At 37.4% G+C, this 60,948-nt stretch overlaps 6 protein-coding genes across 6 annotated transcripts; 5 read left to right on the forward strand and 1 right to left on the reverse strand.

Annotated features, from left to right (window-relative positions):
- Positions 1-4,308: 4,308 nt before the first annotated feature.
- LOC119811928 (olfactory receptor 1468-like) lies at positions 4,309-5,247 on the forward strand. Its single transcript, XM_038326135.1, has one exon. It carries the CDS (start codon positions 4,309-4,311, stop codon positions 5,245-5,247), a length of 939 nt encoding a protein of 312 aa, XP_038182063.1.
- A 13,411-nt stretch (positions 5,248-18,658) lies between these two features.
- Positions 18,659-19,597, forward strand: LOC119812067 (olfactory receptor 1496-like). The gene has a single exon (XM_038326413.1). The coding sequence runs from the start codon at positions 18,659-18,661 to the stop codon at positions 19,595-19,597; it is 939 nt and encodes a 312-aa protein (XP_038182341.1).
- Positions 19,598-23,465: 3,868 nt separating this feature from the next.
- Positions 23,466-24,401, forward strand: LOC119812243 (olfactory receptor 1468-like). Its single transcript, XM_038326757.1, has one exon. It carries the CDS (start codon positions 23,466-23,468, stop codon positions 24,399-24,401), a length of 936 nt encoding a protein of 311 aa, XP_038182685.1.
- Positions 24,402-37,907: 13,506 nt separating this feature from the next.
- On the forward strand, positions 37,908-38,852 carry LOC119812561 (olfactory receptor 1496-like). Its single transcript, XM_038327305.1, has one exon. The coding sequence runs from the start codon at positions 37,908-37,910 to the stop codon at positions 38,850-38,852; it is 945 nt and encodes a 314-aa protein (XP_038183233.1).
- Positions 38,853-44,077: 5,225 nt separating this feature from the next.
- LOC119811964 (olfactory receptor 1468-like) lies at positions 44,078-45,025 on the forward strand. Its single transcript, XM_038326226.1, has one exon. It carries the CDS (start codon positions 44,078-44,080, stop codon positions 45,023-45,025), a length of 948 nt encoding a protein of 315 aa, XP_038182154.1.
- A 4,865-nt stretch (positions 45,026-49,890) lies between these two features.
- LOC119812341 (olfactory receptor 1468-like) lies at positions 49,891-50,823 on the reverse strand. Its single transcript, XM_038326938.1, has one exon. The coding sequence runs from the start codon at positions 50,821-50,823 to the stop codon at positions 49,891-49,893; it is 933 nt and encodes a 310-aa protein (XP_038182866.1).
- Between the last annotated feature and the right edge of the window lie 10,125 nt (positions 50,824-60,948).

The raw sequence follows: 60,948 nt of genomic DNA on the forward strand, positions 1-60,948 counted from the left end.
GACTGCAGTAAAGGTTAAACCTATAAGGATCAGGATTCACTAGGGTTAAAATTTTATGTTTCATTTTCACAGATGAAATTTCCAACTGATAACTGTCAGTTCATTCAGAAATTATCATGAAGAAAGGAATTATGAATACCACCTACAGACTCAAGTTCAATAGTTGAACTCATATAATGTGGAATTAGAAAGTAATCTTACATATAAAGAAGAGACAGGGCACTGGTCATAGCAGGTACGATTAAGGTTTTCATAGAGAGGTAAGAAGACAAAATGAGTGAACATGCATAGGAGTGTGAATTGCATTTCTATTGACTTAAGGAATCATTAAACATGCTATCTGCAATATTCCTGAATTTCCACATATTGGTACACATAGAAAGTTGTTTGATAAAGTTTAAAGTTTCCATAAGTTTGTATAACTGTTGGTATGCTGTTCTAGAGAGCCTTCTCATGTGTGTGGTTTTCTACTTTCTCTCTCTGCTTAAAAGCTACTGTTATGTATGTTGGAGAGAAAGCTCGGCCATTAAAGGCTAGGCTTACAACCAACCACATCCATATTAAAAAAAAAATAACTACAGATAGCTTCTTGTGTAAATTTTTTTATGTAATATACTTTAAATCATTATCAACCAGAACAATGCCTGATGATTTGAGGTGGTTTTCACCCTTCTTCTCTGTCCCCACCTTGGAAAGTGAGCTTCAGTCAAGCAAAACCCCTGTACATTGCCTGAACAGGCAAGAAGTTTATATCACTCTAAGCTTTTGGGGCTTTCTTGTTGCTGTTATTTGTTTAGGCAATTTTTTATTGCTGTTCTATAATTTTAACTTCCCCCAAGTGTTGGAATGAGAGATAGATGATAATAATTGGTCCCCCTAGAGATCCCTGGGGTGAATGTCCTAGAAAGGTATTGGGTATTTACTATGTCTTTAATGAGTTATACGGGATCTGGATTCCTATGGGATGCAGGGTCCCTAAGGCCTGGGTTATGGCCACAGAGGAATGAGAGTAGGGATGGAACCGATAGATGAGTGCAGAGGCCAATAGATTTTTTTGCCTGCAAATAAAATAAAGGTGAGCATGATTTTGAACCAGACACTTAACTCAGCCTCAGAAGAGTTGGTTACACTCAAGAAAATAGCTCACATCCTGATGAGAACCCACTTGAAATTCCAGTGTGATGCCGGACAGTATTCCAGGTGTAATATCACTCTTTTCTTCGCTGTCTCCTAAGACTTCGCCACACTGGAAAAGTGTTTGTTTCGTCATCATTAGGTAACTAAGTTCATATGGGTGGGTTCATTACAAACACTCATTAGGTAATTTTCTCTCAGTATCACATCATTTCACATGAGCGCAGTGCTGAGAGATGGAGTTCACTACTGTAGTGCTGAATGGGTCTTTACCATGCTTTCCCCTGTGGGTTCTTAGCAAATTCTGAGCAATGTCCTACCAGAGATGATGATTAATTTCGTCTGTACAAGCTCAGAAATCCGTGTTTTAGTGGTAACATTTGTGACTGCTCCAAAGTACAGTCCCTCAAGGAAGACACTGATATCATGTAGGTGTTCATGTAAAAGTACAAGAGCTACTCCTTTAAACTCACTGCTTCTACAGAATGCAAGATGATACAGGAAGTTGTACCAAATGTGAGAAACATGTCACTTGAGATTTTTATGTGTTGTTTAATTTGAGATTAGTGGGCTGAATATCTAAAAACAGTATAAAGTACATTGGCCCATCAGTGACAACAGTTGATGGTGATTTCTCTAGCTTCTGATCTTTTCATACATGCCTACCTAACTCAAAGATACTGTCCATTTTGAGGAGAAGGAGAAACTGTAAATGGTGGCACAAGCCTATAATGCCAGTGCTTGGGAAGCAGAGGCAGGAGAACTGTATATTTGAGGCCAATCTTAGATACAGTAGGAGAACATATTTTGAAATGGTGCATGATTTCTTTTTCCTATATTGTTGTCCCTCTGTAATGCTAACCTCCAGGCCTACAAACAAAACTCTCAAATGAGCTGCTTTGAACACTTTTAGTCTGAGAAGATACAATCAGTTGGACATCGGTGTACATATTAGGGAAAGTGAGTTAAATCTTTTAGTGCTTTTACTTGTTGTCAGTTTTGAGTCATGTGATAAATTCATTTACCAGTTTTGTACAGAATTTTAAAAATGACATATGTGGCATGGGCATATATGCCTGTGACTTAAGATACAGAGTACCCAGTGTACAAGACTGATAAGGATAACATTTGAAGAACTTTCAGTAATATTGACAAAATGAAGAGTATAGGTTACAAGGTTGTATCTTTGGCAAAATAATGCAAAATTTTTCTTTTGTGAACTGTCCATTTCCTCTAATTCTTTCATGTGACTGCTTGTCATAAAATGTTAGTTATATTACTCAAAGTCTACACATTAAATGACATTTATAGAATATCTGCATAATTACACTGAAGAACCCAGTTTTGAAAAAATAAATAATACCTTCATAGCAAGCAGTATTTGTCCAAAACTGGTATCAGGCTTTAGCTACCTGATACATAAATTAGCCAATACACATAATATAGACATCTGTGGAATAACTCAAGTGAAGATTCCAAACTAAATTGTTGCTTCTTATTTTATATTAGTCATAAAATGTCTCATCCTGTTTTCTGCATCAGTATCAATGGTATTTTGTGGATTAAAGCATATGGTTATGATTTATAGTTATCAGTATTACTGAGGAGTAGTACAAATGACTAACCCTAACACTGAAGAAATGTGATATTAGATCTTTGACACTCACTATGAAATGTAAAAATTGGTCAAGTTTTCCTGTTTAAATGGAGATTTTTCTACAATTGAACCTGAAGAAATTTGCATTAGTTTGAGCAGCAGGTAACCAAACTTCACTGGTCAAATTCATGCATCATGATAGGTACTAGTCCTATTTGGAGATTAAGAATGATTATGAATATTTAAACAGAAAGATGGCATATGATACCTTTCATCCATATAGTTTACAGTTGGTGGTTAACTTCTCTTAAAATATTAATGAAAGTATAAAGTACATGGGACACATATAGGATACTATGGAACATGACTGAAGGTTTTACATATGGAGAGATACAGTAAATTTAGCTATATATGTGATAAGTAATATCCCTTACGTTTGAGTAGGGATGAGGCAGGTGAAAGAGAACCAATGGGGAGAAAGTGATAGGGAAATAGAGGGGAAACTCTGAAATGAGAGAGGTGAAGAGTTTTAACCCCAGCATTGATGGAGAGAGAAAAGCAAGTGCCACCATGATGAGACCTTATGGCTATATACCATTGGCCATTGTGAGATAATTAAACCGCATTTGTGTACCTGATAGGATCTGTGTCGTTATCCTCTCAGAAACAGTGATAATATGAAGAATAAATCAGGCAACAGATGATGGAATTCCTCTGTTAGAATACCACAAAGTAGGTTAAGGGAGAAAAGAAGGGTCAGGAGACATGAGAACATAAAATGAACTGAGTCAGATTTTGTATTCCAGTAAAGATGTAATCCTCATATATAGATATAATCTAATAAGAAAGAACTGATGAAATAGGAGGAGAATAAAGGGGAGACTCTGTATAATGTATGAAAGAAGTTCGAGGTAAGGAAAAAATGAATGTATCAAAATTCATAGAGTTCTGTTTCAAGGCTTAACATCCTTTGCAATTCTATGAGACATTGGGTGATAGGAGATTGAGGAACTCTTTGGGAGACAGCAGAGTGAAGACAAAAATTTCACTTGGGGATTTTGAGCTTCAGATACTTATCATATGTCCAATGAAAGGAAGATGATTAGTGAACCCTGGAGCAGAAATCTATATGTTATAGGGACATGAATGTCTGCATTTGTAATGGTAATCAAAGGTATAGGAGTATGTGCATTTTTCTTAAAATTTATATACTATGATGATAAAATTTATACAAATTATTCACGAACAACAATACACAAAATAATATAGAGCCAATTACTAAGGAACAAACTAGAGTTGAGCAGGTTGCAGAAGAGAGAATCATAAACCTAGTTGGTATCTCAGTAGAAATAGCATCAGTTGTCTCGGAAAGGATGGGAGATAGAAGCCTGTTTATAGAAGTTGAGAAAAATCATTGATGGTTTAATTTCTATAGACATTTGGAGTTTGAGGTTATAGTTACTATGATGACTGTCATAGGCACTGTGGTAGATACATATCCTAAATATATGTTTATTTTTATTTTGAATTTTAAGGGATTCTGATGTTTTTCATTAGGATATCGGGGATGAAGAATTATGATAATGAACAACCAAACTGTCATCTCCCAGTTCTTCCTACAAGGCCTGCTCATCCCCTCAGAATACCAGCACCCATTCTATGTCCTGTTCCTGGCCATGTACCTCACTACTGTCTTAGGAAACCTCATCATCATTATCCTCATTCACCTGGACTCCCATCTGCACACACCAATGTACTTGTTTCTCAGCAACTTGTCCTTCTCTGACCTCTGCTTCTCCTCTGTCACAATGCCCAAATTGCTACAAAACATGCAGAGCCAGGACCCATCCATCCCTTATGCAGGCTGTCTGACACAAATGTACTTTTTAATGGTTTTTGGAGACATGGAGAGCTTCCTTCTTGTGGTCATGGCCTATGACCGCTATGTGGCTATCTGTTACCCGCTTCGGTACACCAGTATAATGAACACCAAGCTCTGTGTAACTCTGGTAGCGCTGTCCTGGGTACTTACTGTGCTGTATTCCATGTTACACACCCTACTCCTTGCTAGATTGTCATTCTGTGAGGACAATGTGATCCCCCAGTTTTTCTGTGACATATCTGCCCTCCTCAAGTTGTCCTGCTCTGACATTTATATTAATGAACTAATGATATTTATCTTGGGAGGGCTCGTTATTGTCATCCCATTCTTATTTATTGTTGTTTCCTATGTTCAGATTGTCTCCTCCATTCTAAAAGTTTCTTCTGCTCATGTTTTCTACAAGGTCTTCTCCACCTGTGGCTCCCACCTGTCTGTGGTCTCACTGTTCTATGGGACAATTATTGGTCTCTACCTATGTCCATCAGCCAATAACTCCAATTTGAAGGAAACTGTCATGGCTATGATGTACACAGTGGTGACTCCCATGCTGAACCCCTTCATCTACAGCCTGAGGAACAGAGATATGAAACAGGCCCTGATAAGAGTCCTTTGCAAGAAGAAAATCTCCTTATAGTGTCAATAGTAGAATTTTTATTTAAATTTATATTGCTAATATGTTTACATTAATATCACAAAATATATCCCTATAATTGGGCCAACATATGAAAACAAACTATGTAATATTTTCATTTACCAGCAGGAATTTTGCAAAGTTGTTCAAGAAGATGACCTTAGTGACTCAGTGATACCATCCTATATCTTTCATGTGTGATCCTAAAAAATCATTAGGTAAAAGCCATTGTATTATCAGGTTTCTTTTCCTTGTATTATTTTTATTGAAAAGAGATTCATCTCTCGTACAATATATCCCGACCACAGTTTCCTCTTGCTCCACCCCTAGCTCTTCCTATATCCCTACTCCCTCAGATCCACTACCCTCGGTTTCTTCTTCAGAAAAGAATGGGCCTCCGGGAGATGATAACCCAAACACCATCAACAAAAGATACAAAAACACAGGTGAAAGTCCTGTATGGAAGCTGGACATGGCAACCAGGAGGAAGAAAGGACTCTCAAAACTAAGCAAAAGAGTCATAAACACACCACATCTGATGTCAGGAATCACACAACAGCAGAAAAATAACAGTCCTAACATATATAGGCAGAGGACATGGTACATACTTATGCATCTCCCATGCTTGCAGTTTCAATCTCCATGAGCCCATATTAGCAATAATTAATTGAAGTGGTGGTCAATGTTCTCTTGGTGTCCTGCATCCCCTCTGACTCATACAGTCTTTCCTGGACCTCCTCCCTTGAGCTCCCTAATCTTGAAGGAGAGGGACCTGATGGAGACTTCCAATTTAGATCCTCTCCCTTTCCTACTGGGTCTCTTCACTTGTTCCTGCTGCTGCTGGAGAAATTCTCTATGATGATGACTGCACAAGGCACCAAACTATAAAAACAGCATAATAGTATTACAGATCATTTCATTGATATTTTGCCAGTTTGGTTTTACCTAAATTCCCAGCCTATCCAATCCCTGGTTACTGGTCATGCAGGGCATAGGCTCACTCTGATAGGTTAGGCCTGAAGTTAAACCAAGCAGGGTTTGACCAGTCTAACAAGTTTTGCACCATCATTGCCCCAGAACTTCTTGCAGGCAAAACAGATTGTAGGTATGGGGTTTGTAGTCTTCAAGTGCTAAAGTTTCATGTGCTAAAGAAACTAGAATGTAGGGGTGGAGCCAGCAAGCCTGCACCAGCTCAACCTCTGTACGTTCAATGCAATTCACAGATGTCTCTGGCAATTGGACCCCTCTTTCATTTTTCAGAAAGCTAACCTCTCTCCTAGCATCAGTCTGGGTTGTTTAGGAATCTCTACAAGATATCCACAATCAACAGATAAAACAAATGTAACCTGGTCCCACCACCAGAAACCTTGCCTGACTACAAAAGATGGCCAGTTCAGACTCCGTGGCATCATTAGTAGAAGTTCTCACCAGGGATATAGATTCCACTGCACTAGGTTTCTACAATGCCCTGGAAATGTCACACAATTCCAGAGTCTTACCCAGAACTCTTCCTTCATCCCCTGCAGGTCATCCTTAACATTCCCAATCCTAAAATCCACCTGAAGAATCTATTCTATTTCCCCTTATCAGGGAAATTCATGCTTCCTCACTATGTCCCTCTTCTTAACATAACCTCTCTGTGTCTGTGTACTGTAGCTTGATTATCATTTACTTAAAAGCTAATATCCACTTAGAAGTGAATACATACCACATTTTTTCTTTCTGTGACTGGAGTACCTCACTCTGAATGACTTTTTCTTGTTACAAAAATTTACATGCAAATTGTATGCCGTTTTTTAAACAGTTGAGCCATACTTCCTTTTGTGTATGTACCTTACTTGAGGTATCCATCCTTCAGTTTAGAGACATCTAGATTGTTTCCAGTTCCTGAGTATTATTAATAAACCACATTAAACATAGTTGAGCATCTGGGTTGTAGTGTTGTGTGCCTTAAAACTCTGCACTTTGGAGGCAGAAGCAGATGAATCTCTGTGAGCCTGGTCTACAGAGCTAGTTCCAGGACAGCTAGGGCTGTTTCACAGAGAAACAATGTCTGAAAACAAAACAAACAAACAAACAAACAAAACACCATAATTTAACAAATGTCCTTGCCGTAGGATGGATATACATCTTTGGATATATGCCTGTGGCTGATATAGTTGAATATTGAATTAGATTGATTCCAAATTTTCCCAATGTTTTACTATTTTATAAAAATTTCAGTGTAAACCGTAGTATAATATTTAAACATGGTTAAATAATATATCACAATCCTAGGCTGATACTCCATAGCATCCAAATAACTTAAATACCAACTTTTTCTAATGTCTCATTATTTTTATACACTAATTTTTACATAAGTTCATCTCTTATGCTTCCTTTTTCTTTTTATTTCTGTGTTGTTTTTTCTGACCTATTCTGAACCTCAACAGATTTTGTCATTTTTTTTTTTGTATAACAGTGTTACTTGTACCATTTTTTCTGGAATTGTTAGCCAGCACACTTTTAAAGTTTTTTGCCCAAAACCATAGAAAAAAGCTAGAGTATAACAAAATTTAGTCTCACACATTCCCTTTTATTTTCTTGTTTAAAATTTGCTTATACAGTTTCTTATGCAGATATTCTATAATACTTGAAACATATTCTGTTCAACTATTTGCATGTCATATGGACTCTTACACACTCCAATGTGCCGTGAACGGGGTCTCTTACAGAGACATGCATGACTGAGTTTGAAATGGTAATCTAGGGCACTAGAGTATGTTTTTTTTCCTGAAACTTATATCAAATTATAATGATAAAGTTTATCAAATTCTTCAATAACTTCAATATACAAAATAGCATATAACCAAAATACAAATGAACAAATAGCAGTTGAGCAGGCAGCAGGAGACAGAAGTATCAATACATTTTGTATCTCAGTAGAAAAAGCATACATCTCTCTAGAAAAGGATGGGAGATAGAAACATGTTAAGAAAAAATTGGAAAAATCAAAGACGATTGCAATGATTTTAGCCAGTTAGATTTTGAGGTTGTAGTTACTATAACGAATATCATATATGATTTTTGTACAAGATATATCCTAGACATATTTTCATTTTTTTTTTAATTTTAAAGGGTCCTAATATTTTCTTATTGGGATACTGCATAATAAGAATGATAATGAAAAACAAAACTGTCGTCTCTGACTTCATCTCCCAGGGCCTACCCATCACCCCAGAGCACCAGCATCTGTTCTACGTCCTGTTCCTGACCAAGTACCTCACCACAGTCCTAGGGAACATCATCACCATCATCCTCATTCTAATTGACTCCCATCTGCACACTCCCATGTACCTGTTTCTCAATAATTTGTCCTTCTCTGACCTCTGGTTTTCCTCTCTCACAAGGCCCAAATTGCTGCAGAAGATTCAGAGTCAGGAACCATCCATCCCCTATACACGTTATTTGACACGAATGTACTTTTTAATAGTTTTTTTTTTTAAATGTGGAGAACTTCCTGCTTGTGGTCATGGCCTAAGACTACTTTACGGACATCTTCCTTTCATTATACCAGCAACATGAGCCTAAAACTCTGTGTGTGTATGGTATCTCTGTCCTGGATATTTAACATGCTTTATTCCATGTGTAAAAAAATGACATTTTGAAGTTTGCGTGTAAATGAATGGAATTAGAAAACATAACCTGAGGAAAGGAACCCAGACCCAAAAATTTGAATATGGTTTGTACTCACTCGTAAGTGGATACTAGCTATAAACAAAGAATATTAAGCCTATAGTTCATGACCGTAGAGAAGCTAAGTAATGAGGTGAACCCCAATAAAAACATATAGATCTACCTGGAAAGTAGAAATAGACATGATCGCTTGACAAAATTGGGAGCATGGAGGTGAGATGGAGAAGGGAGCATGAAAGGGAAAGAGGAATGGAGAAAGAGGGGTGAGGAGAACTTGAGAGAATGGGATAGTAGAGAAGAAAGAAGGACAGAGATTAGAGCAAGAAAAGAAATATTTTGATTGAGAGAGCCATTATAGGGTTAGCAGAAACCTGGCTCCAGAGAAATTCCCAGGAATCCACAAGGATGGCCCCAGCTAAGATTCTAAGCAATAGAGGAGAGAAGGCCCAATCTTGACTTGCCCTGTAATCAGTCTGATGAATATCTTAAATATCAACATAGAACCTTCATCCAGCAATTGATGGAAACAGAGGCAGAGACCTGCATAGGAGCACTGGACTGATCTCCCAAAGTCCTGTTAAAGAGTGAGAGGAATGAGAATATGAGCAAAGTGGTTAAGACCCTGATGGGTTCACCCACTGAAACAGTCTACCTGAGCTTTTGGGAGCTCACCAACTTCAGGTGGATTGTAAAGAAACAAGCATAGGGCCAAACTAGTCCCTCTGAATGGACATGATCTGCTATCCCTAGCCCAGAAACTACTTCCAACTGACCACTTACAAAGGAAAAGTTCATTATTCCAATAGAGTCTCACTGAGTAACAAACCACATTAAGGGCAGGACCCATTCCCATCAGTAGACAGCCAACTCAAACTCAGTGATACTTTATGAAGACTTTTTTGTCTAATAATTCTCTGTTGGTTCGTTTTTACCTTATTTATTTATTCTGGTCATTGACTGGGTGCTTTTATGGGTTTTATGTATGTGTATATGTATGTGATTCTTGTACTTTTTTGTTTTCTCTTATTTTTTAAACTTACTATTTTCTAAATAGATTGAGGAAAAAAGTGTGAAGATTAATGGAGGAGTCTCTTGAAGGAGTTGGAAGGGAAATAATTATCAGTATATATTGTTAAAATTTTTCCATAAGGAGGAAAAACCACCACAACATGGAAATCTAAAGTTTTAGTTGCTTTGCATAGAAATTTTTAAACACAAAATAATTTTGTACACAATAATTTTTATCACAACCCCAGCTTCTCTGGGAAATAAGAAGAATCCTAAGAGAAACATACACGAATCCCCCAGCAAAGGGAAAATAAATATGATCTCTTGAGAAAATTAGGAGCATGGGTAGAGGAGAAGGGAGGGGAGAAGGGAAGGAGTGGCAAGAAGGGGAAGGAAGAGAACATGATAACGGGAATTGTCAAGATGAGGGAAGAACAGAGAGGAAAGAAAGAAAAGAGATAAGTTGATTTGGGGAGCAATTATAGGGCCAGTGTGAAGCCTGGCGCCAGAGAAACTCCCAGGAATCTACAGGATGTTAAGACCCTAAGGAATAGTAGAGAAGGTGCCTGAACTGGTCTTACCCTGTACTCTGATTGATGACTATCTTAATTGTCAGCATAGAACCCTCATCCAGAAACTGATGCAAGCAGATGCAGAGATCCACAGTTAAGCACTGGGCCAAGCTTCAAGAGACTAGTTGAGGAGAGGGAGGAGCAATAATATGAGCAAAAGAGTCAAGATTATTATGGGGATATCCATAGAAACAGCTGAACTGAGCTAGTGGGAGTTCACTGACTCTGGGCTGACAGTGGAGCAACCTGTATAGGACTAAACTAGACCACTGAATATGGGTCTGAATGTGTGGTTGGGGTGGGCTTTGCAGCCACTGGCGGTTGGATCAGGATCTATCCCTAGTGTTTGAACTGCTTTTTTGTTTTTGAGCACATTCTTTTTGGAGGGAAACCTTACTCAGTGTAAATATAGAGGGGAGGGCCTTGGTCCTGCCTCAAAGTGATGTGGCAGACTTTGTTGACTCCCCATGGGAAGCCTTACCCTCTCTGAGGAGTGGATGGGGATGGGTGAGGGAAAGGTGCAGCGAGCAGAAGGAGGGGAAGGAGTGGGACTGGAGTAGGTATGTAGAATGAGAAAAGATTATTTTGAAAAATTAATTTATTAATAAATAATCTGTGTTGGAATTGTGATTGTAATTTAATTGAATATTGAGATCAATGTTTGAAGAGAGGACATCTTAGGAAAAAATTACCTTAAAGTCCTGGAAAATGACATTTCAAAGTATTTCTTAAGCTTTTTATGTCATTAATTTGTATTTTGCAGTATTAAAAATTTAGATGTCACAAAACAGTACTAGATTATGGAACAATGTACACACACTGTTTCTTGCCTGTCACTGCAATGTGACCAGATATTATCATGCCATCATGCTGTGGTGGACCTAAACCATCAAAATATGAGCCAAAATAAACTGTTCCCTTGACAGCTTCATCTATGCATATAGTACATTTTTGAAACCTCCATTCCTTGATTTTTTATGGTTTATTTTTTTATATTTAAAAATTTCCATCTCCTCCCCTTCTCCTCCCCCTTCCCTCCCCTCCCCTCCACCCATATCCCCTTCCCTCCCTCTCCAGGCCAAGGAGCCATTGGGTTCCCTACTCTATGTTAAGACCAAGGTCCTCCCAACTCCCCCCAGGTCCAGGAAGGTGATCAACCAAGCTGAGAAGGCTCCCACAGAACCCGTCCATGCAGAAGAATCAAAGCCCAGCGCCATTGTCCTTGGCTTCTCAGTCAGCCTCCACCGTCGGCCACATTCAGAGAGTCCGGTTTGGTCTCATGTTCCATCAGTCCCATTCCAACTGGAGTTGGTGATCTCCCGTTAGTTCTGTCCCACCGTCTCCATGGGTGAACGCAACCCTCACAGTCCTGACTTTCTTTCTCATGTTCTCCCTCCTTCTGCTCCTTATCAGGACCTTGGGAGCTCAGCCCGGTGCTCCAATGTGGGGCTCAGTCAATTTCTTCATCTATTGCCAGGTGGAGGTTCTATGGTGATATGCAAGAAATTCATCAGTATGGCTATAGGAACTGGCCTTTTCAGGCTCCCTCTCCTCAGCTGCCCAAGGAACTAGCTGGGTGCGTCTCCCTGGAAACCCGGGAACCCCTCTAGAGTCAAGTCTCTTGACAACCCTCAGAAGGCTCCCTTAATTAAGATATATGCTTCCCTGCTCCCATATCCACCCTTCCTATATCCCAAGCATCCCATTCCTCCAAGCTCCCCCCATTCTCCCCTTCACGCTTTTGTCTCCCCATCTTCCCTTGGCCCCGTCTCGCCCCACACTCAAGTTCCCAATTTTTGCCCGGTGATCATGTCTACTTCCAGTATCCAGGAGGATTACTATATGTTTTTCTTTAGGTTCACCTTCTTATTATCTTCTCAAGGATCCCGAATTATAGGCTCGATGTCCTTTAATTATGGCTAGAAACCGATTATGAGTGAGTACATCCCATGTTCATCTTTTTGGGTCTGGGTTACCTCACTCAGAATAGTGTTTTCTATTTCCATCCATTTGCATGCAAAATTCAAGATGTCATTGTTTTTTACTGCTGAGTAGTATTCTAACATGTATATATTCCACAGTTTCTTCATCAATTCTTCCACTGAAGGGCATCTAGGTTGTTTCCAGGATCTGGCTATTACAAATAATGCTGCTATGAACATAGTTGAGCAAATGCTTTTGTAGTATGATTGGGCATCTCTTGGGTAAATTCCTAAGAGTGGAATTACTGGGTCCTGGGGTAGGTTGATTCCAAATTTCCTGAGAAACCGCCACACTGCTTTCCAAAGTGCTTGTACAAGTGTGCATTCCCACCAGCAATGGATAAGTGTACCCCTTACTCCACAACCTCTCCAGCAAAGGCTATCATTGATTCTTAATTAATACTTACCATTACAGTTCCCTCCACTCAACTCTAGTCTGACAGTCTTAAATGGGAAATGCCAGAGATTAACCATTCACAGTTTTAAATGATACTCCACCCCATATAGCATGAAGAAACCTGAGTGCTTTCAGTCTGCATTCAGTAAGAGATCTGAATAATATTCTCTAGCATTTCCACATTCTCTCTGCTGCCCTCTTTGTGAAGTGCTCTTCAACCATCTTGAGAACCAAATCCACTCCTGTGCTATGAAACCACATGCAGAGAGGTTCGGTAAATCTTCAAATGAGGTAGACAGAGAAAGCCAAAGCTATGCCACATTGTCTGTGTCTTTCACCTTACTTCCTGTTACAAGGGCGTTGTAATTGTTCTCATGATCAAAAGTACAAAGGAGTGTTATATGCAATACAGTGAAATATTTTTGACAGAAATATGATTTTTCAAATGGCTTTAGTTATGGTCAATTATTATAATGAACTGCTGTTATTAATTACCATGAGTCCTTATTGAGCCTAATTTGTAAGAGAAACTTTCAATCATTTGTGGAAGAAACCCCACAATGTGGAATTTCAGCACTGCCATTTTTGGGGGGTATTGTCTGTGTCATTGGAACATAAGTCTCCCATGTGAGAGAAAAGCAACATATTTTGACACGTTAATAATGAACTGTTTACTGACTGGGCAATATTTTCATATGGACTTTTAAGCGCATATGCAGTTGTGGTACTAGCTTAGTAGTTCTAGAACCCTTTTGCAGATTGTCTGGAATTCTGCATGAACTATTAAGCTGCCTGTGAATAACTTAATCACACATTCCTAAAACATAGTTTATTTCTTTTTCTTGTTCTTCTTTGCTATATAATAATAAGAGAGTTAATTTTCAAAGACTAAAATATACTTTGGACTTGATTCAAAAAAGACAAATACTGAAATTTTGGGGGGAAAAGAAAACTTAAAAATTAGAGAGAAATTTATGCCACAGAATAAAACATTGAAAAGGAAATAAGTTGTAAGCTTAATTGTATTAGCTAGGAAAAGAAGACTGACCTAAACTCAAAACCATAGAAAAAAAATAACATGCACACAAAAATACACAGATTAGGAATTAGTTGAAATTTAAAATAAGAAACAGAATAAGTCAATAAAGCCAAAAGTTGGTTCTTTAAATACAATAATAAAAAAATCCAATACCCAAGCTAAAAAGTGAAGTGGGGGTAGAAGTCACAAGGCTGAGAAATGAAAGAGGAGGCATAAGAAGATAATTTCGAGTGTAACAAAAGAATGTTGTGAACAACTGCGCTGAAACAAATTGATCATATAGATCACAAATCCAGTTTCTTTAAACACACAGCATTTATAAATTATTCAGTGGTTTGCAAATAGCCCACTCTTAGCCTACTCAAAAATCAAAGACAGATTATACATAAATCCTAACCATTCCATAAACAGGCAAAATATAAGCATTCACCTATATGATTTTTTCTTCACTTCCACCTTCCTCTAAGAATATTCAGCCCACACCTCAGGATACTGAAAGTAATTGTCCTTATGTATGTATGTATGTGTGTATGTATGTATGTATGTATACATATATATATGTATGTATACATACATACATATATATGTATATGTGTGTATGTGTATGTATATATATATATATATATATATATATATATATAGAGAGAGAGAGAGAGAGAGAGAGAGAGAGAGAGAGAGAGAGAGTCCCAAGTAATTACATAGACTCTGGACACCTCTGGGATACAAAGACCCTTTGTCCAGAGATGGCTAGAAGGGGACATGTAAAGAGGAGTTGACTACAAAGTCTGCTCTTTCCTGGCCCTTTAATGAGTAAAGGTGACCAGAGTCTGAAGCACAGACTTGAATACACATTTAATAATCCTAGAAAAAATATCAGGAGGTACCTTATTCTTCCAACCTATGATCTTGCATTTTCAGCTTTATGACAGTATAACTGGCAGTTTTCAGGTATGATAACATTCTTTGCTATTTCCATTTGCTATTTGCAACACTTTACCATAGAGAAATAACTTGTCCCACAGTTTCACTGATGATCATTTTGGTAATGATGGCCTTGATCACAATTACTTAATGTTTTCCATTTCAACCTAATAACCACTCTTTAAGTTAGGGGAAATGTTGGAGTTCTTAAGCCTTCTTTTAGTAAGGTCTTTAGTTTTGTAAAATTAGTAAACTTTTAACAGATCTCCAATCAAAAGAACATGCTCCTTACTTCAACCCATTGACCAGAGTATTGACATCACCTGAGTGTTCATTTATAAAGTTGAATATTAGTTTCAAAAGCAGAATTGTGTTTCTAGAAAATCTCAGATGAGCTGTATGTATATTAACTGCACAATTTTGTCTTTATTGTTCTTTCCTTTGTAAACAAACATGACATTAAATTGTTAAGTTGTTAGTGCAGCTGCACTAATGACCACCATCAGAAGAATGGAGACACCAGCAGCTGGACTCAGTCAGATAGTTCAATGGAAGGTTTTCCCACATTTCCGTGTGCCATTCATTTTCTTCTATTTTTTTTTCAGTTGGAGGTGGAACTCGGGGATTTGAGGATGCTAGAAAACTACACTGTCACTGAGCTAAATGTGCAAGTCGTTCCCCGCATGTCTTTGTGCATCTGCTTGACTTCTCTGCCAGCTTTGATATAGACTGGGGTTTATTAGATAGAGATATCTAGAAGAAAACTGAACAGGACAAGGAATCGTTTTGAAGATACAGTGCACACAATTGGGAATTGATAAGGTGCAGAATGGACTCCCTGGGAACAGTGGAGATACAGTCCCAAATTCAAAACAGTGTGGATACAGTTTCTAAGGAGACCAGTTTTTCTTTTTCTTCTACCAATTTCTCATATGAAGTTACTCAAATTATAAAGGTATTTCTTTTCCTATATCACTATCAGTGGAATATTATAAATTGAAGCATAAGGATTTTTAATCTTAACTGGAGTTACACATAAATCTTATCCATTCCATAAACAGGCTAATAGTAGGTATAAATTGACATTATTGTCTTTTCCAAATTCCCCATAAGTCTATTCAGGATTCATCAGTGGCTATTATCAGCTGAGAAAATTGGTCCTAGAAAAACTGAGAAAATTGGTCCTAAATATATCCTGGACTATTAATGTTATCTCTAATGAGTAATGCAAAAACTGAACTCCTCTGGGATACAGAGTCCCTGGGTCCAGAGATGGCTAGAAGGGTACATATAAGAAGGTGTTGATTACAGAGGATGTTCTTTCCTGTGCTTATAATAAATAAAGGGAACCAAGGACTTCCCATGCTGTCCTCCAACCTATGGAGCTTGCATTTCTAGTTTATCAAAGTATGACTAGCAATTTTCAGGTATGTTAAAATTCTTTGCATTTCCATATTGTGCAATACTTCATCGTACTGTAGAAATACCTTGTTGCTCAGTTACAATGACAATAATTTTGTTGATGCTCAAGTTTAAATTACTCATAGGGCATTTTTTCCATCTCAACCTAATAACTTGGCAGGGTAATGCTGGAGTTGTTAATTATTCTTTTAAAACATCTTTAACTGTGTAACATTAGCAAATATGGAACGGATCTATCAAAAAGAGCTCAGAAATATATAACTTAAAGTAATACCTGTACTTGCTTCTTATCACAACCCATCAGTCAGAGTACTGACATCACCTGAGTATCCATTAATAAAGTTGAATATCAGCTTCAAAACAAGTGTCATTGTTTTCAGAGAATCCCATGTGAGTTGCATGTATACTAACTGCTAGAACCATGTCCATGGGATATTCTACTCCACTAAAGAATTGTGAGTTTAAAAACTGAAGAAGTGAAGTCCATTAGGTCATCTGCAGAAAGCTTCACAGGTGACCTCTGCTTTGCAATCTCTTCATGTAAGTTTCCACAAGACATGGCCCCCACTCATTCACAGAATACAAATAATTCTTTGAAAATGTTACACAATTTCTCCTGTATTCCTCTTTCCTTTGTTACTAAACATAACCTCAGAGTTTTAAACTGTTAGTGCAGCTGCCCTAGTGACCATTAACAGGATAGAAACACGAGCATCTGGACTCAGTCAGATAGTGTCAGGGAAGCATTTCCCACCTCATGTCATTCAATCTCTTCTGTTAATTTCAGTTAGAAGTGGAATTCAGGGACTTGGGCGTGCTAGATAGCTACAGGACAACTGCGCTAAATGCCAAGACCCTGTCCTCACATATCTTTGTGCTTCTCCTTTACTTTTTTTGATAGCATTGATATAGACTAGGGTTCATTCGACAGAGTTAACTAGAAGAAAACATAACAAGACATGGAACTGTTTTAAAGATACAGCGCACACAATTTAAGAATTACTAAATCCAAAAAGTGCAGAATGGACTCTCTGGAAAGAGTGGAGGTACAGTCTCAAATTCAAGGCAGTGTGTATACAGATTCTAAGGAGACCAGTTTTTCTTTTTCTTCTTCCAATTGCTCATATGAATTTAGTCACATTATAAAGGATTAGAGTTACTTTACTTTGATTTAATGCTAATAACTGATCTAAATGTTAATAACAATGTAACCTTTCATAGAAATTTCCAGTATTATAATTTGACCATACTTTCTAGCAGGACCTTAACAGTTACTATAATAATTACTATAAGGTTAGGTATGGATATCTGAAGATGGAATCAAGTGGAGGATAAAAATACCTACTAGTTTATAAAACGTTCATGGTATTTCTTTTTCCGCATCACCATCAGTGGAATCGTATGAGTTGAAGCATAAAGATTTTGAGTTATTAGTATTATTGAAAAGAAAACTGCATTTTTAACCCTTAATACTTTCCATAAATGCACCATTGCATATGTAAAGCTAACCACAAAGTATCAAGTTCTCATTCTAAATGATCAAATTAAATGAGTTTAACATTCTTGGGAGACTGAGAAAAAGAAAATATTTGAGTTTAATATGCATTTCTGCCTTAAATTTGAAAGAGGGCTTTTCTCAGGCTACACCACAGTCAGGAAATCTTCATGGACATTGGGTCATATCCAGGCATAGCTAGCCTTGCTGCAGGATGAGGGCAAGCACAGCCTTTCCTGCATGAAGTGTAGACTATGGCGGCAATAGCTGTGAGCGAGTGATCAGAGTCATTAGTAGTTGTGAGATGAGTACAAGATGCTGATGGAACATGATAGGAGGTTTTATTGTGTATACAGTCATAAGAAAGGTTTAATTCATATTTTGGAAATATAAGTAGAACAACCATGCTGTTGAGGAGATCATGTAATGGGTAAAAAAAAATATTAAATCAGAAATGATGGAGGCACAAACTTCACTTTAAGTACAGTATTGCTGAAAAAATGCAGGCATGACTAAATATATTTGGATGTAGAGATTTTATTTATTTTGATTAGAATAAGATTAATTATTGTAGAGCATGTAATATACCATGGGTGTTACAGAAACATGCCTTTTTTCACTGGGATATACAAATGGATTGGTGAATGTCTGCAGAGTAGAAAGAACAGGGTTAGCATTTCATCATCTACCAAGAAAAACTAAAGAAGTTAAGGAATTAAGGATATTCCATGCCATAGTGAAGCAAAGAATAAAAAAAAATTAAAGAATGTCAAAAATAAAGAAAAAAATCTTCTTCCTAAATTAGAAAAAACAGTGGAATTGATATATGATCTTATATAAGCTTAACTACTGGCAGTTTAAGAAACTGGTAATTTTTTTTCTTAAAGTCATTGAGAGCAGATCATGACTGAAAACAACCACACTGCCATCTCCCATTTCCTCCTCCTGGGCCTCCCGATTCCCCCAGAGCACCAGCATCTGTTCTTTGCCCTGTTCCTGGCCATGTACCTCACTACTGTCCTGGGAAACCTCATCATCATCATCCTCATTCTACTGGACTCCCATCTCCACACACCCATGTACTTGTTTCTCAGCAACTTGTCCTTCTCTGACCTCTGCTTCTCCTCTGTCACAATGCCCAGATTGCTGAAGAACATGCAGAGCCAGGACCCATCCATTCCCTATGCAGATTGTCTGATACAAATGTACTTTTTAATAGTTTTTGGAGATATGGAGAGCTTCCTTCTTGTGGCCATGGCCTATGACCGTTATGTGGCCATCTGCTTCCCTCTTCATTACACCAGCATCATGAGCCCCAAATTCTGTGCTTGTCTATTGCTGCCGCTGTGGATGCTGACAATATTTTTAGCCACGATTCACACCCTGCTTGTGGCTAGATTGTCTTTTTGTGAAAACAGTGTGATTCTCCAGTTTTTCTGTGACCTTTCTGCTTTCCTAAAGCTGGCCTGCTCAAATATTTATGAAAATGAATTGATGATATTTATCAGTAGTGGACTCACTGTTATTATACCATTTTTACTCATTGTGATGTCCTATGCAAGAATTGTATCCTCCATTCTCAAGATGTCTTCTACCCAGGGCATCCACAAGGTCTTTACCACCTGTGGCTCCCACCTGTCTGTGGTCTCACTGTTCTATGGAACAATTATTGGTCTCTACTTGTGTCCATCAGTCAATAACTCTACAGTGAAGGAGACTGTCATGGCCATGATGTACACAGTGGTGACTCCCATGCTAAACCCCTTCATCTACAGCCTGAAGAACAGAGACATAAAGGGGGCCCTAAGAAGAGTTATCTCTAGGAAGAAAATCTCTCTGTAATGACAGCATTTGGCATTTCTACTTAATTTTATGAAATAAATGCAATGATGTTAATATTTTATGTCAGATCTCATCCTTCATCATGGGAACTACATGAAAGTGCATGCTACATAACTGTTTAATACACAAAAGAGAGCCAGGTGGTGGTGTCACATGCCTTTAATCCCAACACTTGGGAGGCAGAGGCAGGTGTATATCTGTGAGTTTTAGGCCAGCCTGGTCTACAAGTACTAGTTTCAGGACAGGCTCCAAAGCTACAGAGAAACCCTGTCTCAAAACAAAAAAAAAAAACTACACAAAAGAGAGGTATTTTACTTGAGTAGTTTGGTTTCTGCTATTTGTTTATTGGTTTTGTTTGTTGTTGTTTAAATTCTGCTTTCCCAAAGTGTAGAAAGGAGTAATTGGTGATGATAATTTGTCTCCACTAGAGATCCTGGATGCAAATTGGTCTTAGAAAGGTCCTGAATTATTAGTATGTTTTTAATGAGCTATACAGGATCTGGACTCCTATGGGATGCAGAGCCCCTATGGCCCAGAGATGGCAGCAGAGGGATGTGACTAGGAATGCTGCAGGTATGTGACGAGGACAGAGGCCATTATTACCTGTGACTGCAAATAAAATAAAGGTGAGCCGTGTGGTGAAGCAGAAACTTTGACTTAGCCTCAGTAGAGCTGCATAACAACAGCAAAATAAGCTGTTGTCTTGTTATCAGTCCATAAGAATTTCCAGTGTGGTGCAGGACAGTTTTTCAGGTATGATAACATTTTTCTTTCTCTGTCTCCCAAGAGAACCACCACATTGTACAAGTATTTGTTTCATGGTCGACACATAACCACCCTTATACTGATGGGCTCATCACTGTTCCTCACTAATTTTCTCTCACTATCACACCATTTCAACACAGGCACAGCGCTGTGATATGGAGTTCACTGCTGTAATGCTGAAGGTTTGCTTACTATACTTTCCCTATCAGGTCTTAGAAAACTCTGAAGAATATCCTTCCCAAGATGGTGATCAATTTTATCTGCACATGTTCACAGATATGTTTTAGTGGTAACATATGAGATTGCTCCTAAGGTCAGTCCATCAAGGATTACTTTATTATCTGGGTGTTCATGTAAAATATACAATGAGAGCTATTCAACAAGAATATGTACTGCTAGAGAATCCTAAATGATATGCTGTGTTCCAAGTATTAGAAACATATCCCTTGGGATTTTTATGTGTTGCTTGATTTGAGAACTGTGGACTTCATATCTAAAATAGATATGAAGTCCATTAGCAATCAGTCATAATAGTTGATGGTGATTTCTCTGTCTTCTGATTTTTGCACACAACCTCAACCAACACAAAGGTACTGTTCATTTACAGGAGGAGAAGCTGTGTATGGTGACACATGCCTATAATGCCATCGCTAGGAAAGCAGATTCAGAAGTGCTGCATGTTTGAGGCTAGTTTTAGTAGATATGGAGAACATCTTTTTAAATGATGCATGGAATTTTTCCTACAAGTTTCCCCCTATGTGATGTTAATTTACAATGTCTAAGTGTTCAAACTCTGAATTCAACTGTATTGAAAAGTGTCAATCTGTGAAGATACAATCAGTTATTCTGTTTAAGTGAAAGTTGATTATATCTCTTGACGCTTCTATTTTGTGAGCTCTGAGACGTGATAGATCATTAGCAAGGGTTGTCAAGTATCACATATTAACACTTGCGTGTGTCTGTGTGTGTGTGTGTGTGTGTGTGTGTGTGTGTGTGTGTGTGCATGTCTAACCATATGATTTAATACACAGGCTGTCTAATGTTAGAGGCTTATAAGGCCAAAATTTGAAGAACTGATTAGAATATTGGAGTCTCTGAGAATAGTGGAAGATACAGACTTGTATCAAAGGCAGAATGTGAATTTTTTTCTACAATGAACTGTCATTTTCTTCTAATTCCTTCTTCTGATTGCATGAAGGTCATCATCTTATAAGGTATCAGTTACTTTACTTAAAATCTATAGATTAAATAACATTTATGGGCTGTCTTTATAGCAACTAATATTTTTCAAAGATTGACGTTGGGCTTAACTTACTTGATGCAGAAAATAACCATCACATACAGTACAGGAATCTGAGGAAAAACTCAAATAAAGATTCCAAACCAATTTTGTGTTTCTTTTATATAGTTCATAAAAATTTTAACATATCTTTTTGTTGTACCAATATCAATAACCTTTTGAAGATTAAAGCATTTAGATATGATTGGGAGTTATCAGTATTACTGAGGTGTGATACAAATGACTAACCCTAATACTGTAGAAATGCAACATTAGATCTCTGACACTTAGAATTTAAAATTTAGAGATAACAGTCAAGTCTTTCACTTTAAATGTGATTTCTCTACCTTTGAAGTTAAAGAAATTTGTGTCAGTTTGAGCACCAGGTGACAAATGTTCACTGCCCAAATTCATGCATCAAGACAGGTACTTGTCATAGTTTGAGATTAGGAATGTAAACAACAAAATGGAATGAAATCATGAATATTTCCTACATATAGTTTACAATTGATGTGAACATAGCATAAAGTAGTCATCAAAGTATTACATGCAGGGGTTATGTATAGCATGCTATGAAACATGGGTCAAGGTCTTATTTAGTATGAGGAGAGAGGGTAACTTTAGCTGTATATATGGTAAGGAATATCCCTTACATATGAATGAGGATGAACCAGATGAAGAGGAAGGAGAGGGAGAGGAAGGAATAGGCATGTAAAAGAGAAACTCTAAAATTGGGAGCTGAAGAGTTTTAACCACAGCATTGATAGAGAAAGAAAGAACTCCAAGTGTAAATTTGAGACCATTTAGGGATATATCTTTGGTACACATGAGATAATGAAACAGGGTTAGTGTGTCTGATAGGAGATTTGTCCTTATCCTCACAGTAGCAGGGGTAATCTGAAGAATAAATCAGGTGAAAGATGTTGGAATGCCTCTCTTAGAATACCACAGTGTAAACGGAGAAGATGGAAGGGGAAGTGAAGCATAAAGAGACATGAGAACATAGACATGAACTGAGTCTGCTTCTGCATTCCAGTTAAGATAAAAGGTGATCCTGATATGTGAACATGATCTCACATAAAAAGATGGATGAAATAGGATGAAAATGAGGGGAAATGGATGAGGGAAGAAAATGTATAATATATGGCAGCAGTTCGAGGTAAGGAAAAATGTATCAAAATTCACAGATTTCTGATGAAAACATGAATTTCTTTCACAATGCTATGGGATATGAGAGAGGTAGGAATATGAGAGATTTGTTGGACGACAACAAAATGAAAATGTAAATTTCACTTGAGGCTTTTGAGCTCCTGATGACTGTCATAGGCACAATGGAATGAAGATGATTAGCTATCAGTGGAGCAGAAATCTGAATGTTAAGAGGCATGCATGCCTGAGTTTGAAATGGTAGCTTAAAGCATTAGAGTATATAAGATTATCTTGGAATTTATGTAAAGTTATGGTGATAAAGCTCACACAAATTCTTCTAGAACATCAATATACAACATAACACAGAGAAGCCCAAAGAAACAACAGATACCCAGGATTTCAGACAGCAGGAGAGAGAAGCATTAATTCATTTCATATTTCAATAGAAATGCATAGAAGTGTCTAAGAAAGGAAAGGAATAGAAACCTGTTAAAGAGAGGTTGATAAAAATTATTACTGCTTGTAATAATTACAGATATTTAGAATTTTAGATTATAACAACTACTACTGTAACAGAGCCATTGTTAGATAATATGTACCCTAGATATATGTTCAATTTTATTTTGAATTTTAAGGGACCCTGATACTTTCTCATTAGGATACTGGAATCGAAAAATGATGAGCAACCAATCTGTCATCTCACAGTTCTTCCTCCTGGGACTGCCCATCCCACCAGAGCACCAGAACCTTTTCTATGTCCTGTTCCTAGCCATGTACCTCACCACTGTCCTGGGGAACCTCATCATCATCATGCTCATTCTACTGGACTCCCATCTCCACACACCCATGTACTTGTTTCTCAGCAACTTGTCCTTCTCTGACCTCTGCTTCTCCTCTGTCACAATGCCCAAATTGCTGCAGAACATGCAGACCCAGGACCTATCCATCACCTATATGGGCTGTCTGACACAAATGTACTTTTTCCTGGTTTTTGGAGACATGGAGAGTTTCCTTCTTGTGCTCATGGCCTATGACCGTTATGTGGCCATCTGCTTCCCTCTTCATTATACCAGCATCATGAACCCCAGACTCTATGTGTTTCTGATGGTGTTCTGCTGGATACTTACAATGATGTATTCCATGTTGCACACCCTACTGCTATCTAGATTGTCATTCTGTGAGGACAATGTGATCTCCCAATTTTTCTGTGACATATCTGCTCTGCTCAAGTTGGCCTGCTCTGACATCTATATTAACGAATTAATAATATTTGTTGTTGGAGGACTTTTTAGTGTCATTCCATTCTTGCTCATCATTGTGTCCTATGTACGAATTGTCTGCTCCATCCTGAGAGTTTCATCTACTCGAGTTATCCACAAGGTCTTCTCCACCTGTGGCTCCCACCTGTCTGTGGTCTCACTATTTTATGGGCCAGCTATTGGTGTCTACTTATGTCCATCAACTAATACCTCCACTGTAAATGAGACAGCCATGGCCATGATGTACACTGTGGTGACTCCCATGCTGAACCCATTCATCTACAGCCTAAGGAACAGAGATATGAAAGAAGCCCTGATAAGAGTCCTTTGCAAGAAGAAAATCTCCTTGTAATGGTAACACTGAGAATTTTACTTAAATTTACCTAGTAAGTATATTGATATTACTATTATAAAATATATCTCTGAAAGGAGACACACATTTACTAACATACTACATAGTATTTCAACTGTAAGTATGAGTTTTTCAAAGTAGTTCAGTTAGGGAATGGAGCTTTCATGACTCAGTGATGACATCATCTGTCTTTCATGTGTGATCCTAGAATCATTAGGTAAGAGCCACTATTTTATTTAATCTCCATTTCATACATTCTTGTTACCCCAATGTTTTCTGACTTTATACAAATTTCTGTGTTGACTACAGTATACTTTTTAAATATGAAAAAATGATACATAATGAAACTATATTGATGCTCAGTAATCTTTTTTTATTTATTTATTCGTCTCTCATACATTACATCCTGACCACAACTTCCCTCCCTGCAGTCATCTAAGCCCCTTCCACATCTCTCCTCTCTCAAAAATCCACTTCTTCATTTCCTTTCAGAGAAGACCAGGCCTCCTGGGAACATGGCATAAAAAGATGCAATAAGACTAGGCACAAACCCTCGTATCAAGGCTGATAGACACAACTCAGTAGGAGAAAAATGATCCCAATCACAGACCAAAAAAAATCTGAAATGTACTACTACCACTGTTATGAATCCCATAAACCCCCCAAGCTAATCAACCAGAGCATGTATGCAGAGTCCCTCAAGCAGACCCATGCCAACTCCATGATTGCTGCTTCGGTCTCTGTGAACCCCTATGAGACCTACTCAGTGGATTTGTCAGCCATGTTTCTCTGATGTCTTCAACCCACTCTCTCCTACAATCCTTTCTCCCCATCATTTGCAGGGTCACCCAAGCTTTACCTAAAGATTGTGTGTGGCTTTCTGCATTGCCCCCATCAGCTGGCAGAGGAAGCTTCTCTGGTGACAATTGAGATAGACAACAGTCTATTAGTATAGCAGACTATAATTCGGAATAATTTCACTGGGGGTAGATCTTGCTTGGCTCTATCCTAGGTCTCTGAGCCATTCAACTTCCATTTCCTAGCCATCCAGGCAGATAATGTTCTCTCTCTATCAGCATAAACCTAAGTTAAACCAGTCTTTGGTTGGCCAATCCCACAAGCTCTAAACCACCATTGTCAGAACATATCTTACAGTCATAAAGCCTGGGTAAAATGCTATGTGGATTGATTGGTGTCCCAATTCAACCACTGGAAACTTGTTGTGGTTCAAGAAGGTAAGTGGCCAATTCAATACTTAAGGATACTCCATTATGTAAATATACCATTTTTTTTACCCATCCTTTGTTTTAGAGATATTTAGGTTGTTTCCAGTTTCTGGCTATTGTGAATAAAGCCACTATAGATATACTTGAGCAAGTATCCTTGTGATGGGATACAATGTCTTTTGAGTATATCTGTAAGAGTGGTATACCTGGGTCTGGAGGTAGATGAAGTCAAAAATTTTATGAAGAACAGCAATATGATGTTCAAAGTGGCTATATAAGTTTGTAAACCCTCCATCAATAGAGGAGTGTTCCTCTTCCTCCAAATCCTAACCAATATGAACTGTTACTTGTGTTAATGATCTTAGCCATCCTGAGATGAATAACATGGAATCTCAAAGTAGTTTAGATTTGAATTTCCTTAGTTGATGAGTGAAGAACAGATGCTTAAAAGAAATCCCACAATAGCTCAGAAATGAGAAATAGATATTTATTTAGGGGTAAACTCACAAATCAGAATTCTCTGCTTGAACAGTGGCCAGAGATTGAATCCAACAATCCAACAATCTGAACGAGCAGCTTGCAAAACAGAGGAAAGGGGCTAACGTAGGTTCTGCATTGGCATATATGGTCTAAGAGGCCAAGCCCCAGTAGGCAAGTAACCACTAGCTGTAAGACTTCCTACAGCACTTCCCCTTTTGTTTAAATAAGAGAGTTCTAAGCCTAATAAAAATTATATACAATAAGAACAAATATACTGAATAATTATCCTATCTTAACTAATTTAATACTTGTAAGATAAATAACTTAGCCAAGTCATGAAAGGAAAGTAACTACAATTATCTAGTCTTTAACCCCATCAAAGATCCGAGAAGGGAAATAATATTACTTGAGTAAGCAGGAAGTGCAATCAAGCAACCTCCAAAATGAGCAACAAATGACAGAGACAACTACCTGGGCAATCACCCAAAGTCTCATTTGCAACGTTGAATCAACCAACTTTGGCTAAGACCTAGAATAACTGACAGACTATTTTCAAAGGCAAGAAATTTTTCAATACCATCTTACCCTGTCTTGGCAAGATTTGACAGTCTGGCTTATTCATTTCTGGATACTATGTATCTTGTCAGTGGTTGAGGTATGGGCATTTCTTTGCCCAATGGCCAGTTTTTGCCAAGAAGAAAACAAGCTCCAAGTGGAGTGTCTTTGGTGCTCAACATTATCTCGGGAATAGATCAGTGCTTTCAGGAGCAATCATGTCTCACTTCAACAGAACCCTAAGTTATTTAAATGCCATTTTCTACAGCACTTTGAAGTGGTTAAAGATTAACTGTCTATGCAGAATATAATCTCTATGTGTCTAAAGAACCTGATTAGTCTAACTATAAGTATGACAAACATAAATAACTATTGATCTATAATCCTTAATACCTATATATAACTTAAAGACAAAGACTTCATATTAGAATATTATATAATAAACAGTTGTGTAACAAATGAGGACAATGACTTCAAATGTAAACAATGTATAAGTACTTTGATCAGAGGTAGAAATGTACAATGCAATATGGTAAATATATATCAATATACAAAAATGTTTTAGGCAGAGGTAGAGCATGCATGCATACAATATTCAATATAATTTAACTTTGTATCAATATACAAGAATCTATACCAATGTAATTGCCTATAAATAATAACTCACAAGGATTATTATTATTAATTATTATTATTATTATCACTATTATTAGTGTGAGTAAGCTCATACCAATCAATTATCCCATCCAATTTCACCCACATTTTTTCAAAGATATCCCTGAGCCTATAAAATTTTCCCTAACCCCCAACCCTAAACCAATTATAATTGACCCCTAAATGATATCCCTAACTCTGAGGACAAACTTTGTTGGGAGAGGGGATGTCATCTTCTAGAATTACTTCCAGCTGTCATGGGGGTGACATTTTTTTCTATGGAATCCTGTGAAAGTAAAATGATGGTTAAATTCCAAGATTAACGTCTGGTATGATTGCAAATAATCTCTGAGTATTTGCTGGAGGTCTGGCCAGAATGTTGTAAAAATGTGCACTATTTCAGCTAACCAAGATGGAACTACCTTTTGCAACTGGTACCCAAACAGGTCTTGTAGTAGCGCTATCAGTATCATGATGTCATATCAACCAGGTGGGGTTGTTGTGGAGCCCCATCTTCTTCCTGGAAACTTCAAAGATTACTGCAGAAAAATTCATTGTTCATTGTGGAATACTTAAGAATTATTTATATAGACATATACAGACATATCTATTCAAAGAAAGGCACGATAAAGACAAAAATAGGTATGAAGAAAAGTAAATCTTTTTCTAAATACTTGTTTCTTTCTATCCCATATCATGGATCCTGACATGAGACAGAAACTCTGGATTTTTTTAACAACATGCTTAGATTTAAAGGACAGAGCCATTGTCCAACTCCAAAACCTGCTCTATATATTCATAAATATAAATATATACATGATGTAGGTGTGTCTTCTATCTATCTGATGATTTCATTGGTTAATTAATAAAGAAACTGCTTAGCCTAATAGGTTAGAACATAGGTGGGTGGAGTAGACAGAACAGAATGCTAGGAAGAGGGAAGTGAGGCAGATGCCTCGGGCAATCGCCATGCCTCTCCTCTCTGAGCCAGTCACCATGAAGCCAGCCACCAGGTCAGACACAATGAAGCTCCAGCCCAAGATGGACGTACACTAGAATCTTCCTGGTAAGGCACCACTTTGTGGTGCTACACAGATTATTAGATATGGGTTAATCAAGATGTGAGTAAGAGGCTGAAACTAATGGGCCAGGCAGTGTTTAAATGAATACAGTTTGTGTGTTGTTATTTCGGGGCTTAAGCTAGCCAGGCGGCTGGGAGCCAGGAGGGACAAAAAGCAGACCTGCCAGCTGCTCCATACTACATATACATATATACATAAATATATAATTTTTAACATTTGTGCTTATAAATCATATTTGATTTTCTTGATGATCTTTATTGGGTATTTATTTTTTTCAACTGTCAGTATTCAAACATCCAGGGTCTCTTGAATTTTTGAAGATGAGTATTTTCCTGCAAAGACAAGAATAGAACCCTGCCCCAACCCTTCTGCTTTCCTTACCACCAGTATGGTTACCACCATTGTGGATGAGCTGTCATTTCTCCCTTTCAAGAGGTTCCTTCTCTTCAAGCCAAATCTTTATTAATTTTGATGGTATCCATAATTTTTCTTCTCCTGTGGAAATAAGAGCAAAACCACTTCCCCAACACAGCATATCTCCTGGCTTCCATTGTGAGGTCAGCACATCTTTGAAGTAAACCAGTTGATTTAATTCAGAAGACTTTTCTGTTATCCAATGTCTTTCTGGTGCTGTTGTTCCTTTCTCATTCGTGTTAAGAAGAGTCAGGGTTAATAAAGCATTATGTAATCTACTTCTGGGGGCATTTTCCACCCCTTTTTCTTTGTTTAACATATCCTATAACTATAAGTTCAATTTTATCTCTCTATAACTGCTTGACCTGTAGGATTGTGTGGTATATCTGTAACATGCTTAATATTATAATAAGCTAAAGAAACATGTATATTATAAAAGTATCTCAACTTTAGAATTTGGGTCTAAAAACATGTTGCTTGGGATAAGAGGTTCTTCTTTTTTCACAGAAGATGAGAACCTGTGGATTGCATCCAGGTGAATATGATTTTATGGACCAAGACCTCCTGGAAGGTCACTGTAAACATCCTAAAAAATTTACTTTGCCCACCTGCTGACTGAGATGAACCTAGCACACAGCACCCCTGAACAGCAGTAAGCTTTCAACACTGTGTTTCCTGCCTGTGGTGGCAATGTAAAAAGGTGCCTGATATTCCTGCTTAAAGGCTTTACTCCCATGGTAGACCTAAAACCTCAAGAAATGAACCAATTAAACTGTTTCCTTGGCAGATTCCTGTATGTTTATAGTGCGTTTTAGGGACTTCCAACCCTGTTTCACTCTTAATAAAGACTTACATCTTCAGCTCCCTGCACTCAGTTACAATCTGAGAGTATTAAATAAAACTGCCAGAGATTGACAGTTCATAGTTTTAAATGATATGCTATTTTGTGTATTGTGATGAAAACTGAGTTCTCTCAGACTCCATCCAACAAGAGATTTGAACACTCACTTCATCTAACATTTCCATAACCTATCTGCTGCCCTCCCTGTAAAGTGCTCTACAGTCATCTTGACAACCAAGTCCACTCCTGTGCTTTGAAGCCTTATACAGGGCATTTCAGATAAATCTTCAAATGAGGCTTAGAGAGCAGCCTATATCCACCTCACATTGCCTGTATCTATCACCTAACTTCTTGTTACATAGGCATTGTAATATATCTTACAATTAAAAGTAGGAAGGTCAGTATATAATAATATATATGCTATACATATAAGTGTGTGTATATGTGTGTATATACATACATGTATGTGTATATATACATATATAAGAGTATTTTTGAGAAAAAATAGAGAGTACTAGATGGCTCTAATTATGATAAAGTATTATTATTATTATAATTTTCATTATTAGTTACTATTAGTCTTTATTGTGCCTAATTTTTAAGTGAAACTTTACCATACACAAATATTTGGGGAAGAAAACCCAACACTATAGAATTTTGGTGCAACCTTTGTTTTCAGCCATCTTCTGAGGCATTGGATTTTATTCTGCTGCAGGAGGGAAAATTGATATATTTTGTAAAGTTAATAACAAACTACTTAGGAATAGTGACTGGGGAATATTTTAATATGTAATTTTATATTTTTATCCTATGATGTTGCTTAGTAGTTGTAGACCCCTTTTCCAAGGTTCTAGAATTATGAATGAACAAACATTTTACCTATGAATAACTTAACCAATTAATCCTCCAATATATAGTTTCATTCTTATGTTTCTTGTTTCTTGAAATGAGTTACATTTTCAAGACTTAAAAAACTTTGAAATTAATACAGAGAAAAATATGAATATCAAAATTGTTGGGAAAACAGCAAGCAGATTGTTGAGAGAAATGTGTGCTATAGTAATCACACATTTGGAAAAGAAAAATTATGTAAAGTTAATTGTGTTAGTAACCTAGAAAAGAAGAATGCCTCAGACTCAAAGGAAGCAGGAAAAAAGACACACACAAACACACAGACAGACACACACAGTAGGACTCAGTTGAACTTGAAAAACAAATATAAAAAGAAGTAAATAAAGCCAAAAGCTGGTCCATTGTGGAATGATAAAAATAAAAAGTCCATTACCAAACTTAAATGAAGAAAAAGACATATGTACTTAAGATGAGAATTGAAGGAGGAGGCATAATATACATGCCAATGAAATTTGGGAGTAACAATTAATTCTGAGAACAACTCCATCTCCACAAATTGATAGTCAAGATCAAAACAGCCAATTTCTTCAAACACAAAGCCTTTACAATTACTTCAGTGATTCCCAATAGCCCATCCTTAGCCTATACAAATGTCTATCTAGAGTTACACATAAATCCTTTCCATTTCATTAACATACAAATGGTAGGTATTAATTGATGTTCTCTTCATTTTCCAACTTCCTCATAAGTATATTTATGATTGATCAGTAGCCATCATCAGCTCCCATCTCAGGAGACTGAGGAAATTGGACCTGGATGGATCCTGGGCAATTACTGTATCTCTAATGAGTTATTCAGGACTGGACTCCACTGGGATGCAGAGCCCCTGGGTTCAGAGATGCCTAGAAGGGACTTGTAAGAAGGTGTTGATTACAGATGTTCTTTCCTGTGCTTATATAAGTAAAGGAAACCAGGGTCTGAAGCAGTGACCTTAATACATCTTCAGTTATCATAGATAAAATGTCAGAAGGTACCCAACTGTCCTCCAACCCATGCATCTTGCATTTCCAGTTTTATCTCAGTATGACTGGCAATTTTCAGGTATGATAAAGTTCTTTGCATTTCCATACTTTGAAATACTTCATCATACTGTAGAAATATCTTGTTCCACAGTTACCTTGATAATATTTTGGTGATGTTCAGTATTATTATAGTTACTTACAGGGCAATTCTTTTTCCATATCAACCTAATATCAGGGTAGGGGAAATGATGGAGTTCTTATGTCCTCATTTGAAACATCTTTAGCTTTGGAACATTAGCAAATATTTAACAGATTTATCAAAAAGAGCTCAGAAGTCAAGTCTATAACTTCAAGTAATACACGTACTTCCTTCTCACCACAACCCGTCAATAAAAGTATTGACATCAGCTAGTGTCCATTTATAAAGTTGAATATCAGGCTCAAAACCAGCATCAGTATTTTCAGAGAATCCAAGAGAGTTGCATGTATGCTAACTGCTAAAAACATTTCCAAGGGAGATTCTCATCTGGTATTCAAGTAAAGACTGTGAGTTCAAAAAATTGAAGAAATGAGGTCCATTAGGTCATCAGCAGCAAACTTTACAAATGACCTCTGCTTTGAAATCTCTTCACATAACCTCCATAAAACATGGATTCTACTCATTCACAGATCATGAATAATTCTGAGAAACTAGGTGCATGATTTCTCCTGTATTGCTCTTCCCTTTTTCACCAAACACAACATCTAAGAGTTAAACTATTAGTGCAGCTCCCCTGGTGACCATTAGCAGGATGGAGACTCCAGCAGCTTGGACTCAGTCCTATGGTATCATGGAAGAAGTTTCCAACTCTCTTGTGTTGTTCATTTTCCTCTGTTATTTTCAGTTAGAGATGGAATTCAGGAACTTTGGCATGCTACAGAGATAAAGTACCACTGAGCTAAATGCTAAGGCCCTGTTCCCATATCTCTGTGTAATTCTCCTCGACTTCTTTGCCAGCTTTGGTATAGACTGGGGTTAATTAGACAGTCATTTAGAAGAAAGCATAACAAGGCAAGAAACTGTTTTAAAGATACAGTGCACACAATTGAGCATTAATAAGTAAAAATGGTGCAAACTGTAGTACCTGGGAAGAATGAAGGTAACAATATCAAATCCGAGGCAGTCGGATGAAGATTCTAACAATACTACACTATTTTTCTGCTTTTTCCAGCAACTGATTGCATGAGGCTCATTACATAATGAAGGGTTAGAGTTACTTTACTATGATTTAATGTTAATTACAATCTGAATGTTAGTAACAGTGTCAAACATTTTCACAGAAATATATAAAGCTATAATTGAACCAAATTGCTATTGGGACATAGGTTAGTTTGTATAATAATTAATTATTAAGTTAGTTAAGGATATCTGAAGATGAACTCAAGAGAAGAATAAAATTAACAGCGACTTTATAAAATGTTCATCATATATATTTTCTACATCACTGTCGTTGAAATCATATGAACTGAGCCATATTTTTAGTCATTAATATTATTGAAATGAGCATTGCATGCTACCTGTCTTAATATTTTTACGAATACACAATTGTATCTGTAAAGCTAATCACAGAGTATCAAATTTTTATGCTAAAATGTTAAGTTTAGTGAGTTTATATTCTGGGGAGATTAAAGAAGAGTAATTGTTTTAATTTAATGCTCATTTCTGCCTTAAGTTTGAAAGAGTCTTTGTCTCAGGGAACACAAAATTCAGAAAATCTTTATGTATACCGAGTCACATTGAGGCAGGACTGGCATTGCTGCAGTATGAGGGTGGGAATGGCCTTTCCTGCATGAAGTTACAGTATAGTAAAAGCAGCTATGAATCAGTAATCAGAGATAACAGTAAATGGGAGATGAGCACAAGATGGAACATAGTAGTAGATCTTACTGTGGTATAGATACAATGAATAGTCAACATAACATAGAAACATACTGGGATAAGCCACACCACATGGAAAGGATGTAATAGGTATTATGAACACCAAATTAGAAATCTTGGAAGCATGAACTTCAATTTGAAATACAGCAATGCTGAAGAGAGAAACGCAGGCACCATGTGAGTGCATAACGAGCTGTAGATGTTGATAGAAGTTAGGTAAGCAAGCATAATTTGTGCACATGATAGGAATTTTGTCTTTAAGAATAAGATGGTCATCTGAGAAAAGAATCAGGAAAGAGAGGGTTGGAATTTTTTAAAGCAGCATGAAAGACAAAGATGCCATGCGACAGAACTCAGGTGGAGAGGTTTTTTATTGTGGGAAAGTGAATGGGAAATGGGGGAGAGAAGAGGGGTGACAGGCCTCTGAGGACAGAAGTGGCAGAAGAGAAGAAAGAGGCAGAGAGACAGGTGGAGAAGCGTGAATACAAAGAAAAAGGAAGAGATGGGAGGTGGGCAGGCCACCTTTTATCAGGGACTATAGGGAATATGCACAGATGGTTCTCTGTGGCTGCAGCTGAGGATTTTTCCTTTCAGAACCTCAAGGGAAGGCCAGTACAGATACATGAGTACTACTAACAGAGAGGACTGTATTTCCAGCTCGGAATGCCAGTGTGGATTAAACATTTTTGAAGAAAATAGTGTGTAAGCATGGGACATGGGTTGTAATTGAATATTAACTTTAATATTTCAGGTAGGAAATGATGAATCCATTTCTAAAAATATGATCGGAGGGTTTTAAATGCCAGGGTAAGAAGAGGATGAAGATGTGAGATTATATGCTATACTAGAGTAGATATCAAGGTAAGAAAAAAGAAAAATGCATTAAAACTAATAAATGGATCTTTAACTAATTTTATTGTAGTATGAAAACATGATATGTGTGAGACTAAAGCTGTTTAGAAAAAGAAGTAATTTTTTTTCCTTGGGATGTATTGAGCCTCAGATGTTGGTGGGGGAAAAACCATATTAGATGATTTGTGAACAATTAAGTAGTGAATCTGTGTTAGAAAGAAAGCAAACACTGATTTTCTTTTTTATTTAATTTTTATTTATTTTTTATTAAAAATTTTCATCTCCCTTCCTCCCACTTTCCTCCTGTCCCCTCCACCCACACCCCCACTCCCTCCCTCTCTAGGCCAAAGAGCAGTCAGGGTTCCCTACACTATGGGAAGTCCAAGGTCCTCCCAAGGCCCCACAGGTTCAGGAAGGTGAGCATCCAAACTGACAAGGTTCCCACAGAGCCCGTCCATGCAGAAGAATCAAAGCCCAGTGCCATTGTCCTTGGCTTCTCAATCAGCCTCCACAGTCAGCCACATTCAAAGAGTCCGGTTTGATCACATGCTCCAACAGTCCCATTCCAACTGGCTTTGGTGAGCTCCCATTAGATCAGTCCCACCATCTCAGTGGATGAACGTACCCCTCACGGTCCTGACTTCCTTGCTCATGTTCTCCCTCCTTCTGCTCCTCATTAGGACCTTGGGAGCTCAGTCCAGTGCTCCAATGTAAGTCTCTGTGTCTATCTCCATCCATCACCAGATGAAGGTTCTATGGTGATATGCAAGATAATCATCAGTGTGGCTATAGGACAAGGCCAGTTCAGGCACCCTTTCCTCTGCTGCCTAAGGAACAAGCTGGGGACATCTTGGACACCTGGGAACCCCTCTAGAGTCAAGTCTCTTGCCAACCCTAAAATGGCTCCTGTAATTAAGATATATACTTCCCTGCTCCCATATCACCCCTCCTCCATCCCAACCATCCCATTCCCTCAAGCTCTCCCTATTTTCTCCCTTGTCTCCCCCCATCTCCCCTTATCCCCACCTCACACCCACCCCCGTGCTCCCAACCCCGGCCTGGCAATTTTGTCAATTTCCAATATCCAGGAAGATAACAATATGTTTTTCTTTGGGATCACCTTCTTATTTAGCTTCTCTATGATCATGAATTATAGGCTCTATGTTCTTTATTTATGGCTAGAATCCACTTATGAGTGAGTACATACCATATTCCTTTTTTGTGTCTGGGTTACCTCACTCAGTAAAGTGTTTTCTATTTCCATCCATTTGCATGCAAAATTCAAGATGTCATTGTTTTTTACCGCTGAGTAGAACTTTAAAGTGTATATGTGCCACACCTTCTTTATCCATTCTTCTATTGAGGGGCACCTAGGTTGTTTCCAGATTCTGGCTATTACAAATAGTGCTGCTATGAACATAGTTGAACAAATGCTTTTGGAGTATGATTGGGCATCTCTTGGGTATATTCCCAAGAGTGGAATTGCTGGATCCTGAGGTAGGTTGACTCCCAGTTTCCTGAGAAATCACCACACTGATTTCCAAAGTGGTTGTACAAGTGTGCATTCCCACCAACAATGGATAAGAGTACCCCTTACTCCACATCCTCTCCAGCACAGGCTATCATTGGTGTTTTTGATTTTAGTCATTCTGACAGGTGTAAGATGGTAGCTTAGAGTTGTTTTGATTTGCATTTCCCTAATCGCTAAGGAGGTTGAGCATGACCTTAAGTGTCTTTTGCCCATTCGAACTTCTGTTGAGAATTCTCTGTTCAGTTCAATGCCCCATTTTTTAAATGGGTTAATTAGCATTTTAAAGTCTAATTTCTTGAGTTCTTTATATATTTTGAAGATCAGACCTTTGTATGATGTGGGGTTCATGAAGATCTTCTCCCAGTCAGTAGGTTGCATTTTTTTCTTAATGACAGTGTCCTTTGCTTTACAGAAGCTGCTCAGTTTCAGGAGGTCCCATTTATTCAAAGTTGCCCTTATTGTCTGTGCTACTGGGGTTATACATAGAAAGTGGTATCCTGTGCCCATGTGTTATAGAGTACTTCCCACTTTCTCTTCTATCAGATTCAGTGTGGTCAGATTAATATTGAGGTCTTTAATCCATTTGGACTTGAGTTTTGTAGGTGGTGATAGAAATGGATCTACTTTCATTCTTCTACAAGTTGACATCCAGTTATGCCAGCACCATTTGTTAAAGATGCTTTCTTTCTTCCATTGTATACTTTTAGCTCCTTTGTCGAAAATCAGGTGTTCATAAGTTTGTGCATTAATATCTGGGTCTTTGATTCGATTCCATTGGTCAACATCCCTGTTTTTGTGCCAATACCAAGCTGTTTTCATTACTGTGGCTCTGTAATAGAGTTTGAAGTCAGGGATAGTAATGCCTCCAGAAGTACCTTTATTGTATAGGATTGTTTTGGCTATCCTGGGGGTTTTTTTTTTTTGTTTTTCCATATAAAGTTGATTATTGTTCTCTCAAGGTCTGTGAAGAATTTTGTTGGGATTTTGATGGGGATTGCATTGAATCTATAGATTGCTTTTGGTAGAATTGCCATTTTTACTATGTTGATCCTCCCAATCCACGAGCAAGGGAGATCCTTCCATTTTCTGGTATCCTCTTCAATTTCTTTCTTCAAAGACTTAAAGTTCTTGTCAAATAGATCTTTCACTTCCTTGGCTAGAGTTACCCCAAGATACTTTATACTATTTGTGGCTATTGTGAAAGGTGATGTTTCTCTGATTTCTCTCTCTGCTTCTTTATCCTTTGCGTATAGGAGGGCAACTGATTTTTTTGGAGTTGATCTTGTATCCTGCCACATTGCTAAAGGTATTTATCAGCTGTAGGAGTTCTTTGGTAGAGTTTTTGGAGTCGCTTATATATACTATCATGTCATATGAAAATAACGAAAGTTTGTTTCAGTGTTGAGCAATAACTGATTTTCAATTGGTAATCTAAGATAATAAAGTATAAGTGTTTTTCTTGGGACTCATATAAAATTAAGGGCATTGAGTGTATAAAAGTTAATCAAGAAAATTCACAGAAAAACTACAGAATTAGGTAAATTGTTTTCATTACTTCCTAGAATAAGCAGGCAGGCAGAAACAAGATATGCCAATATATTGTGCATATCAGAAGCAATTAGTAGTGACTAGACACTACTAGATTATTAGAGCATTCTAATGCAACATTAAAATAAGCTATTTGTGACTATAATGACTAAACATATTTGGATGTAGAGATTATAATAACTTTTATGACAGTAAGATTAATTACTGAAGAACATGCAACACAATACTCCATTTATGTCTCAGAAACATTGCTGCTTTCACTGAGATGTAGAGACGGATTAGGAGAGTGTTGGAAGAGTATATACTACTAGAGTAGAAGGTCATGAACTACCAAGGATGACCAAAAATAAAACTAAAGAATCAAGGTTATTCTATGCCAAGTAAAGACTGTAACAATTACAGAACATAAAAATTATTTTTTCTAAATCAGCAAATGAGATTGAAGAGTAGAATCCATTTACCTCACACAGGCACAACCATTGGGTAATTATTAAATTGTAAATTATTATTTTAAAGTATTTGATGCAGGTCATGACTGGAAACAACCAAACTGTCATCTCCCAGTTCCTCCTCCTGGGCCTGCCCATCCCCCCAGAGCACCAGCACCTGTTCTATACCCTGTTCCTGGCCATGTACCTCACCACCGTCCTGGGGAACCTCATCATCATCATCCTCATTCTACTGGACTCCCATCTGCACACTCCCATGTACTTGTTTCTCAGCAACTTGTCCTTCTCTGACCTCTGCCTCTCCTCTGTCACAATGCCCAAATTGCTGCAGAACATGCAGACCCAGGACCTATCCATCACCTATGAGGTTTGCCTGATACAAATGTACTTTTTCATGATTTTTGCAGACATGGAGAGTTTTCTTCTTGTGGTCATGTCCTATGACCGCTATGTGGCCATCTGCTTCCCCCTCCATTACACCAGTATCATGAGTCCAAAACTCTGTGTTTGTCTATTGCTGTCACTGTGGTTACTGACCACATTACATGGCTTGATGCACACCATACTCATGGTGAGATTGTCTTTCTGTGAAAACAATGAAATTATCCATTTTTTCTGTGAAATATCGGCTATCCTGAAGCTAGCATGCTCAGACACTTACATTAATGAGTTAATGATATTCATCATGAGTTGTCTCATTGGTATTATACCATTCCTACTTATTGTTATGTCCTATGCAAAGATTGTCTTTTCCATTCTCAAGGTTCCATCTACCCAAGGTATACACAAGCTCTTCTCTACCTGTGGTTCCCACTTATCTGTGGTGTCTCTGTTTTATGGAACAGCTATTGGTTTCTACTTAAGTCCATCAACTAATAACTCTACTGTGAAAGAGATTATAATGGTTATTATGTACACAGTGGTGACTCCTATGCTGAACCCCTTTATCTATACCCTAAGGAACAGAGACATCAAGGAGGCCCTGATACAAGTTTTCTGCAATAAGAAAAACTCTTTGCAATGGTAGCACTTGTGATTTTTACCTAATTTTCTATAATAAACATAATTATGTTAATATTGTATATCAGATGTTGTCCCTCATCATAGAATCTACACCAATGGGAATGCTACCTAAATGTTCAGTACATAAAAGGAAAAAGGTATAGTGGAGTAGTCAAAGTAGGAAATATTGTCACTGAGACCTGACTACAGCTTCCTCCAAACCATGTGTAAGTTACTCTGGAAATGCCTAGTGGAAGAAGATCTGCCTAATATGATCTCTGTTCCTTATAGTCATAAGTTTCTACAACATTTTATCATTTACCCTGAGTTGTGTGTTCACTGATTTATCAATTGAAATAGTTTAAGTAGGGGCTGCCTGGAATCCCTGATCCTGTGCCCTGGAGTTCCATCTGGACTGGTGAGTGGGTGCGGACCCTGGGGCAACCTGCCCTGGAAGAGAGCACAGACCCCCTCCCCAGCTCCCTCTGCAGGCTTGTCTTTGTTTCTCAAGTCCCTGCCTCTCCCAAGCCTTCCCTAGTGTTTTCAGGTGTCCTGCTCCTGTACTAAGGCCATCCACCCAAAGGGGTCAGACTCTGGCCTCCAGGCAGGTCTGAGGATTCCTGCAAGGGAGTGCGGGCTCCTTCAGATTGTGCTGCCAGGTTCGCTGTGTGATATTCCATCCCGCCCTGCCCCCACCTTGGCCCTTTTGTCCGGGCGGCTCCCTGGGCTGCCTGGAATCCCTGATCCTGTGCCCTGAACTTCCATCTGGACTGGTGAGTGAGTGCAGACCCTGGGGCAACCTGCCCTGGAAAAGAGCACAGACCCCATCCCCCCAGCTCCCTCTGCAGGTTTGTCTTTGCTTCTCAAGTCCCTGCCTCTCCCAAGCCTTCCCTAGTGTTTTCAGGTGTCCTGCTCCTGGACTAAGGCCATCCACCCAAAGGGGTCAGACTCTGGCCTCCAGGCAGGTCTGAGGATTCCTGCAAGGGAGTGTGGGCTTCTGTAGATTGTGAAGCAAGGAATAGGTCCTCCTCTGGCACTGGGGAGATCCAGCCAGTTTCAGTCACAGCAAAGATTGGTCTAGGACACCAAGCGCCTCCAGGCTCCTTTTGAAGGAAGAGATGGGCAGGCGCCAATGCAGGAGCTCCTCCAACATCATGTTGAATTTGAATGCTGTATTTGGAAGCCATCATAGTGTGGATGATTGTCTACAGTTTCATCACACTAAAAACTGCTGTAGGATGGGCTGGGGAGATGGCACTGCCATGAAAAGTGGGGATCACAGCCAAAACTTTCAAAATTATCCATGGCTTCTTGTGTGAAATTGGTTTTGTGAAATACTAAGTCATTAGCAATGCAAATAATGTCCGATAACTTAGGGTGGTCTTCTAGTCAACTACTTCATTTCTCCACTTAATAATATGGACTCCAGTCAAGCAGAAGCCTGTTCATTACTTGAACAGGCAATGAGTATGCATCTTTCCACTTTTTTAGTTTTCTTGGGACTGAATATGTAAATGGCTTCACAGACGCAAATAATCACATAGAAACTATATTAATTACAACATTGTCTCACCAGTAGCTCAGGCATATTTCTAGTTAGCTCTAACATCTTAAATTAAAACATTAATATTAATCTGTGCATCTCCATGAGGCTGTGGCTTACCGGTAATTTCCTGGTATCTTTCTCCTTCAGCAGTTATATGGCATCTGCCAGACTTTGCCTTGTTTTTCTGCCTGCATTCAGTTTAGTTTTCCTGCCAACTTATACTGTGTCATGTCATAGGCCAAGGTAGTTTCTTTATTAAACAACGATAATAAGACATATTCATAGTACAGAGGGGGAAACCCACATCACACATATGTTTATTTATTTTGTTTGTTGTTGTTCTTTAAATTCCACCTCCCCTTTAGTATAGGAAGGAGTGATCAATGACTATAATTGGTCACCACTAGAGATCTCTGAGGTAAATTTGTCCTAGGAAGGAAGTGGGTAATTACTATGTCTTTAATGAGTTATACAGTATCTGGATTCCTAAGGGGTACAGGACCCCTAAGGCCCAGGGATGGTCACAGAGGGATGTGAGGAGGGATGCACAGATAGGTGATGAGTAGAGCGGCCTCTAGTCCCTGTGTCTGCAAATAAAATAGAGGTGAGCAGGATCCTAATCCTGAAACTTTCACTCAGCCTCAGCAGAACTGGGTACATTCAGAAAAATAAAGTGTGGTCTTGCTGCCAATCCACATGAATTTCAAGTGCCATGCAGGACAGTTTTCCAGGTACAGTAGCATTCTTCACTGTCTCCCAAGAATTTATCACACTTTGAATGTTTCATGGTCATAACAGCTTTTGTACTGATGGCTTCATTACAATGACTCTTTATGTAATTTTCTCTCAATACCATAACATTTCAATCCAAGAACAGTTCTGTGAAATGGAGTTCACTGCTCTAGTGCTGAATGCTTTACTATAGTTTCCATTGTAGTCTTAGCGAACTCTAAACACTGTCATACCCAAGATGATAATCCATTTTATCTGTAAAAGTACACAAATCTATTCTTTAGTGGTTACATCTGTGATTTTTCCTAAGTGCAACCCATCAAGAAAGACATTTTATTTATATATATATATATATATATATATATATATATATATATATATATATATATATAATATGTGTGTGTGTGTGTGTCTGTGTGTGTGTGTGTGTGTGTGCTCACAGGAGGATAGGAGGAGGTAGAAATTTTAAATAAATAAATAAATAAATAAATAAGAAAGAAAGAAAGCTAGAGGGAGTAGGAAACACTGATATTTTAAGTTAAGAATAAAACTGTGATAAAGCAATAAAAAGGATATCTCTATAATGAAAACCAGTTCTTCTACATGGTTCTAAATAATATTCAGGTGAACCAACTATTAGAAATATGTTCTTTGTTATTTCTAGGTGTTGTTTGATTTGAGAATGGTGGGCTTAGCATCTAAGTAATATATGTACTCCCTTAGCCCATCATTGGTAACAGTTAATGGTGATTTCTCTGGATTATGATGTATGTACACAAGCCTCCATAACACAAAGGTACTATCCACTTCTAGGAGAAGCAGAAACTAGGGTTGGTGGCACATACGTGTAATCCTAGTGTTTAAGAAAGAGTCAGGGGTATTGCATGTTTGAGGCAAGTCTTGTGTGTGTGTGGTGTGTGTGTGTGTGTGTGTGTGTGTGCATTCATGAGACGTAAGATACTGACTGCATAGAATAAGGACTGATAAGGTGGACATTTGAAAACTGTCTAGAATATTGGGGACTCTGAGAAGAGTAGAGGTTATAGACTTCTATCTAAGGTAAAAATGAAAAATTTTTCTATAGTGTATTGTTTTCTTGTCCTAATAATTTCATCTGACTGAATGAAGCTCATGTTATGAAGTGTTAGTTTTTTACACAAAATCTGCAAATTTTAATGCCATTTATAGAATATATTATTACCATCTATAATATTTCCAAAATTGACTCAACACACTTGATGTGTAAAACAACCATCACAAAGAGGATAGTCAATTGAGGAGTAACTTAGCTGAAGTTTTCAAAGTAATTTTATTCCTTCTTTTTTATAATTGATAAATTTTATTCATCTTCTTTGTTTTCTGTACCAAAATTAATGGCATTTTGTGGATTAAAGCATACATATATGACTTGGAGTTATCAGTATTATGGAAGCATAATACAAATGATTAGTCCTAACACTGCACATATACCACATTAAATCTCTGAGGCTCATTATAGCATGTAAAATTTAATGCAAGCTTGTCAATTTTTCAATTGAAATGGGGAATTTTCTACCATTGAAGTTGAAGAAATATATATATTAGTTTTTAGCACCAGGCAAAATTTTTCACTAGAAGTCATACATCATGACAGTTACTGACCCTAGTTAGAGATTGTGAAAGATTTTAAATGACCAAACAGAATGAAGCCACATAAGACCTCTAGTACATGTAGATTACAATTGATGTGAAGGTAGCTTAAAGCAGAGATTAAAACAATAAGAGCATTGGATAAATATAGAATGCTGTGGAACATAGATGAATGTCATACTGAGTATGGGAGATGGTAAATTTAGCTGTGTATGTGATAACTAATACCCTTTACATATGAATGTGGATAAACCAAATGAAGGGGGAGAGTATGGAAGGAAGTGATAATATACTAGATGAGCAACTCTAAAAAGTGAAAGGGAAAAAATTTAACCCCAGCATCAATGAAAAGACAAATTCAAGAGTCACTGTGAGACCCTAGAAGGGATATACCACTGGCATATGTGAGATAATTAAACAATGTTTCTGTCCCTGATAGGAGCTTTTTCCTCATCTGTAGAGCAACAGTGGTAATGAGAAGAATAAATCAGACAAGAGATGATGGAACTCCACTATTAAATGTGTAAATGAAGCATGTTGAAGGAGAACAGAAAGGTCAAGAGACATAAGAATATGGTCATAAATTGAAATTACTTCTGTGTTCCAGTAAAGACAAGATGTGACCCTAACATATGAATATAATCTCACAGAAAGGAATGGATAAAATAGCAGGAGAATGAAGGGGAGACTCTGTATAATGTGTAACAGTCATTCAATGTAAGAAAAAAATTTCTGACATAAACTGGAATTTCTTTTACAACCCAATGAGAGACTGGAAAAGGAGGAGAATGAGGAATGCTTTGGAAGACAAGAGAGCAAAGCCATAAATTTCTCTTGTAGCTTTTGATCTCCTGATGCCTGACAAACATGGAGTGGAAAGATTGTTAGTAAATAGTGGGGCAGACATCTGTACATTACAGAGACATACACATCTGAGATTGAAATGATAATCTAAGGCACTGAAGTATGAATGTTTTTCTTGAAATTTATATAAAATTATGATAACAAAGTTTATCAGATTTTTCAATAACATCAATATACAAAACAACATACAGTAAATTACAAATAAACAACTGTTGAGCAGGCAGCAGGAGAGAGAAACATTAGTACATCTGATGCTCAGTACAACATGCATAAATTTCTATTGGAAAAGATGAGAGATGGAATCAGGTTAAGAAAAAGTTGAGAAAAGTTCATTGATGTTTATAATGATTACAGGCATTTGGAGTTTGAGGATAAGTCACTATAATCATTGTCATATCTGTTTTTTAGAAATATATCCATAATATATGTTCATTGTTTTTTAAATTTAAAAGTGTCCTAATATTTTATCCTTATAGTGGATGATAAGAATGATAATGAAAAACCAAACTGTCATCTCTTCTTTCATCCTCCGGGGCCTCCCCATATCCCCAGAACATCAACACCTGTTCTATGCCCTGTTCCTGGCCATGTACCTCACCACTGTCCTGGGGAACCTCATCATCATCATCCTCATTCTACTGGATTCCCATCTCCACACACCCATGTACATCTTTCTCAATAATTTGTCCTTCTCTGACCTCTGCTTTTCCTCTGTCACAATGCCAAAGATGCTAAGGAATATGCAGAGCCAAGTTCCATCCATCTCCTATATAGGTTGTCTGATACAAATGTACTTTTTCATGTTTTTTGCAAACATGGAAAACTTTCTCCTTGTCATCATGGCCTATGACCGCTATGTGGCCATCTGCTTCCCACTTCATTACTCCAGCATCATGAGCCCCACGCTCTGTGTGTGTCTGGTAGTGTTGTGCTGGGTGATTACCATGCTGCATTCCATGCTGCACACTTTACTTCTGGCTAGATTGTCATTCTGTGAGGACATCGTGATCCCCCACTTTTTCTGTGACATATCTGCTCTGCTCAATTTAGCCTGCTCTGACATTTTTATTAATGAGCTAATGATATTTGTTTTGGCAGGACCTGTTATTGTCATCCCATTCTTACTGATAATTGTGTCCTATGTACAAATTGTCTGCTCTATCCTAAGGATTTCATCTGCTCGGGTTATTCACAAGGTCTTCTCCACCTGTGGCTCCCACCTATCTGTGGTCTCACTGTTCTATGGGACAGTCATTGGTGTCTACTTATGTCCATCAACTAATAACTCTACTGTGAAAGAGACTGTCATGGCCTTGATGTACACAGCGGTAACTCCCATGCTGAACCCCTTTATCTACAGCCTGAGGAACAGAGATATGAAAAAGGCCCTGATAAGTGTCCTTTACAGGAAGAAAATCTCTTCATAATGGCAATACTGGAAGTTTTACTTAATTTCATCTAGAAAATTTATTATATTGATACTAATATTACAAAATGTATCCCTACAATTGAACCTACATCATAGACCATACCCATAATAATTTCATTTGCAAAAGGGAGTTTTGCAAAGTAGTTCAGTTAGGGAAGTGGACCTTTGATACTCAATGATATTATCCACTGTCTTCCAAGTGTGATTCTAGAAAGCATTAGATAAGAGTCACTGTTATATCAATATTTCATCCCTTAGATTCCTTTTTTAATTGAAAACAGATTTTTCTCTGCACTCTCCCTAATGTTTAGCTATGGGTCTCTGCATCTGTTGTTTGATGGAGTCTAACCGACACATTAGGCATTATTTTATTTATATTTTTCTGACCTGTTTGGTTATCTCATAAGTCTTCAGGCCAATTGGCTTCTGGTGTCTTTTCCTCCTGAATGTCAAAGGTATGTTTCTCTCATATCATGGGTCTTAAACTGGACCACTTACTGGTTAGTCACTCCCAGTTATTCTGTGCCAATTTACCATGGCACATCTTGTTGGCAGGAAAAATTTTGCAGTTAGGTTAGTGTCCCAATCCTGTTACTATAAGTCTTAGGAGATGGCTGGTTCTGACTCCATATCCATATCCTCTCTTACTAGGAATCTTAGCTAGCATCACCCTAATTGATTCCAAGAAGTTTCCATTGCACTGTGTTTCTACCATGCCACTGAAGTGTCCCTAGTCCAATTATTGCTCCAGTACTCTCTCCCACCATAGTCCTCCCATCTTTTGCCATCCCTACCTGCACTCAATTCATCCTCAATATCTATTATATTTCCCCTTTCAAGGTATATTCATGTATCTGCCCTTGAAACATCATTGTCACTTGGCTTCCCTGAATCTGTGGATTTTAGCATGATTGTTTACTAATTGACAGTTTGTGCTAGTTTGAAAGAAAATGGACCCTAGAGGGAATGGCACTTGTTGGATTAGGGGCAGCCATGTTGGAAGAAGCGTGGCACTGTTTGGCCTCCTATTTCAAGCTGTGCCCAGTGTTACAGTTCACATCCTGATACCTGCTGATTACAATGTAGATATCTCACCTCCTTCTCCAGCAGCATGTCTGCCTGTGAACTGCCATGTCCCACCATGAGTTTAATGGATGGGAGTGAGTGACTGCATCTGCTCCTATCAGATTCTGAGAGTTCTTAAATAAGGCATCAGAGAGCTTTTAAGAACTGTTCAACATCCTTAGAAATCAGAGAAATGAAAATCAAAATGCCTCTGATATTTCATCTAACCCCAGGCAGAATTGCTAAGATTAAGAAAGTGAATGAAACAAATGCTGGTGAAATGTAAGAAAAGGAGAACCCTTATATGATGTTGGTGGGAATGAAAACTGGTTCAACCACTATAGATATTAGTAGAAACCTATCTAATATCTAAACCATATACCCAAAGAATTCTACATCTTACTAGACTGGTATGTGGCTATCCATGTTTATTGATGTTCTATTCACAATAGCTAGAAATGGGAACAGTCAAGATCTCTATCAAATGATGAATGGACAACACAAAAGTGGTACATATGGAAGAGGTTCAGACCCTGTGTGTGCTGCTATAGTTTCTGTGGGTTCATCCATGCATCGGAGCTATTTTGTCTGAAGAACACTGTTTCCTTGGAGTCATTCATCTCCTGGGCTTTCATAATCTTTTCACCCCCCTCTTCAAATGATGCCTGAGTCTTGAGAATTGTTGAAAATTTTATCTTTCCTCCAGTGTGTATTTTGGGTTCCTGGTAAGAAATAAGGTGCCCATGAGTAAAAACTTGAATGTAGTTCTTCAATTTGATTTTATTGATCAATCAATTTTTATGAAGTATATTAACTTCATGCTTGATGAGAAAGGATATTCTAGTCCTCTCTCTTCTACTGGAATTATCCAACGTTCTAGCACCATTTGTTAAAGAGATTGTCTTTTTCTCTAATGTGAACAGAATATTCAGTGAAAAGGACTACAATGTAAATGCTTTCTGGATCATTATCTACTTTTATAGATAGTTATATACATTTTGGGAAGTAGATTCTTAGGTAATTTGGTAGGAGGTAACATCATAAAACATTTAAGGACAAAAATGAGATGTGATGGAACTTAGCATTCAAAGTTCTGTGTGTTGACACTGATGGCTCACAGGGCCTTACATGAAGATATGTACTAGACAGACATGTAGAATATCATCAAGCTATGCAAGAGCTGGTCTTGCAGATGAGAAAGTCAATGGATGCTAAAATACAAGAAGAGATTTTTATACCATAATTTACAGGGGAAGGTAAGGGAATGAATTGAAGAAGACAAGAGAACTAATTCTTGGTACATTAGAGTATGTTACAATTTATGTGATATGAGAGAAACTATATAGCATATTTTTCAAGTACTATAAAATGTCTGCATAAGGAATTTTGCAAGGCAAATGAAAGACATTCTTAAAGACTTGCATGTTCTCCTTCTAGCTTCTTTCTGTGGGTTTGGTGAAAATAAGATTAAGGACTGCGAATTTCAGGAACAAACATCACAAATACCATTTTTATATAAGAGGACCAGAAAAATTAGTTCAGGATCACACCAAGCCAGAAAAGACAACAAATAAATGAAAAAGTAAGAAAATGTTGAAAGATGAAATGATTTGAAAATCAGTGTAGGAAGAACAGGAGGAAACATTAGAAGGTTATTGACTGGAATAGAAAAGAAAGTCCCTTCAATACATAATAAGGAAAACACTAAAATTACATTAGAAAGAAAGAATTCTAAATGCTTCCATGGAAAAAGGCTAAGTATAAAGGCAGCCCTATTGCAACTGAACACAGCTTCTCCATGAAAACTCTATAAGTCAGAAGGGCATGACTGGATGTATCCCAGACTCTGAGAGACCATAGATAACAGCCTAGACTACCACACCTAGGCAAACTTGCAATCAATATTTATCTACAAATTCAGTCCTTCAGAAGATACTAGAAAAAAATTCCAACCCAAGGAGGTTAACTGCAAGCATGAAAACACAGGAAATAAATAATCTCACATCACTAAAACCAAAAAAGGGACACACACATACACAGTCACACACATAAACACTACCACTTCTACCACCAACAAGAAAGTAATGGAATTAAAATTATTTGTCATTGATAACTCTTATTATCAATTGATTTAATTGTCTAATAAAATAAAGTCTAACAGAATGAATATAAAAACAGGATCTATTCTTGTTCTACATACAAGAAAGACAGATCAGCATCAAATATAGATAGACATTATATCACAATAAAGGGTTGAAGATAGTTTTTCCATGCAAATGGACCTAAGAAGCAAGCTAATATCAGCAGTCTAATATCTAACAAAATAGAGTAAACCAAAATCAATGAAAAGAGATAGGGAAGGATACTTCATATTCATTAAAGTATGAATCCAATGAGATGACATTTCAATTCTTAGCATCTATGCCCTAAATGCAAGGGCATCCATATTTGTAAAGGAAACATTACTAGACCTTAAACCATAAATTGGCCCTCATACATTGATGGTGGGAAACTTCAATACCCTCCTTTAATACCAATATAGAGGTCATGTAGACAAAAAACAAACAGAGAAATACTGGAGCTCACAGGCATTAAAATCAAATGTACCTAATATATACCTACAGAACATTTCACCCAAACACAAAAGAATATACCTTCTTCTCAACCCTTCACAGAACTTTCCCATAAATTGACCACATAATGAGTGACAACGTGTAAGTGTCAAAAAATACAAAATTGGAATAATCCAGTCAGACCACCACTAATTAAAGCAACACCCTTCACAATAACCACAAACAATATAAATAAATCTTGGTCTAGCCCTAACCAAGCAAGCTCAAAAATTGTATGACAAAATCTTCAAATCTTCAAAGAATGAAATTGAAGAAGATATTAAAACAATTGAAAGCTCTACCATGCTCATTGATTGGTAAAATTACTGTAGGAATGATCATCCTACCAAAAGCAATTAAAATTCTACCACAATTCTTTACAGAAATTGAAAATTCAGTTTCATATGAAAAACAAAACCCAAAAAAACAGGATAGCTAGAACAGTTCTTAAAAATAAAAGAAGTTCTGTAGGCATATTTATCACTAATTTTAACCTGTAGTGCAGAGCTATAGTACCAGAAATATATGATATCAACATAAAAAGAGACATGTTGATCAATTTAATAGAACCAAAGACCCAAACATAAACCCCACACTTGTGGACACCTGAGTTATGATACAAACACCTGAAATATACAAAAAAGTAAAAACCATCTTCAACAAATGGTGCTGGTCTACCTGAATGTCAGTATGTAGAAGAACACAAATAAATCCATATTTGCACCCAGAATAAAATTCAAACCAAGTGGATCAAAGATCTCAACATTAAACTATACACTGCATCTAATAGAAGACAAAATAGGGAATAACCTTGAATGCATTGGCATGAAAGAAGAATACATAAGTAGAAATAGATTACTGAGCATCAATATAAGATTATTATATATAATTTGTTAATATTTTAAAAGTGTACTGCAACCAACACAGAAATTTGCATAAAATCACAAAACCTTAGAATAACAGTAATATAAAGTATGGAGATATTATCTAGTGATTTTCTAGAATCACACATTAAAGACAGAAGATGGCATCACTGAGTCACTAAGGTCCCATTTCTTAACTGAACTAATTTGAAAAATTTGTTTCTAGTATGCTATTAAATGTTTGTCTCATTTAAGAGATACATTTTGTAATATAAATATTAATATATTTACTAGACATATTTAAATAAATATCAGTGTTACCATTATAAAGAGATTTTCTTCTTGCAAATAACACTTATCAGGGCCTCTTTCATCTCTCTGTTCCTCAGGCTGTAGATGAAGGGGTTCAGCATGGGAGTCACCACTGTGTACATCATGGCCATGGCAGTATCCTTTACAGTATCATTATTAGCTGATGGAAATATGTAGAGACCAATAAGTGTCCCATAGAACAGTGAGACCACAGACAGGTGGGAGCCACAGGTGGAAAAAACCTTGTGGATAACTCGAGCAGATGAAACCTTTAGGATGGAGCAGACAATTCGTACATAGGACACAATGATGAGTGAGAATGGGATGACACTAAAAAGCCCTCCCAAGATAAATATCACTAGTTCATTAATGTAAGTGTCAGAGCAGGCCAACTTGAGCAGGGCAGATATATCACAGAAAAATTGATGAATCACATTGTTTTCACAGAATGACAATCTAGCCAGGAGTAGGGTGTGCAACATGGAATACAAGATAGTCAGCACCCAGCACAACACTACCAGGCACACACAGAGCATGGGGCTCATGATGCTGGTGTAATGAAGGGGGAAACAGATGGCCACATAGCGGTCATAGGCCATAACCACAAGAAGGAAACTCTCCATGCCTCCAAAAACTATTAAGAAGTACATTTGTGCCAGACAACCTGCATAGGGGATGGATAGGTCATTGTTCTTCATGGTCTGCAGTAATTTGGGCATTGTGACAGAGGACAAACAGAGGTCAGAGAAGGACAAGTTGCTGAGAAAGAAGTACATGGGAGTGTGCAGATGGGAGTCCAGTAGAATGAGGATGATGATGATGAGGTTCCCCAGGACGGTGGTGAGGTACATGGCCAGGAACAGAGCATAGAACAGGTGCTGGTGCTCTGGGGGGATGTCCAGGCCCAAGAGCAGGAACTGGGAGGTAAAAGTTTTATTATTCATTGTAATTTTTTCTCTCCAGTCCTAATGAGAAAACATCAGTGTCCCTAAAAATTCAAGTTATAAATGAATGTAGATTAATGATATATATTCTACAGAAATAGATTTGACAGTTATTGTAATAATAATCTCTAATTCTAAATATCTGTAATCATTGCTATCACAAATGATTTTTCTCAACTTTTTATTAAGAGATTTCTATTTTTCAGTCTTTCTAAAACAGCTCTATGCATTTCTACAGAGTTACAAAATGAGCTAATGCTTCTCTCTCCTACTGTCTGCACATCATGGGCAACTGTAGTTTGTTTATTTGTACTTTGTTTTAGGTTATATTGTATATTGATGTTCCTGAAGAGTTTTGGATGAGCTTTAACATCCTAATTTTACATAAATTTCAAAAAAAATCTCACATACTCTAATGCTTTACATTACTATTTCAAACGCAGACATCCATGTCTCTGTAACATACAGATTTCTGCTCCACTCTTCACTAATCATCCTCCCTCCATTGCGTGTGGACAGGCCCCAGAAGCTCAAAAGTCCCATGTGAAAGTTATCTTTTCAGGTTTTTGTCTTCTAAAGCATTCCTCCTTCTTTCTTCTCCAGTGTCCCACAGTACAGTGAAAGAACTTCAGTTCAAGTCAGAAGTCTGTGACTTTTAATCCACTTATTTTTCCTTACCTTGAACTGCTTTCATACATAATACAGACTCCATCTTCATTCACCTCCTATTTCATCCATCCCTTTCTGTGAGAACATATTCATATATGAGGATCCCATCTTGTCTTTACTGGAATACAGAAGCAGACTCGGTTTATCTCTATGTTCCCATTCCCATGTCTCGTGACCATTCTCTTCTCCTTTAACATGCTTCATTTACGCTGTGGCATTCTAACACCAGAGTACCACTATCTCTTGTCTGATTTATTCTTCAGATTACCCCTGTTGCTCTGAGGATAAGGACAAAGCTCCTGTCAGGGACACAATCCTCATTTCATTATCTGTGCACCTATGCTCTTTCGTCATCTCATGTGCACCAAAGGTGTACCCTTCCTTATATGTTCTTACATTGACACTTGGGCTTCTCCCTTTATCAGTGCTGCAGTAAAACTCTTTACCTTCCAATTTATGAGCTTCTTCTCCACTTGCCTATTGTTTCCTCCTCTTTCTTTCCCTTTCATCTCGCTCATCCTCATTCATCTGTAAGGCATATTACGCAACACATAAACAACTAAATATATTCTATCTCCCCATATCAGTAAGGCCTTCACCCATGTCCCATTACATCTTTTTTTTTTTTTTTACTGAAATGTGTTTATTCTATAGCAAGATAAAAGCATTTTGTTTTAGTTAAGCAAAATACAAACAACTTAATTGCTGCTATCATAACTCATAAAAAAGTATAAAACAGCATAAAAACACAATAAGCAATGTAGCGGTGAATGGTGTATGTCACCAGTGTTTACGTTAAAGCCCGGTTTAGGAAAAACTTTACATCTTATATATATTCCGTGCACTTAATACTTTGATAACTGTTTTAAGCTATCTTCCCATCAATGGTAAACTATATGCAAGAAAGGTCACACAAGAGTTTATTTCATTTGACCATTTGCATTCATTCCTAATCTCCAACTGGGGTCAGTACCTGACCTATTGCATGAATTTGGGCAGTGAGCATTTGTTACATGGTTCTCAAACTGTTACACATTTTTTTAAATTCAAAGGTAAAAAAAAATCCCAATTATAATTGAAAGATTTGACCAGTTATTCTGAATTTTATACTCTATAATAAGTATTATAAATCTAATGTTACATTTCTATAGAATTTGTAAAAATAGTCATTTTATCACACCTCAGTAATACTGATGACTCTCAATAATATCCATATGCTTTAATCAAAAAAATGTCATTGATATGATAAAAATTTTTATGAACTATTAAAAAAGCAGCAAAATTAGTTTGGAAACTTGACTTGAGTTATTCCTCTGATGTCTATACTGTATTTGATGATTAATTTATGCATCATGTCAGTTAAGCATGATGTTTATTTTTGAAAAATACTAGTTGCTATGAAGGCAATCAAAGGTGACATTTAATCTGTAGACTTTGAGTAATATAACTAACACTTCATAAGGTGATTTTCTTCATGCAATCAGGTGAAATAATTAGAAGAAAAAGACAGTATATTTTAGAACGGTTTTCATATCTTGCCTTAGATACAAGTCTGGATCCTCCACTCTCCCCAGAGACTCAAAAAATCTAGACAGTTCTTCAAACGTTGGCCTTATCAGTCTCTAACACTGGGCAGTTTGTGTTGTAACACACATGCAAGAGATCATATAAACAAACAAACAAACACACACACACACACCACTCATACACACACATTATTCTGTGATTTCACATAACACTGACTGAACCTTTGATGTCTCAAAGCTGACAAAAGAGAAGCATCAAGTTTCTCTAACACTATACCAAAATCTAAATGCTTGTAATTGCACAGACTGGCAGTGTTCAACAAAGATAAATATAGAGTTTACATGCTTAGACATTGTGTATTAGCACTTCAGAGGAGGAAAACATGCAGGAAAATATCATGGACCATATATAAAGATGCTCTCCTTATGTATGACCTCCTGCATCTGCATCTCAAGCAGTGGCATGTACAGTTTCTCCTTCTGTAAATTAACAGTACCTTTGTCTTAGGTAGGTATGTGTGCAAAGATCAGAAGACGGAGAAATCACCATCAATTCTTATCACTGATGTGCCAATGAATTTACATACTGTTGTTAGGTATTCAGTCAACAGTTCTCAAATTAAACAGCAAATAAAAATCCAAAGTAATATGTTTCTAACATTTGGTACTACTACATATTTTCTTAGACTCTATAGAAGCATTGAGTTTGAATGCGTAGCTCTTCTTGTACTTTTACATGAACATCTTCATGACATTAATGTCTTCCTTGATGGATTGCACTTAGGATCAGTCATAGATGTTACCGCTAAAACACAGACTTGTGAGCTTGTGCAACAAAAATGATCATAACCTTAGGTAGGACATTGTTCAGAATTTGTTAATTCCTCACAAATCAATATACCATAAACAACCATTCAACATTACAGCAGTAAACTCCATCTAGCAGCACTGTTCTTGTGCTGAAGAGGTGTAAAACTGAGAGAAAATTATAGAATGAGTAATTATAACAAATCCATCAGTATAAAAGCAGTTCTATGATGTCCATAAAACAAATACTTCCCCAATATGGAGATGTTTTGGGAGACAGAAACAAAGAATGTTATCATACCTCTAAAATTGCCCTGTACCACACTGGAAATTCATTTTGATTCGGAGCAATATGCCAACTTATTTTCCTGAATTTAACTAGATATTCCTAGGGTAGTCAAAGTTTCTAGTTCAGTATCCTTACCTTTATTTTACTCACAGGCACAGGATCTATTGACCTCTTTATTCACTGCCTATATGTTCCATCTAACTCACACCACTCTGTGGGCATTTCTAGGCCTTAGGGGCCATATATCTCTTAGGAATCCAGATTTACCATCACTCATTAAAGACATTGTAATTACCCAGGACCTTTCTAGGATGAATTTAATTCTGGGATCTCTAGTGGAGAACATTTATAGCCACTTATCACTCCTTCCTCTACTTAAGGGAATATAAAATTTAAATGGCAACAGTAATCAAAATGAATAAATTTATTTCAGTCACAAGAAAATAAAAAAAGAGTGGAAAGATGCATATCCACTCAAGTAATGAGTAGAATTCTGCTTGACTGGAGCCCACTTTGCCAGAGGGAGAAATGAAAAATCTGACTAGAAAACCACCCCAAGTTGTAAGAAATTATTTTCATTACTAATGATTTAAAGTGTCTTATACAAGAAAATTTTTCACAAGAAACCATAAATAGTTTTGTAAGTTTTGGCTATGATCCTAACCTTTAATGACTACATCAATGCTGCATCCAACAGTCATTTTAAGTAGAATAAGATCATACAAAATCACACACACTGGGATGGCTTTCAAATACAGAATCTCAATTCAAAATAACTGAGTACCTGCAAAATTATTTAAGACATATACACAACCTTATGGAAAAATTTGAAGTTCATCAATGATATTTCTATGAATGATATGTCCAATGAAAAGGACAGGAATTTAATGAGAGATGACATGTTTAATACTTCCTCAAGCAAATAGAAACACAATTTATATTCAATGAGTTCAGCATGAATCATGAGGCCATTGATGGCATTTATAATTCCTTCCTTCATTGTAGTACTGAAATTGGCAGTCATCTCTTTGATGAAGTTCTGTGATTATACTTCTACGACTGGAAATCTTGATCCTTATTGGTCTAATCTTATTGGACTCATAGAGATTATGTTTTTGAATGTGAAAATAGTAAGTGGGATAAGGATGTATCCAGTATTTTAGACAAAGTGCTGCCTGCTCTGTCTGAGTAAAAGAACCACATTTGCTTGCTAATATATTGGTTTCAGTTACTCCAAGAAGAATGATGTGTCTACTCTCTGTGTTTTGGTTGACATGAGAAGCAGAAGTGGTTGTATGGTAGGCTCAAGTTCTAATTTAAACATCAACTGATAAATAATGAAAATATGGTACAGATATACTATGGAATATTGTTCAGTTGTACAGTGCTCATTTTAAAAATTAGGTTACTTTTTCAATGAAAAGAGAAATAAGAGAACTAACAGATGCTATTACTCAAATGGGCTTAACAGACATCTATACAATATTCCTCAAAACAAAAAAGAATATACCTTCTTCATAGCACCTCATGGAACCTTCTCAAAAATTGACCACATGCTCAGTAACAAAACAAACCTCATCAAATAAAAAAAAATGGAATAACCTGATGTATCTTATCAGATCACCATGGCTTAAAACTAGAAGTAAACACCAATACTAATTCCAAAAAGCCCACAAACACATGGAAATTAAACAATGCTCACCTGAATTATCAATAGGTCAAGGAAAAAATAGAGAAATTAAAGACTTCCTAAAATTCAATGAAAATGACCACACAACATACCCAAATTAGTAGGACACAATGAAAGTAGTGTTAAAAGGAAAGTTCATAGCACTAAATGCCTACATAGAGAAGCTGGAAAAATCCCACACTAGTGAATTATCAGAACATTTGAAAACTATAGGACAAAAAGAAGCAAACTCACCCAAGAGAAAAAGATGGCAGGAAATAATCAAATTGAGAGCTGACATCAACAAAATAGAAACAAAGAAAACAATACAAAGAATCAATGAGACAAAGAGTTGGTTTTTCAAGAAAATCAACAAAATAGACAAATCCTTTATCCGAACTAACCAAAAGGCAGAGAGAGAATATCCAAATTAATAAAATCAGAAATAAAAAATAAAATAAATAAAATCAGAAATAAAACAACAGACACAGAAGAAATACAGAGAATCATCAGGTCATATTTCAAAAACCTATACTCTACAAAACTGGAAAACTTAAAGGAAATGGACAACTTTCTGAATAAATATCACTTACCAAAATTAAATCAAGACAAATTCAACAGACCTATAACAGCTGAAGAAATAGAAATAGTCATCAAGCCCAGGACCAGATGGTTTCAGCTCAGAATTCTACAAGATTTTCAAAGAAGAACTAATACCAATACTACTCAAATTATTCCACACAATAGAAATAGAAGGAACATTGCCAATTTTTATGAGGCTACAATTATGCTGATACCCAAACCACAGAAATACATTTCTAAGAAAGAGAATTACAAACCAATATCACTCATGAACATTGAAGCAAAAATACTAAATAAAATACTGGCAAATCAAATCCAAGAACATATCAGAACCATAGCCCACAATGATCAAGTTGGCTTCATCCTAGAGTTTCAGGAATGGTACAAGATGGTCGATCACCTTCCTGGACCTGGGGGGAGTTGGGAGGACCTTGGACTTAGCATAGAGTGGGGAACCCTGATGGCTCCTTGGCCTTGAGAGGGAGGGAGGGGAGGTATGGGTGGAGGGAAGGGGAGGGAAGGGGGAGAAGGAGGGGAGGGAAGGGGGAGGAGGAGCGGAGGGAGGGGGGAGGAGGAGGGAAGGAGATGGAAATTTTTAAATATAAAAAAATAAACCATGAGAAAAAAAACGAAAAAAAAATAAAATTTCAAAATTTCAAAAAAAAAAGAAAAGAAAAAAAAAGATATGAAAATCTGTCAATGTAACCCACCATACAAACAAACTGAATAATAAAAACCACATTATCATCTCATTAGATGCCAAAAAAGCTTTTAACAAAATAGAACATCCCTTCAAAATAAGGTCTTAGAGAGATCAGAGCTACAAGGAACATACCTAAACATAATAAAGGCAATATACAGCAAGCCACAGCCAACATGAAATGAAATGAAGAGACACTCCAAGAAATCCCACAGAAATCAGAAATAAGACAAGGTCTTCCACTTTTTCCATATCTATTTAATATAATTCTTGAGGTCTTAGCTAGAGCAATAATGCACCAAACAGCGATCAAGGGAATACAAATTGGAAGTCAATCTCTCACTGTTTGCTGATGATGATAGCTTACATAAGCAATCCCAAAAATTCTACAAAGGAACTTCTACAACTCATATACACTTTCAGGAATGGAGCAGGATACAAGATTATCTCAAAAAATCAGTAGCCCTCCTATACTCAAATGTTAAAAAAGGGTTGAGAAAGAAATCAGAGAAACATCAACTTTCACAGTACCACAAATAACATAAAATGTCTTGGAATAACAAGACAAGAACTTTAAATCCATGAAGAAAGAAATTGAAGAAGACACCAGAAAGGGGAAAGATCTCCCATGCTCTGGCATAGGCAGAATTAACATAGTAAAATGACAATATTATTAAAAGCAATCTACAGATTCAATGCAATGCCTATCAAAATCCCAGCAAAATTCTTCACAGACCTTGAAAGAACGGTACTCAACTTCATATGGAAAAGCAAAATACCCAGGATAGCCTAAATAATCCTGTACAATAAAAGAACTTCTGGAGGCATATAAGGGTGCAGTTGTATTTGGGGCATAAATGTTCAGTATTTATATTTTCTCTTGATGGATTTTTCCTGTGACTAATATGAAATTACCTTCTTTGTCTCTTATGACTGATTTTAGCTTGAAGTCTATTTTGTTAGATATTAGGATAGCTACACCTGCTTGTTTCTTAGGTCCATTTGATTGGTATATTTTTCCCAACCCTTTACTCTGAGAGGATGTCTGTCTTTAAGGTTGAGATGTGTTTCTTTTATGCAGAAGAAGGATGGATTCTGTTTTTATATACAGTCTGTTATCCTGTGCCTTTTAATAAGTGAGTTGAGTCCATTTACATTAAGGATATTAATGACCAGTGATTGCTATCTCCTGTTAATTTAGTTTTCATTGTTGGTGATGTTAATTTGTGCATTTTCCCCTTTTTGAGGGTTTGCTGCTATGAGACCATCAATTATCTGTGTTTTTGTTGGTGTAGCCAACTTTCTTGGGTTTGAGTTTTCCTTCTAGTATTTTGTGTAGGGCTGGGTTTGTGGCTAGGTATTGGTGAAATCTAGTTTTGTCATGGAATATCTTGTTTTGTCCTTTTATGGTGATTAAAGGTTTTGCTGGGTATAGTAGTCTAGGCTGACATCCATGGTCTCTTATGTCTACATTATGCTTGACCATGACCCTCTGGCTTTTATTGTCTCTAATGAGAAATCGGGTGTAATTCTGATATGTCTACCTTTATATGTTAGTTGGCCTTTTGTCTTTGCAGCTCTTAATATTCTTTCTTTACTCTGTATGTTTAGTGTTTTGATTATTATGTGGCGAGGGGACTTTTTTGGATCCAATCTATTTGATGTTCTGTAAGCTTTCTGTATCTTCATAGGCATATCTTTCTTTAGGTTGGGTAAGTTTTCTTCTGTGATTTTCTTGAGTATATTTTCTGTGCTTTTGAGTTGAACTTCTTCTTCTACTTCTTCTTCTTCTATACCCATTATTCTTAGGTTTGACCTTTTCATGTCCCATATTTCCTGGATATTTTGTGTTAAGCTTTTGTTAGATTTAATGTTTTTTTCTGACTATTAAGTCTCTCTTTTCTACTGTACCTTCAGTGTTTGAGATTCTCTCTTCTATCTCTTGTATTCTGCTGTTCATGCTTACGTGTGTGGTTCCTGATCATTTTCTCATGATTTCTGCTTCTATAATTCCCTCGGCTTATATTTTCTTTATTGTCTCTAGTTCAGTTTTCCAGTCTTGAATAGTTTCTTTCATATGTTTGATTTCTTTTTCTTTGTTTTCTTTAAGGATTTGCTGATGTCTTCCAATTTTTTGTTTGTCTTTTCCTCAATTTCTTTGAGGGAATTTCTCATTTTCTCTCTAAGAATTTCAAACATTAAGTCTTTCAATTCTCTGTTAGGTTTCTGTCTGATTGACCTGTCCATTGGTGAGAGAGGAGTGTTGAAGTCTCCAACTATTAGTGTGTGTGGTTTGATGGCTGCCTTGAGTTCTAGAAGTGTTTCTTTTACATAAGTGGGAGCTTTTATATTAGGGGTATAGATATTCAGGATTGAGACTTCATTCTGATGGATTTTTCCTGTTATGAGTATAAAGTGTCCCTTTCCATCTCTTCTGATTGATTTTAGTTTGAAGTCAACGTTGTTGGAAATTAGTATGGCCACACCCGCTTGTTTCTTACGGCCATTTGCTTGATAAACCTTTTCCCAACCCTTTACTCTGAGTAGGTGTCTGTCTTTGTGGTTGAGGTGTGTTTCTTGTAAACAGCAAAATGTTGGATCCTGTTTTCATATCCAGTCTCTATACATGCTAGAATACTACTCAGCGGTAAAAAACAATGACATCTTGAATTTTGCAGGCAAATGGATGGAAATAGAAAACACTATTCTGAGTGAGGTAACCCAGACCCAAAAAGATGAACATGGGATGTACTCACTCATAATCGGTTTCTAGCCATAATTAAAGGACATCGAGCCTATAAATTTGGGATCCTTGAGAAGATAATAAGAAAGTGAACTCCCAAAAAAAGATATAGTTATCCTCCTGGATATTGGAAGTAGACATGATCACCAGGCAAAATTGGGAACTTGAGGGTTGGGTGAGACTGGGCCAAGGGAAGATGGGGAGAGAAAAGCGTGAAGGGGAGAATGGGGGGAGCTTGGAGGAATGGGATGCTTGGGATACAGGAAGGGTGGATATGGGAGCAGGGAAGTATTTATCTTAATTTAAGGAGCCACCTGAGGGTTGTCAAGAGACTTGACCCTAGAGGGGTTCCCAGGTTTCCAGGGAGACGCCCCCAGGTAGTTCCTTGGGCAGCTGAGGAGAGGGAGCCTGAAAAGGCCAGTTCCTATAGCCATACTGATGAATTTCTTGCATATCACCATAGAACCTCCACCTGACGATAGATGAAGAAAATGACAGAGCCCCACATTGGAGCACCGGACTGAGCTCCCAAGGTCCTGTTGAGGAGCAGAAGGAGAGAGAACATGAGAAAGAAAGTCAGGACCGTGAGGGAACCTCCATCTGACGATAGATGAAGAAAATGACTGAGTCCCACATTGGAGCAATGGACTGAGCTCCCAAGGTCCTGATGAGGAGCAGACGGAGAGAGAACATGAGAAAGAAAGTCAGGAACGTGAGGGGTGCGTTCACTCATGGAGACGGTGGGACAGAACTAATGGGAGATCACCAACTCCAGTTGGAATGGGACTGATGGATCATGCAACCAAACCCGTCTCTCTGAATGTGGCCAACAGCGGGGGCTGACTGAGAAGCAAAGGACATTGGCGCTGGACTCTGATTCTTCTGCATGGACGGGCTCTGTGGGAGCCTTCTCAGCTTGGTCGATCACCTTCCTGGACCTGGGGGGAGTTGGGAGGACCTTGGTCTTAGCATAGAGTAGGGAACCCTGATGGCTCCTTGGCCTTGAGAGGGAGGGAGGGGAGGTATGGGTGGAGGGGAGGGGAGGGAAGGGGGAGAAGGAGGGGAGGGAAGGGGGAGGAGGAGGGGAGGAAAGGGGGAGGAGGAGGGGAGGGAAGGGGGAGGAGGGGGGGAGGAGATGGA

The sequence above is a fragment of the Arvicola amphibius genome, chromosome 4, assembly GCF_903992535.2.
Source record: "Arvicola amphibius chromosome 4, mArvAmp1.2, whole genome shotgun sequence".
Classification (NCBI taxonomy): Eukaryota; Metazoa; Chordata; class Mammalia; order Rodentia; family Cricetidae; genus Arvicola; species Arvicola amphibius.

What these genes read in the sequence shown, in the direction of transcription:
- LOC119812243 (XM_038326757.1), top strand. Translation starts at nt 23,466, where the DNA reads ATGATGAGCAACCAATCTGTCATCTCACAGTTCTTCCTCCTGGGACTG.
- LOC119812341 (XM_038326938.1), bottom strand. Translation starts at nt 50,823, where the DNA reads ATGAATAATAAAACTTTTACCTCCCAGTTCCTGCTCTTGGGCCTGGAC.
- LOC119812067 (XM_038326413.1), top strand. Translation starts at nt 18,659, where the DNA reads ATGACTGAAAACAACCACACTGCCATCTCCCATTTCCTCCTCCTGGGC.
- LOC119811928 (XM_038326135.1), top strand. Translation starts at nt 4,309, where the DNA reads ATGATAATGAACAACCAAACTGTCATCTCCCAGTTCTTCCTACAAGGC.
- LOC119811964 (XM_038326226.1), top strand. Translation starts at nt 44,078, where the DNA reads ATGATAAGAATGATAATGAAAAACCAAACTGTCATCTCTTCTTTCATC.
- LOC119812561 (XM_038327305.1), top strand. Translation starts at nt 37,908, where the DNA reads ATGACTGGAAACAACCAAACTGTCATCTCCCAGTTCCTCCTCCTGGGC.